The 72,089-nt window shown below is 42.7% G+C and overlaps 1 pseudogene; it reads right to left on the bottom strand.

Moving 5' to 3' along the window:
• Positions 1-28,045: 28,045 nt before the first annotated feature.
• LOC109996737 (NLR family CARD domain-containing protein 3-like) lies at positions 28,046-59,403 on the bottom strand (annotated as a pseudogene).
• Positions 59,404-72,089: the final 12,686 nt, after the last annotated feature.

Here is a 72,089-nt window from a genome sequence, read left to right as displayed (position 1 = left end):
GCACTCTGTGTTGTGTGCAGTTGCACCCAGAGACCTTTGGTAGGCGCTAAAGTGCACCAAACTGAATTCCTGCATAATGTTGCTTTAGATGAAGTTCAGTTTGAAACACTACTAAGACTGCGTCTTTTCTTCATCTGTTCTAAAAGTTTATTTATTTTTTGTCACCACCTCGTTAATATGAATCTATACCACTGGTGTGTGCGTGTGTGTGTGTGTGTGTGTGTGTGTGTGTGTGTGTGTGTGTGTGACCTTCCGATACACAGCCCCGGGGCAGGGTAACAGCCGTCCTCTGACCTTAACAGAGTTTGGAGATATTCAGTCCCCTGGCTGTGGACCATCAGTCTGCAGGGAGGCTGCTCGGGGGGCAGAGTGTGTGTGGGGTGTGGGTGTCATGTCCGCCCCATCAGTGATCCAAACGGATGTTTTGTCCTCAGTCCAAATGTGAATAGAGAAATGAGTGTAGTCCCATCACAGGACTGGCCTGTGGAAAAGGTCAGACTCAGTATTTAGAGAAAGGCCACTTCAACACTCACACTCTGCTGCTGCTCTCTGCAGGCTCCAACTTTCTGCCTCACTCTGAAACACCCGATACGTTCAGTAACATTGAGCTGTTTGAAAGTTTGAAATGTCTTGACATCATTTAATGGGGTGTAGACGGGAGTGTAACATCATTAAATCTGGTACCTACAGTTGCAATTAGTCAAACATTTTTAAACTTGGGACCTAGCCTGTATAAAATATGGTCATATCTCAGTGTGAAGAATGACCACTGAGCGGCTGGATATCAGTGATGAAGGTAGAGGCAAAGTATGGTGCAAATCAACTGCTATCATTTATTTTCATAACAGCATCAGAAACACATGATTTGCTGTGGAGTGCGGCTCCCACAAGCAGCAACCCCACATAAAGCATCAAACAGCCTTTTTAAATCTTTATATTAATTGGAGCAAACCACTTTTCCTCCACAGGGATGTTTGCATTTTATTAACTGGTAAAACAACATGCCACCTTTTTTTAAATATATCTTTTTTAAATATATAATAAAACTATTTCCCTAAAATAATTATTTAATTTACAATAAGACAACACAATCTTAACACCAAACTAAACACCCAGCTCCGACGCACACTACCCCCTACACTATCAGCTCCTGTAGTCTCTCCTGGAATCTTTGAATGCGTGTTCGGACTCCGAGGACGCATTTGCCCGAACACCCTGGTGAGAGAACACAAGAGACACCATTAAGTGAGCGCTTAACAAACACTTAAATTGTTATAAATACACGTGTATTGCACTAATAATATATTGCACAGAAACACCTGACAACTACTTAACCGAACGGCAATCAATGAATTTTCCGCGGGTAACGTCGTCTCTGTTTTACAGGCCGCTGTCCATCAGATGTGGAGCAGCCGCTGCATCACCTGGAGGACACACGATACACACAAACACTTGAACAATCAATAAACAATTCATATGAAACAAAGCTAACCTGTGCAAATGTCTGCTTCTAACTGTGCTATATGTTTTTCTTTAAAGTGCAAAGGTGCCTAAATAGAGCGCCCACCGCCTTTAAACCCGCGCCTGACCAGTAACCATGTACCTCTTTGTTACACTCAGTGATGTCACCAATTGGTGTCTGAACACTTATTGGAAATGCTGTCTCAAGCTAACTCTTTGTCAGATTAGTAACAGACAAAGACGTGGAGCTAGCCTCCTGAAAAAATGCTACAAGACAGGCCCCTGTCAGCCACGCCCCTTTTTATGAATAACTCTTATCCTTCAAAAAATCAGAACTGATGAATAATTAAATATTTCACCCTGACAGTATGTGCTGATAAATAAATTAGCTATTCAGACCATTTTTTTTAATTTTTTAAACATTCTGGAGTATTTTTGGTTTGGTGCTCTTTGGCACCGACCGAAGTGCTTTGTGTGAACTAGCGTCATAAAGGCGTACACACTTCTCACCAGACGACCTCAACCCGCTGCCAAAGTTACATAGTGCTGAAAACAGGCAACCGGGCGCGCTGTGGACATGAGAGAGTTGGAAGTTATTGTTCTATTATCTATTGTCTGGAATGGTTATACTGGTTAGGACACAAGTGGTGTAACGGTTAAGTCCACTGGGCCCGCTTACCTCTCATGTCATTTTAAAAGGGGGTTTACATTTGGAAACAGGGGAGAGTTTACTGAAGCAACAATAAATAAAATGTTTTTTTTGTGTCTTTAAGAGGTGATGTGAGAGCCCCCCCCCCCCCCTTGTGGGCGGCCTTGTAGACTATGCACTGTGTACACAGGTTAGTAACTGTGGGAATGGATTTACAAACAACTCTTTTTCCCTTACCTGAGCCTTGTGGGGCTCCATAGTCTTTGCTATCACCTTTGGAGGAAATGTTCTCTTTTAAAAGATTTCCTGCAAAGAATCAGTTAAAGTGAAAAAGAAGCAAAGAGGCAAGAATAATATATTTGTTAACCCAGTCAGAATATGACTTGGTGTGAGTGAGAATAAAAAGTAGTTGCATTCTTACATATGTTTAGCATAAAACAGATCCCTGGTCAGGTTGGGTAATACAGCAACAAGCTCCACCATGACAGCAGAGCAGCCGGATGAAGCCTGAGGGGCAAAAACTCAGGGATGGTTCTGGAAGTGTTCTTTCCACACACCTCATCATCTGTTTGCTTTTTCCAAAATGTTGATTGTTGTGTTATATTATGGTTGTTTTCTTTAAGCGGTCAGCATGAATCTTGCTAATTACATCTTAAGATGACGTCCACCTCTCTGTGTTGATGCTCTGCCTGCAGAAATATCTTCATCATTAGCAGAGCCACGAGGACTTCAGAGCCCCTCCTGATTTAACCACCCGTCTCTGCCCACTCTCCAGGTGGACTAACTAGCAGGCGGTCCGGGTGTCTACATCTAGTTTGTCTTTGAATCAGCGTCCCCTCTGGGGAACAGGAGCGCCGGGCACGCCAGACTGGAGAGCATGGCAGGAGGCAAAACACTGATTTTTAATTGATACATTAAACAGTCAAACAGATTGTACAACCTGAGGCCATGAACAAAACAGTATGCACAACTCAACGCTGCGGGCGAGCATAGGAGCTCCATCTCTCTCCGTACTCCTGTCCTTATTCTTACTCGTATTCTCTATTCCACAGGGACACTCTGCTGTTGTGTTGTCTGGTTCAGCTGCAGGAGAGCAGTCTGCACACCAACATGCTCACATACCTAGTACCTACTCAGGGAGGAGATCTTTGGATGCTTTTTTATGAAATAAAAAGTGTTTCTTTTATTTGGTTTCCTGATCGCAGCCAGCAGACAAAGTTTGAAATTGCTTCACATTCTTCCTCTGTGTGTGTGTGTGTGTGTGTGTGTGTGTGTGTGTGTGTGTGTGTGTGTGTGTGTGTGTGTGTGTGTGTGTGTGTGTGTGTGATCAATATGATGTGCAGCTCCCACTCAAGCTAATGTGCTTTAAATAGGGGAGTGCTTGTTGTTTGGCAGGACTAATTAAAATGATTTATGCTAGCCGTGCGTGACATCAGTGGAAGCCAAAGTACAGCCCACAAGATAAAAACGCAGATGAATTAATCTATGAGTCAAACACGTTTTCTCTGTGAAGCTCGGCGTGAGGAGTAAAAGCCAGCATTGATCAATAATTTCAAAATAAAAGTGCACACCTCCAGCATGTGGGTTTCTATGCAGAATGCCAATGAGTTCAAATTGACTCTACACTAAAGTGAGGAAGAACTGAGTTCAGGGTCATTCGCCCCACATCGACCTGTCTGCTCACCAGGGACGTGTTTCAGAAAGAAGGGTGAACAAACCCTCAGTGTAACCCTGAGCTCTGAGTTGATTTACTCTCAGGTGGGAAACTCTGAGTTCCTGGTTCCAGAACAGCTGATTTAAGTTCAGCGCGTGCACCACGACTAGACAAAGCCAACATTAATGGAGCCCAGATACTACGATTAACCATGCCAACAGGTGACACAAAACAGTTCATCGTACACTGTAAGATCGAACAGTAAAAGCCTGTCAAAAAAAATGGGTTGTCTGAACTTGGAAATTCAAAATAGTTATTTCAACTATATTTAGTTATTAGTTATAAGTTATTAGAACGTGTTTTTAGTTTCAAGTAAACAGTGCTTAACCAATTTAATTTTTTTTAAAAATTGTACTCAAATTATTTGATCTGATCTGCATGATGTCACGGTCACGTACGTACTGCTTTCACCAAACCTGAAGGAGAGTCCGCCATGTTTGCTCTCGCATCGAGTCAGTAAGAATGATACAGACACGCAGAGTGAACTTTGCAACTTTACAAGAATTTGGACACAACAAGGAGATATTGTTTAGTTTATGGATCAAAACGCAGACTTTTGAAGGGACTTTTGTTCGGACATGCAGGAGTTTTCTGTCTCTACTCTGCTGAATGCACTGACTGCCGTAGCATTGGTGCTATCTTTGAGCACACTAATCTGGTAAGTAATAACTTATTTTATCACATTTTGATATTGTTTCTTCATTTGATGAAATAGTTCTCATGTCCGCAGCTATTTCATGCATTTAGTATGACGAGTGAATACATGTTTTTTGTTTTACTTTTGTTCGAAGTTAGCATAATTAAATGAATGCAGTTTGCACTATTCAATGTGAAAACATTTTAAAACTAGAAATAATTTTACTTATATTTCTTTAACTTTTCAAGTAGACACTAAGTCTTTATATAGGTTAAAAATTGCAATGTTACTCAACCGCATTTTTCTCTATGCAGTCAACCCTTAGAGGTCTTAAAACAGTGTGAGTGCTATCATTTGTTATGCGTTTCTGAAAGGTAGGTAAACTCTAGAAATAAGGCTGGTAGTATGGAAAATAACCGCATTGTGCACGGTAACACTAACTTAACTTTAAAACTGGTGTCTCTACATTTTTGTAAAATAACCTCCAGTATGTGAAGATACTTGACCCTGTTCTGAAGTGTTATTTACCATGGACCCAGAGCTAAGCAGTAGCTTTCTCCTTGTATTTTGCTTAGCAATTGTTCAATGAGTAAACACTGTTTATCCAGAAATAAAGACACTGTTCTGCACCAAAAGGCTAATAAAACAAGTTAACAAAAACAAAATCTTTGAGCCCTCCTGCCAGCACTCTGTAAGTCGTGTTTCTGTTACTCCTTTACTGTACATAAACTGTAAAGATACATTTCTGCAAAAATGTACAGCTAGCTAATTTTTAATTTTCTTTGTCTTAAGGCTTAAACACGGGCAACTTGGTTATATCTGGAGTCCACAATCTGGTATGTATATTTAAAGCACAGACTTTTAATACACATTTATTGTGCACAATCACTAAAGAGAATACAGATGTGAGCAATGCACAAAAGGGAAATGTATCTAAAACCTTTTCACTGTATCATCATTCTATGCTTTGTAGAAGGGCCCCACTTATTACTCAAAAACCTCTTTTCTGATTCCAAAGTTACTGCAGACCACCTTTTCCCTGAGATGTAAAGAGGTCATTAATGATGACTTGCCTGTTGTAGAGATCCTGGAACGCTGGCCTGCCCTAAAGATGGAGTCACCGGTGAGTTTCTTTTCTTTACTTTTGTGTTTTGTGTGAGCAGATGAGGCTGTGACCCTGACAGGTTTCCTGACATTAACATTTAACTATACTTTGTGAATATAAAGTGTGGGGATCTCAACGTCAGTCACTAAATCTGACAAGCTTTTAACAAATTCAAAGTTTTGCCATGTTTAAAAAGGTTAACAGCTCATTTTCCTTTTCTTTTGAAATCCACTTCAATGTAACTTAAAAATCTGTTTTTTGTTTTTTACAGATCTGTGCAAAGTTTCACTGAATTACAATCAACCTGAAAAAACACTTCTATGCTGAGTTAGACAGACATGTCTTGAGGGTTTGTTCAGGAAGAAAGCTGCACGCACAGGGAAGGTATCCGAAGTCCTGAATCAGCTCTTCAACACTTATGCCCTCCAGGTGAGTTGATTATTCTTCTTCATGCATGATAATAAAAGGGCTAAATGATGATGCCATTGTTGATGGATGACAGTCTTCTATCATGAAAGACTGTTTAAGTCTTCCACTCTTTATATTGTCATTTGACAGTTCTGTAAATATTACCCAATCGGTTTTAAAGACATCATAGAGCTATTTCTTATGATGAACTGTGTGCCTTCCCTGTTAAGCATTTAAAATTTAGAATAACGTTTTGTCACACTTAAGGAACAAGTTGACGTCAATGTCCAACGTGCTGCTGTCCTCCGCGCTCTCCCTACATATCTGTATGAGGATGACTCCAGGTTTCTGAAGCTGTTGGATGTAAGTCAACATATTATTTAGAATTGTAATGTGGCTTTTGAAGTCCTGGATGCTTGTCAGATTTAGTGACTGAAGTTGAGCTCCCTACACTTTATATTCACAAGTAGTAACATGTTAATGTCAGGAAACCTGTCAGGGTCACAGCCTCATCTGCTCACACAAAACACGAAAGTAAAGAAAAAAAACTCACCTGTGACTCCATCTTTAGGGCAGACCAGCATTCCAGGATCTCTCCAACATCATCTATTTTATTCAGATTCTGTAATTTTGGAGAATGACTGCCATAAAACATTGAATGAAGTAATAATTGTCCAGCAACATCTATCATGCACTGAAGCTTAGGTAGTTACAGTTCTCTGTTCTTGTCTTTAGGTGGCCCTGTCAGATGAATGCAAATCGACAACATACCAGTCGGACTCCTAATGATCAGTGCCACTTCAACAGATGAACCAGATCTTCTGCCCCAAAAAGGTTGCAGTTGTGCTTGAGAATAACACAGTTGTCGATTTGCCCACATTCTCTGACACATTTGTCATGATTTTTGTACTAATTTATGCACTGCATCTAAGTTACCCAAAAGACTGGGTCAATACATTTACAAAAAGTGTTAATGGGCCTCGAGGATGGCAAGTTGAAGCCAAGGTTATTGAGCCTTTAAAACAACCTTTTGACACTGAGTGATTTCACACACGCACACACACACACACACACACACACACACACACACACACACACACACACACACACACACACACACACACACACACACACACACACACACACACACACACACACACACACACACACACACACAAAATGTAAAACTTCACTGAATTATTTCTGTTCATGGACTTGGACTTGGACATGGCAACATCATTGTCATGGCGCCGTGCTGGTGGCAGCCTGTTGCAGCAGCTCCGGTTTTGTCTTGCGTTTTAAGTGTTTTTAAAGTGTTTTGTTACATGTCAAGTCACCTGTCATAGCCTATGAGTTAGTCAAGATGGACACTAAGTGGCTTAGTCGAGTTTTATTCGTTTCGTTCTGCTTAGTCCCACCTACACATCCATTGTTCAGCGGCAGCCGGTAGCCACGAGGACAGTCAGGAGGTGGTCTCAGGAAACCAATGAGCTCCTGCAAGGGTGTTTTGAGGCTACAGACTGGGATGTGCTCTGCGAACCCCATGGGAATAACATTGATTCCATGACGGACTGTATAACTGACTACATCTCCTTCTGTGTCAATAATGTGGTACCTACTAGGGAGGTGAGGTGCTTTGCAAACAATAAACCCTGGATCACCAAGTGCTTTTAACACCATACAGCCAGTACTGCTACGTGAGAAGCTGGAGCTGATGCAGGTAGACACCTCCACAACATCCTGGATCATGGATTACCTGACTGACAGACCACAGTTTGTGAGGTTGGGGAGGTCTGTGTCTGAGCGGGCGGTCAGTGGCATAGGAGCGCCACAGGGGACTGTGCTGTCCCCTTTCCTCTTCACACTATACACCTCAGACTTCCAGTATAACTCTGAGGCTTGTCACTTACAGAAGTTCTCAGATGATACTGGGGTAGTAGGGTGTATTAGTGGTGGAGAGGAGATAGAATACAGGATGCTGGTGGATAACTTTGTTGCATGGAGTGGGAAGAACCACCTGGTGTTAAATGTAACAAAGACCAAGGAAATGGTGGTGGACTTTAGGAGGGACAAGCCTGAGCTAAGTACCATCTCTATCATTGGGGATGAGGTGCAGGTGGTGGAGTGCTATAAATACTTGGGGGTGCACATGAACAATAAACTGGACTGGAAGCACCACACAGAGGCTGTCTACAAGAAGGGTCAGAGCAGACTCTACTTCTTGAGGAAGCTTAGGTCTTTTAATGAGTGTAGCAAAATGTTATCCATGTTTTATCAGACTGTTGTGGCAAGTGCCATTTTCTTTGCAGCCGTCTGTTGGGGCAGCAGCATCAGGGCTTGTGACTCTAATAAGCTTAACAAGCTGATTAGGAGGGCTCCCCCCACCCCTCCCCACCGGATTGTTGATGGACGGTCTGCCTCCCCTCACCCCCTTGCTCCCTATCCCTCTTCCTGCATCTTATCCCATCTCTCCCCCTTTCCAACCCGGGGATCCGGCCGAAGATTTCTGCCTTTTAATAAGGCAGTTTTTTCTTACCACTGTAACTTTTGCTGCTTTGCTAAAGTGCTCATGATGGATAGGCCGGGTCTTTGTAATATAGCAATAAGTAAGGTCTTTTACCTGCTTTTTGTAACATAACAATGAGTAAGGTCTTTTTACCTGCTCTTTTGTAATGTTAACAGACAAAGAGTAAGGTATTTTACCTGCTTTTTGTAAAGTGTCTTGAGATAATGCTTGTTATGAGTTGACGCTATACAAATAAATTGAATTGAATTGATTAGGAGGGCTGGCTCTGTGCTGGGGACTGCTGTGGAGCCCCTGGAGGTGATGATGGGGAGAAGGATGATACAGAAACTGTTGAACATTATGGACAATAACATGCACCCCTTACACAATCTCGTGTGTGAACAAAAGAGAAACTAAATGAAACTCAAAATATATATATAAACATAATGTAAATAATTACTTATAGAGAACATAAATAATTTATGGTACCGCTTCACAAACTATTTGTGTTTGCAGTACTTCATTTTTATTTGTTCTTTCAAAATAAAAAAAACATGTAAATAATACTTACTAATTCATGCAACATCTGTCGCGCCATAGTCTAATTTAGCGTCAGGGAATTATTATCAACTATAAGAACATTTAAAGTTTAAGTAAATTTTTTTCTTTTTCTTTTCTAAGTACATTTTAAGTACAGTTTACCCCGTTAAATGTGGTGATGTGTGGCTTCAGTAGCCTACACCCGAATGTGTGATAGTTTGTCTGTTTCCTAAAACGGTCCGTACCTTGTTTACCTCCTGCAGAGTGTTACAATTCACAGCTGTTCGGAGCTTTTCAATCGCTGCGCAGGTTTCCGAGGTTTTAAACACAATCAAAGACGTTTGAGCCCCCTGTCAGAAAAAGCAGCATAACTAGTTGTAAACCTAAATATCGAAATTCTAGCTGAATATTCTTTTTGAACCTGCAAAACAACTTCTGAAAGAGCGGAACAAATCCATTTCACCTAAAGATGCCGCGCAGCTCTGCAGCTCACCTGTTGTCTTGAAAAACTGCACTTAAAGTTTAATTATAAGTCTAAACATTAGAGCAGACCTTTTTCAAGAGGTTCTCTTCCTCATTATGTCAAAATGTGCATTTAAAGATGAAGGTGGGTCCCCGGACCACACTTGAGAGGGAGAGAGAGAGAGCTATACGGGCGAGCGAGAGTCCGGGAACTTGCCATTGCGCATGTCAGTGGATGGACAAGAAACTAAAAGTTAAATTGATCATCTGCTCTACAGTTTACATGTTTACCAGTCAAGTATGTGAACTACATGGCTGACTGCAGTCTCTGTAAACAGAATGATGGTGTCCAAACTGCTCAATGTGTGCTGAGCGGCCGTCTGTCTGTGCGTCTGCACGTCACCCTCCCTGCTTATTAAAAACTATAAAAACTGGTCTGAACGTTTTGATTTTGGAATGTTCTTAAATCGTTTGAGCTGCTGTTAATACTCTAAATATTTATAATACTGAACATTACAATTAATTTATAAAATATGCTTTTGTATGACATCATCAAATTGAAGCATGTTGTGGAGAAATGATCTAAATGTGGACAAGATGCTGGAGAGGAGCGATAATCATAATTGAAAGAGGCAGATTAGATTTTTGTTACTTTAATGTATAATCAACTATTCTTGTAGGTCAGGTACATTTTTGTTGTCTTATTAGGTCTGTTAAATCAGTGCAGACAAGATCAGGTGATTCAACATAAAATGACTTAGCAAATGTTCAGTTTGGGGATAATGTGTCGTCTCTCTCACTCACTTTGTCCCTCTTTCCTAGGAGGCCCCAAGTGTTCATGGAAAGGATCCATCTTCACTTTACGCTCAAGTTTACGTCTTGCAGAACCAGTACCAAAAGAATAACAACACGGCACAACCTCAAAGGACACCTACCAGGGTAAGTCAAAATGTATCTTTAAAAGCGCACTTAAACTAGACAACCCGTACCGTGTTTAACAAGCACTATGGACCCCCAAAGTCCAGTTCGTTTGACATAGTAGTACTCTGTTCTGTGCTTCGGCACAGTACAGTTACTCATGCACAAGACCAGGCAGCGGTACTTTCATTCCATTTATCTCAAACATACTTTAAAAGTAAAAATAAAAACATACTTAAAGAGCATACTTTCGATAGTGGCTCGTTTTTTCATAACAAATCCATGTTCGAGAAAGGTGTGGGATGAAGTAAAAAACGTACTCAACGTGAAGATGAACAGGGCTGAACAGTGCAACATATGTTGCACGTGCTACAGGAAAATTGTTCTATGCTACGAATGATTGACCTCATCGCACCGCGCCGAGAGGCAGATAGACCCTTTTTTTAGAGAGGCTCATTGACACTTAAGCTAGTACAGCATGGATTGGTGTAACAGAGTTAGAATGAACCTCTTTTGAATTTCTACAAAATTAATGTGTCTGTCATATTTATGTTACTTTGTTGCCGCCTGGTGGTCTAATAGCGCAACTGTAGGGCTCCTAGCTGGCCACCGTACGTACCTCAGCAAAGGAATCTCTCCTGAGCTGAAGGTGGGTGTGTGTGTTAAGTGCTGCGACCAACATATCTCTGTTTAATGGTTTAAAACTGTTCCAAAAACTTTAGGTAACATGTATTTTGTCCATGAACCCGTTTAGAATTTACTGTTAGAGTTTCGGACATTTATGTGTAGGAATGTTTATTTTATTTTACGAGTTTCAGTTTGTTTACATACCGAGCTAATGCTAGTTAGCTTACCAGTTAGCTGCTTCCTCGTGGCCGTGATGCTCACGTTAATGCTCTTGTGTGCGTGTTTTTGTGTTATACAGATGTGAGTGCTTGCAGTTGCATATCAATGCTGATTGTGTGCTTTTGTATTATACACCAGGTAGGCATGGTTCAATTAGTTTTACATAAAATGTGAACTGTAAATTCATGTTGTTTGTGTTAATTGTAAAAAGCTATAAAATGCATTTCATTGATGGTTATGTGTTAAAATGATTTTGGTATGTTTATATACAGATTAAAATTGAAAATGTTCTTATTTGGTACTCAAAGACAAAGTAAAATTCCACTATACGATCACTTGTGCTAAAAATGTATTTAATTGATAGAATTTCAGGATGTTATGTAAAAATACTCTTAAAAAGAAAAAGGAATCTCTCCTGAGCTGAAGATGTGAGTCCTTGCAGTTGCATATCCATGCTGATTGTGTGCTTTTGTATTATACACCAGAATAAAAAGGAAAGAGATCCAGAGTGAGAGCAACTCCGGCTGTTGTGGCGTTCTTCCTGCACCATAAACATCTGAGGCAGACACACACCCTCCATAGTCCAGCAGAGAAACACAACCGGTTACATTGGTGCCGTGACTTCGTGATCCAGATCAGCCTGACGCAGATCGCTGACCGAGGTTGCAGTGTGGACCATTGGAGGGAGATCGTGGTCTCGTCTGTTCAAGATTTTGGATTTTGGTCAGGTATTTTGGAGTGGACATTACACCAAGAGTTTGGAAAAAAAAGACATTGCTTTGTTTTTCTGATTAAGTGCTGTATTTGCACAGCCTGATTTTGAGTCATTTTCTTGTTTTTGTTTCGTGTTTTTCTATTACAATGGCTAGCAATTTTCTGTCTTCTGATAAGTTTATTTCTGGTCATCCCTCTTTTGGTAGGGGTAGAGGTGTAATGAGGGTTGATTTGCTATCCAATGGGTCTGTTGTGAGGGATATGGGTGCTTCGCCTGTGTTGCCTGCAAGAGGTAGGGGCTTAGGATCGAGTCAGGATCAGGCTGAGTTACCTATGGGACAGAGGTCATTGGGTGGGCCATATCACTCAACACCCAGTGGTGAGAGTGACACACTGCAGCAGTTCAGTGACATGATATACCAGCTTGGCTCACAGATAGGAGAATCTATTGCAGCTAAACTTATATCTAATACTGCTATTGGAAATGTTGACCAAAACTTTGCAACTTCACATAACCAGACCATTCAGCCTTGTGCCAGTGGTAGTACACTAAATGAAAATGCTCGAATCAATGTCATTGTTAAGCCTGAGAGGGAACCTGTTATTTTCAGGGGTGATGATACTGATAAGTACACTGTAACTGAATGGGTTGAGTTGATGAGATCTTACCTCAAGAAACAGAACTATGATGTCAACTTACAGTCAGAAGAAGTACTGGGAAAGCTAATGGGAAAAGCCAGAGATGTGGTTAAGATAGGGTTGAGGAGTGACCCCTCACTTAACACCACTTGCAACCCAGATGTAATATACAACATGCTGATACAGTATTTCAGTAACACATCCTCATGCCTGCCGCTGCAAGACTTCTACTCGACTCTACCAAAACAGAGAGAGGGTCCCACTGACTATTGGATACGGCTTAATAAGGCTGCAGACATGGCTGAGGAGGGCTTAAGGCATCATTGCAGACATATGGGAGATATGGGAGGAGAAATTGCCAAGATGTTTGTGAAGCACTGCCCAGACCCTGACCTTTCCGTTGTGTTTAAATACAAACAGATACATGAATGGACATCTAAAGACATTCAGGAGAGGATTGATGAATATCAACGAGAGCGAGTCTCTTCTGTTAAAGTGCAAGTTGTGCCTAAGACTCTAGCAGCACCCCTATTTTGCAATGTGACACATACAGAGTCCCACAACACCTGTGAATTGAGACATTTTGATGCCAACTCACTCTCTTCTCTTGCCTGTGCTCCTGAGGCTGAATCACCTGTCTCCTCTTCTCCTGCTTTGTCCCAAAACCAGCAGCGGTCATTCTCTCCAGTCAGAAAGAATCTTCAACCGTATCTTCCTCCGTTACCTCAAGGTCAGCCCCAGGCTACTTCTCCTTCGCCTCAGTATCAGAACCCACGTCCTTCTCATATGCAACAAAACTCACAGCCTCGGAGTCAACAGCAAGGTGGTGAAGCTATGTTAGGTGAGATGATGACAATGCTCAGAGAGCTTCTGAACAGGGTGCAGGTTGGAGATGGGAAGCCTCCTTTTCACTGTGGCTATAGGCAGGCTCGGAACCGCACTCCTTCTCTACGTGATGGAGTCTGCAAGGTCTGTAATGATGCTAATCACACTACAGAGTCCCACTGCAAATCTGACCGTCTCTGCTTCTCATGCCTCAGGCCTGGGCATATAAGTCATTCTTGTACCAGTAACTCTTCAGCTCATGACAATGTGCAGGGAAACTGACTGGCCCGTGCTTTGAGGGAGGCTGTACGGGTTCAAAAGAAAACTCCCACACACATGACGTTGCAGAGCTGTACAAAAATGTAAAAGACATTGATCAGTCTGAAACTGTCATCATTCAAAACACACAGAAAATCAGAAGCAGCGACAGTCTGTTCTACACTCCTGTCAAAGTCAATGATAATTTGACCATTGGGGCCATGCTAGATAGCGGTTCAATGGCCTGCTCACTGAGTGAAGAAGCACGGAAAAAGCTTATGTGTGCTGGCGCCACTCAATTGGATTGTCAGGTACCGACAGATGTTGTCTTTGTTGGATGTGGTGGTGTGCGTGTGAAACCTTCTTCTGTAGTTGATCTTGAGATAGAGGTCTATGGATGTAGAGTGTCAGTCCCCACGTTTGTTGTTGAGAATCAACAAGACGATTTGATTGTTGGGTCCAACGTAATCAGGCATTTGATCCGCCAGTTCAAGAAGGATGCCAGCTACTGGGAAGCTGTGTCAACATCTGGCTCGGGAAACCAGGAGCTTGAGCAGTTCCTCTCACTCCTTGCAGGCCTGGATCGTTGGTCAGGTGACGACATGCCAGACAAGGTGGGCACAGTCAGGTGCAACAAAGCTGTCACTCTGCTAGCTGGCAGTGAATATCTGATATGGGGCAAACTCCCTAAAGATGTGAAGATATCACCGGGCAGTACTGTGGTGACTGAACACACATCCTCACGCTCTGCGCCCAGGGGCATCATGGTTGGAAGGGTGGTGAGACCTCTCTGGGGTGACAGGTGGGTCCCTCTCAAGGTCCTAAACATCTCCGACAAGCCCATTACCCTCCGCAAAAACGCCAAGCTTGCTGATGTTTACACTTGCATAGCATTGGAGGATATGGACGTCTCAGAGCTTAAAAGCTCTCACCAGGCCACGTCGTGCAGCCCGGCTGAAACATCAGCCCCACCAATGGACACCAATACTGTCCAAGAAAAGCTGAAGCATGTAGGTCTCAAGGACCTGGACTTGACGTCTTGTGATGTGTCTGCAGATTGGCAGAAGAAACTGGCTGATCTTGTTGTCAAATATGAGGATGTCTTTTCTCGCCATCATCTGGATTGTGGTGAGGCCGATGAGTTTGTACACAGAATACGGCTCACAGATGAGAGGCCATTCCGCCTGCCTTATCGGCGTGTGCCCCCGGCTGAATATCTAAAGCTCCGCCAGGTTCTTAATGAGATGGAAGAGAAGGAGATAATCAGAAAGTCAACCAGTGAGTTTGCCTCACCACTTGTTCTTGTGTGGAAAAAGAATGGCGACCTGCGAGTGTGTACGGACTTCCGGTGGCTGAACAGGCGGACGCTGAAGGATGCCCATCCTCTGCCGCACCAAGCGGACTGCTTGGCTGCCCTGGGTGGGAATGCGTTTTTCAGTACAATGGACCTGACTTCTGGCTTTTATAACATGCCACTACACGAAGAGGATCGCAAATACTCTGCATTCACGACACCAATGGGGCTCTATGAGTACAACCGTCTTCCTCAGGGCTTATGCAACAGTCCCGCCAGCTTTATGAGGATGATGACTTCAATTTTTGGTGACCAGAACTTTCTCACCCTGTTGTGTTACCTTGACGACTTGCTGGTCTTCGCGCCATCGGAGGAGTTGGCACTAGAACGGTTGGAGCTTGTTTTCAGCCGTCTCCGCCAGCACAACCTGAAGTTGGCCCCGAAGAAGTGTTGGTTGCTCAGGAGGTCTGTGAAATTCCTTGGTCACATCATTGATGAGTCTGGTGTGTCCACTGATCCTGCGAAAGTCGAGGCTGTTGGCAATATGACTGCTTCTGACCTGATGGAACCTGATGGAATCACCCCATCTCAGTCCTGGGTAAGATCATTTCTGGGTATGGTGAACTATTACCAGCACTTTGTTCCCAATTACTCCGCCATTGCAAGGCCCCTCTTTGACCTCCTAGCTGGCCAAAAGCAAAAGCGTAAAGGCAGGCCTCGTACAAAACGTGCAGTCCAGTCTCGAAGATTGACACCGGCTGACTGGACTCCTGGTCATCAACAGGCTTTTGAGGCTCTCAAGGCAGCTTTGATGACTTCTGTGGTCCTGGCTCACCTGGACTTCACTCGTCCTTTTGTGCTTTCCACAGATGCCTCCTTGGATGGATTGGGAGCAGTCCTTTCTCAAGTTCAGGAGGGTGACAGTGTGGCGCAGCCAGTCGCCTTTGCTAGCAAGTCCCTGTCACCTGCACAGAAGAAGTACCCCGCACACCGCCTTGAATTCCTTGCTCTGAAATGGTCGGTGTGTGATAAATTTAATCACTGGCTCAAGGGCCATGTCTTTACGGTGTGGACGGATAATAATCCCCTGACACACATTCTGACCAAGCCACGACTGGACGCGTGTGAGCAGCGGTGGGTGGCGAAGTTGGCCTCCTACACATTCGATATAAAGTACATCCCTGGCTCCAAGAACATTGTTGCAGACGCACTGAGCCGTCGACCATTTGTTATGTCTGCAGTTGGTAGAAGGTTGCTCCAGTACCCTTACAGTGCACTCCTCACTGAGGCACTCCCTATCTCTTCTGACAATGTCCAGGATGTCTTCAGACACTCTAACACCAGGCCTGATGACTGTAAAACTTACGTTTCTGAGTCTGTCAAACACCAATCCTTCTCTGACGATGACGTTGCTGCTATCCTTGAGTCACATGACATGTGGGAGTCTGGTGCCCGAACAAGAGCTGTCGATGTTCTCCAACACCTTCCACAGCTAATTCCACCCGAGGAGGATCTCTTACCTGTTTTCTCTGAAAGAGAGTTGCGGGAAGGACAGTTAAGTGATCCTGTCCTCTCTCGAGTGTTGTTCTTTGTGGAGCGGGGCAGACGCCCTTCTAGGAGAGAGAAATCCAACGAGCCTGTCATGGTCATCAGATATCTCAAACACTGGGAGAAGTTAACAACATGCAATGGTATTCTCTACAGGATATCAAAGGATCGAGTGTCTAAGAAGAGGCGTAGCCAGTTTGTGGTTCCAGACTCTCTCAAGTCTGACGTCCTTAAGGGGATACATGACAGTGCTGGTCACCAGGGGCAGTTTCGGAGCTTGAGTCTGGCTCGTCAGAGATTCTTCTGGCCCCACATCGACCGAGACGTCAAGGATTATGTACGCCAGTGTCCACGGTGTGTCATCAGCAAAACACCTGATCCAGAAGGACGGGCACCCTTGGAGAGTATAAAGACATCTGCACCATTGGAGATCGTGTGTATAGATTTCTGGACAGCAGAGGATGCTAATAACAAGTCTGTGAATGTGCTGGTGGTGACGGATCATTTTACTCGGCTGGCACAAGCCTTCCCTTGCTCCAATAAAGACACCACTGATTAGACATGGCTTGTAGCTGGAGGAGGAAGAGGGCAACCTGTAGAACGCAGCTCAATGGACACCCCAGATGTGCAGGACACCAAATATGACTGCTGACTCTGTCACAGACTTGAGTGAGTCAACTCATGTAACGTGAGTGTATAAACAATTAGATTTTTTCCCCTAATTGTTTTGGTTCAGTGATTATGATAGTAAATTCATATTTTTTTTTTCTCATTGTTATAGTTCGGAGTACTCTCGCCCAGTTCATAAGACACCTACTTTTATCATCTATGAAAACCACCTTCCGGAGCTCTTTGAGGTGTGCCCTGTGTCAGCGGATTTCTTTTCTGAACAGAAAAGAAGGTTTGGCACATTTTTATCAGTACATCAGCATTGCCCACATCATGGTTTCTGAACTCTGGGTCAACCCCAGGTCTCCTCCCAGTTGGGCTTGTTGATAAAACCTCCAAAGGGAGGCATCCTAATCAGATGCCCGAAACCACCTTAACTGGCTCCTTTCAATAGTAGCTCTTCGATTCAATTTCAATTTCAATTTATTTAGGAATATTTCAGTTAGAATACCAATTCTGTTTCAATATGATTAGGATTCTCGGATAAAACATATTAAAAAGGTTTAGGTTTACATTATAAGTGTACCCCAAAGCAGTTATATGAATTTACTTATTAAGTCACCTTGGAAAACATTCTAAATTCATTGCCTTGTGGTTTGTGCTGCTCTGCCCAGAGTCGCCCTGCATTATATTACAGACTAAAAACAAAAGTCCATCTGAGAATAATAAATATTCTTTAATCCACAAAAACAAGCTTTATTCTGTATTTAACTTTGACAATTTTAAATACTTATATTATTAACACAATATAGTAGACTGTGTATTATTGGAGGAGTGTGTAGCTCCTGCTGCGCGTGATGGAAATGAAAAGTGGAGCGTGCATTTACAAGCGTTTTATCTAAAGAGTTTATAATGCAGCGTTGTTGCTATCGTTTAGTTAGCTGCAGACACATTGAGAGTGAACGGAAAATAAGGATCAACTGCGTTCAGTTAAACTTAAAGTAAACAGCTGCGCACGGTGCCCTCAGTAGGGGTCTGACCACCACTGGCCCAATGGTGGGGTGGGGCACCAGTTGTGGTGAATCATGATTTAAAACGTTTTAATGAAGTAATAAGAGTCATACTTAAAGTTTTAAGTGCTTTATTAACACTTTTTTTAAGGAAATAATTTACAAAAATGCAAAACTTCAGTGTAAAGGCAGATACAGTAATGTATGCACAATGAAATGCACCTAACAGGACGTCAGCAGATGATTACTACTAGCTATTGAAGTTATTAACTTAACATTAACATAGAGGGGAGGATGACAGATTTTTAATTAAATAAACAGTACGAATTTAATAGTATTTTTATGAATTTATTCTGTCCTTCTGTCTTTCATTTTCTCATGAAATCATGAATGATACTATTAATATGGTTTTTAACTATTTTCTTATTGTATTAATTAAGTGTCTACTGTCGATATATTGATGTTGTATTGATGATATCTCGCCCAGGCCATAGTGTGAATACAGATTTGGCTAAAATAAATGTCATCTTTTTGTTTTACGTACCAAAAAATATTCACACTATCCAAACTACAGGCTACTGGAATAACCTATCTATAAACATTGGAGAAAATATATTAAGTAGGCCTACAATAGTTTTCTTTACATTATATTCATTTTCACTGACACTGTCAAGCCAGGCATTACTTTCTACTCACGTCTGTATTTCTGCATCCGTTTACGTTTCAATGGTGCACGATGCGGGTATCAGAGGCAGCTGCAGACATGTTTCCTTCTGACTCCTATGACTTTCTCTCACCCAATCACTAAAGAGCTCTCATTGCTCATGCCAAAAAAGAACCAAGCAAACCAATGGACGCTCTGAGGAGGCGGGAACTAGCCGGCTGAATCGGGCTGAATGATGCTGAGTTCAAGGCATCTTGGAAATACGGGACAAACCGTGTCCTGTATTGATTCAAAACGGGACGCAATATCAAAGTGTAAAATACGGGACGATTCCGTATTTTACGGGACAGGTGGCAACCCTAGCTCCAGTGTGTATGTCTGTGCAGCAGCAGTGCATGTTGGTGTGTCTATCATGTAGACCACGGTGGCAGAGAGAGGAGCAGGAAAAGTAGCTGCAGCTACATCAAACGCGCTTACTAATCATAACATAGAGGGCTATGTGTATATTCAGTGATTGTCCTAATCCAATCCTCATACACATGATTGTAATCAACCATGTTTAATGTATGTATAAAATATAATGTAACTTCAGTTAGCTTGCTCGGCTAACACAGAAGCAGCCATGATGTTTAACTCGTGTTGGTCTGTCGACCAATCAGAGGCCGGATATGATCAGTTGACATTTAAGGGCCAATGAGAAACCAGTACAGCCTGAAGCAGAGCTACAACACAGAAATACGAAAGACAAACTGATTTCAATGGATGAGGGGAAAGGGAATATATAGCCTATTAAAAGATCAATCCTTGGATTTTATGAATCTATATGAGATCATTAATATGAGAATCGATTTAAATCAGAAAATTGATTTTTTTTTAAACCCATTCCTAGTAGCTCTACTGCCTGCCTGATCTGCACTTGAGTGGTGCTTTGATATTGGACTTGTGCTTTGGCCATAACGAACACCATGTTTGAGCATGTGGATGTTCATATACTCCCTAGGCCAAATATCGTTGATGGACTTTCTAATTGTCTTATCATCTGTGGCTGTATGTCTCTCTATGAAACTAGGGGATGAGAGGAGCAGAGCTGTCAACTGGTCACCATCTGGATGTGAGTTGGATCAGATTGGGGGGAAGGAGGACCTGAAGAAGCAGGGCCTTTTTGGCTTGGTTAGCCCAGGGGTCTCTGGAAGCAGCTGAGAGGTACCAGGGAGGCTCGGATGGCGGTGGCTCCAGTGGTTGTGGAAGAAATAAAACAGATGTGGGAGGAGTTAGGGGAGTGACTCAGGAATAGTTCCAAAATATATTTAAATTGTGTGGGGAATAAACAAAAGGCACACTTTTCTGAGTGTTAATTTAATTTGAAGTCATTTTAATTCAAAAACGCTATTTGGACACAGTCAGTCACCCTATTGTGGCCAAATCTCTAAATATCGATGAATTGTGTTCAGTTTAATACTGCAGTCCAGACATTCCCATTTATCCATGTGTTAAAACAGTAAACAGAATTCTCCCAATAGTTTCATGTTTTACATGAAACTATTGTTTATATAATTATATGAGAAATAAAGCTTTCAATCTTGCCAGATTTGAGCTTTATTATAGAGACATTAGTTTGGGTCTAAAAAGGTCTTTAAAAGTCTGCAATTTGATTTCAAAAGGTGTGCAGGGCCCCTGCATTTTAGTAATATTATCAACATCCACCACAGCAAGAACAATGAATAACATTACTACAGCCTTTTGTACTTTATCAGTAAATAAAACATAGGTCACACTTAATCAGGTTTACTTAGTTATACATATAAACCAATGAACATCAAATGGCAAATGTCATGTTAATGTTTATTTTTTTCTGGCTTTAAGATCCTGTGTGATTCGGACACAGCTTTAAGCTCTGAGTCGGTTACTATGGTAATTAAAGGGATACTTCACCCGTTGAAAGATGAACCTGTATTGACATTGGGTCATATTTGTAGTAGAAATGTGAAATAAATTTGAAAGTTGGTGCCTTCTTGGCTGAGAAAATGCAGAAAGTGTCTTTTTGTCTTTTTTCGTCCTCACTGCCAGCAATATAGCAATATAGCAATATAGCAATATAGCGGTGAGACGGTTGCTGCCGACAGGCCAGTCTTGTGTCTTGGCCAGCGGCAGCCGAGACATAAGACCAGCCTGTCGGCAGCAGCCGTCTCACCACTATATTGCGGCTCGTAGAGATAGCCACAAACATCCGATTCGGGCACAGGACCTTCAAAATCCCCTTCATCCATATCAGCTTTTTATGCCATTATCAGCTTTCTCCATAGAGCCTGTTAGCATAGCATCCAAGCAATATGGCGGACGTTAAGTTTGGATTCTGGGAGTGCGTTCCCACCCACTGATCTGTGATTGGTCTGTAGCTTCAGTGGTCGAAAATATGAGGAACTAGCGTTGTAGTTTCACCCTGCTAACCGCAACAGCTTCCAGTGACGCAAAATGACGATATTTGCATCACTGGAAGCTCCCTTTCATACTCAGAAATACAAAGATTTCCCATCTCAGGGGAAAATGAGGGAGAGATGCACGACCCTTCAAAAATACGACCAGTTTACTACTGATACAATGCTTAATGCAAATGGGTGAAGTATCCCCTTAAGTCTTTGAACCTAACCTGTCTGGGATCAGGTTTTCTTCAATGACCCCTGAGTTCTCTCCGTCTTCCCATTTTTACAAAACCTGAAACGGCATTTTGTTTTGTTTTTTATCAATTTTTTATTATTGATTTTCATGTTCAGGCAGCATATACATTTATATATCACATGTCTGAGGAATCAACATTATGAATTTATCAAACATGTCGTTAATAGGCAAAACATAATCTGGATTTCTGTCATCAGTTATCATGTGGGTATATTAATGTATAGCTGCACATTGTCAATCCCTCCCTATTTCCCATGGTGACCAAACCTCCCCCCTCCCCCGCAAGCTCTAACTATAACACAAATTCAGGAAAATATGTCTGAATTCGATTAACTTAGTTGGCAAGTCACACTCTCCTGACTACATTATTTTACACACTGCATACTTGATATTATTGCATTTGTATATGGATGCATGTATCCGCATACACATGCACATACATGTTCATACACACAAAACACATTTCTCTACACATTCCAAATAAATGACACATATGTTAACACAGGTAACAGTTGTGAATTGAGGTGTATTAAGTCAAGATTAATTTGGGAAATGTAGAAAACACCAATTATAAAGGGGCAATTCATCACATTAACATTCACTTGTTTCTCAGTAGTACACAGTTCTTTTACTTATTGGTAGTTAATAATGCTTCAATTATAAACGTTTTATTTCCTCATTCATTCATTCAGTCCCATCACATTAGTGGAGATCCATGTTTGTTTGTGTAAAAATCCAGGTTGTTTTATACAATCTGTTGGGCAAAGCTACTTTATAACAGTAACAAAAGGAGCACACTCGAACAGTAAAAACCTTTCAGGTGCAAGTCCACAAAAAGAATTGGAACAAAATAGAAAAGAGAGCATTTACAGCAGCACATTGCCGTCCAGAGAAAAGTCTCAGTGTCCACTTTTTATCCCATGTGCTCCTTGTTGAAAATCTTTCCACTTTTCAGCAGGGTGCTGTTCAAGTTACCAGTGCTCTTTTTAACCAGCATATCAAATGGTAGAAGTGTATGTTTGACTCCCACATATTATGTTGTGTACCCACATCCTCTTCCCTCTGTGTCTGATCAAGGCCATGATAATGGGGCCGTAAATATTATTAAGCTCATCATCCAGACAAAGTAGAAGACCCTGTTTGATGCTCATAGCGAAGGAAAAAAATGATCTCAAATATAACACATACAGTGAAAAGCAACTGAGCAGTATCGGTCATACAGCAGCTGTTTGAACATATTTACATGATCAACAAAGTCCTGGAGAAGAACATACTGGTGAGAATGTTCCTGAATATTTCCTGTTGCGTTCACATATCAGCTCACCCTGACTTCTGATGGACATTTCACTCACATCTAGATAAAGTCAGGGTGTAAATGTCCGGATATTTTTGGAGTGATTGTGTTAAAGAGGCTATAAAGTGAGTATTATTTAAAATATATATATTTTGCTAAGTAACAGTACAACAGAAGGAGTTAATCAAGGACAACAAACAAATCAGGATTTGTCAAGACAATTCCTCAACTAACTTGAATAATTCAAGGACAGAAAAATCATCAAGGAAAATTGTTCGCATCGAAGCATCGGACGTCTCTTCCGACTCGGCTTAGCATTACCGTACGGCCCATAAAGTGTCTGCATGCGACCACAACGATCTCCGTGCTCTAATCAAACGGCTGCATTCTGTTTTCTGTTCATCAATATGTTGTTCTCCTCTCTTTTGTGGATGTTGTCATTCCATTGGATTACACATTGATATCAAGACAAATATTCATCGTGTGGCAGACTCTGTTGCTTCGGCCGCTACTTCGTTGTTTATTTATGTCACATCTTACCTCAGGGAAATCCCCTGCCCCCCCTCCCCTCTGACAGGGATAGTCTCCAGCTGTGAGGAGCATACAGAGGAAGCCAACCAAACCGCCCACCATTTCTGTGGTGGGACCTCGACCGTACTGTACAGGGTCTGTAACTCTAATGAAATCCCCCACAGTGACGTAGTCGATTGCGTAGTCAGCACGGGCGGACTTGTAACGCCCCTAAGCGCCACTTGTGAGAACAAGTTGCAACCGCTGATCTAACCACCGGGAGGAGCAGTGATTATGGAAGCTAAAGTGATTACTGCATCTGAAAACAGCTGAGCGTAATACTGTATGCATCAGTCTAGTGCACCTCGGCCTCTCTCTCTCTCTTTCTGTGAGAAATAGTCTACTGTATCAGACTGTTTTTTTCTCCTTATCGCCCCAGTGCTCCTCTGTGAGTGTTTTCTGCCCAGAAAAGTACATGTGAGTAGGTTTTATACAGTATCTGTTCTTAGGTCTAAGATCAATGTAACAATAATTATATTCCCAACTGTTCAGCTGGAGTCCCGAGGCAGCTCTGGGTAAATATTGGGTAAATTTACCCAATATTAAAGTGCATTGATTTTCAAGCGACAATGTCCCATACTATACAAGGTCGTTAATTTATCAATTTATCATGTTATTTATTAGCCTACTTATTCATACAATTTTTATTCTGGGTTTACTGATTTAACCCCCCCACACAGCTAATACATGGCACCGATCAAGAATTATTTGAACCAGACTGAACGCCCTGGCTGCGCATTAGAACTGAAATAGTCCAGCCTCCCGATACTTTACATTCAAATAGATACTCAGAATGGCCCTCACTTATCAAACGTAAGTACGGCAGAAAAATGGGTGTACGGTCATTTCCACGCGAAGTCCGGCACTTATCAATTTGGATGTGAGCGGAGGGTATGCTCAAATCTCACACCAGGTCTCAGTTCGTGAACGCACGTTTTCAACTCAGTGTGGACTTGCGCTACAGCGAATCTGTCTGTGTTGGAGAATAATTAGATCATACTATAACAGTGCTTGTTAAGACAGGCAGATAGAGGTTCACAGATTTACTGTTAGATAAGATATCTAAAATATATTTTATATTACGCTCCACCTCAAACGATCTCTGTAGGCTACATTGCTTTTTAAATAATGTTGAGCAGCGCGAGCTGTCAGGTGATTTCTTTAGTTGTGCATTTTATTTGATCAATTTTTGTGTGTTTAATTGACTTACTTCAAAGATTAAAGATAATAGAGGCTGCTTTCAGTAAATACATGGTAAACGTTCAGCGTACAGGACTATCACTGCAGAAAATACTGAGACAAATTAAAACAGAAAAACAAAAAACATTTACCGGTACTTTAAAAGGACAGAAAAACTTCCAGAGCATAGTAAATACAACTTTTAGCCTCTGAAATATGAAATTTTTAAGAATTCAGAACATTAACATTAGATCATAACTAATCGGTGTGTCCAGAGAGTAAACTAATAAATACACTGATGTGCCGCATGCGTAATTACGCACAGCAGACGCCCTGAGGCCAGGGACTACATGTGACATAATAACGAATTAAGAAATCCGGGGGGCTCTAAGACGAAGTAAGGACCTTCTTTTATGCAAGTGTTAAATTCTTATGTTTGGAAAGAAGGCTAATTGGATGAGAAGTGCACATTGCACAGCGTTTGAACAAACACTTTATTCATGTGATGCAGGACGTTTCAGGTTTCTCTTCTCTTTTAAAGTCTCATAAATGGCGAGCTGCCAGTGCAGCCAACGTTATCCGACACAGATGCAGGTTCACCTGTACCACTTGTGCCTGATATTGAGGCTGAACCGATGAAAGAAGCCACTAGCTCCTGGATCTGGGATTATTTCAGGTGGGGTCTGGCTGGCGTCCTCCAGTCTGGGAGCTGCTTCTTTTAAGACACGCAACACTAGGCTACATTGTAGCGATCGTATGGTCTGACCAGTTTTTTTAAACTGAAAGTATTTTTAAAAATTATTATAGCCTAGATTATGTACGTTACATATCAAATTCAATTTAAATATTAAAAACTCTGCTGGAGTTCAGTTATCCACACCAACGCAGGCGCATTTCTTCTGAAGCTCTTTAATCCTACATTTCAGGCTGCCAAACAACACAACGTTATTGCTCTTTACTTCTCTCTGTTATGGTGTCACTCAGGTCAAATATTAAGTATTTCCATGCCGTAAACTCTGGGGGCGAGTACAGCTGAGCCGTGAATAAATATGGACGTGGTATTTAAATGACGATCGTTTCCAGCAGCCACACTTATCAACACCCAGTCTTGCGTACGCCGTGATCAGCCAGATACGCGTGTTTCATAGGTCCCACGTGGACCCTGTCGTACGATCATTTCTACACCCAAATCTGTGCTGGTTTCTACACCAGATTGATAAGTGAGGGCCAATGCGACTGACAATGGTCGCATATTTTCATCTGTTGAGCCTCTCATTAACATCTGAGTTAAACATTTTATCTGCACCTGATAGACTTAATGATCCAAAACACAGCTCGTAAAGCTCGTCTTTGTTTGGTTCCACGCTGCGCTTGAATAACGTAAACATTTCTTCTGTGTGTTTTTAAAGTTTGAATAAAGTGATTTCAAGTGGAAGTGCTCCAAAAGCGACTCATCCACTGTGGAAGGAATCAAATCATTAGCATTACATTTAGTCTTTTTGTTTAAACTAATGGCCCATTAACTCCTGATAGCTCTCCCTGCCCCCACTCACACATTATCAGCACTTCGACGCGTTTCAGTCTCAGTCTGCTGCTTTCAACACAAGATACACGAGTAAACACAAGCCTGTACAAGAACACTGCTTCATTTTTTCATTAGGTAAAAATGTAATTTGAATTTGATTAGAATCGTGTTTTTGAATACATATCTTCGTTTGGAGTTTTTAAACATTCGTGGGTGTAATCTTTCTAAGATATGAAACAGACCGGAAGAACGTGGCTCGCGAGTCATCTCGCAAGAGGTATGTACTGCTTTATGGCACTAGTTTAGTCCTCGGAGTTAGCCGAGACTGTAAATATTAGGAGTAAGCCCGTCTCTGTACTGCTTGATGCAGGCTAAAAGGAAAAGCACGTTGACGGATGAAGCTAGGAATAAAATAAAGAATTAAGAGAGAGTGAGCGAACAAGAGACCGGACTAGAGTAAATATTGGAGAGGCTTTTACACGTTGGAGAGAGCTTCGGGGAACGGTGGGCTGTAAGTCCGATACAGAGCTGGCACTGCTGCTGGTGAACTGGTGAGTACTATGCTCGTTATAAACTTTGCATCATAGTTATCAGTTGTTTCAACACAAACCCATTCAGTCTGTATCATATAATGACCAGAATGTCAGAATAACTTCACTGTCCCCTGATGATGAGTTAGCGACGTATGCTAACCTTATATGACGGAGTTATTTGGGCAGACTTTGACTGATGCAAGGCGAGAAAAGTTTTCGACACAGTAGCGGGTGTTTGAAAGCCAAGTCAGCTCATTTCTGCAGAAGTTTAGCCCATAGCAGGATAATATAGACAGCATATTGTCCCGGGTTCAGGTTACGATAGCTCCGGCTGATAATTATCTGAGCAGCGCGTATGCAAAGTTTCTCGTGTTGAAACTAACGTTACTGTACATACTCTGCACAGTTGTATCAACCAGCATAATGATTTATGAACTTTATTCCAGCTTTCTAAAAAGGCTATCAGTATCATCTCCAGCAACAAATGCAGCCTACAACCCTGCCAGAATCTTTCAGTCAGACCGCGACAGGTATGTTTTCATGGAGTAACGTTATCTAAAAAAATACTGTCATTGAATGGTAAGATGTAATATTCTACTTGTCTTTTGATTCGGGAATGATGTATTTGCTGTCCAAGGTGTTCAGCTACTGAACGAGGAAGAGGAGGAGGCTGATGTCTTGTAATCCAGGTAAATTTGACTTGCATCTCAAACACACAAATATATATTTTGCAGATCACCTTCCAGTCATGCAAATGCTTGTATTTGTAATTATTTCCATACAAACACATTTCCATTTTTTTTCAAATTGACAATGGCTGCATGATGCATCATTGCTATTTAGGACCATTCCAAAATGTATTTGAAATGGCACACTGCATTTATATTTTGACTCGTTGTATGTCTCCAGCTGATTTTCAACATGAGGACTCTGCTCACCTTTATGTTATTTGGTGCAGTATGAAGTGGAAGTGAGAAGTATGTCACTAACAGAGCAGGTTTTTTTCTGTCTACCTTTTCTACCCAAAAGGGCAACTTCAGATTTGGAGAACTTCTAAAAGCACACCCTTTTGTATGCATGAAGGTAAAACTAAAAATCAGTGAGCAATGCACACATTTACTAATTGTTATAACCATTACCAGAACAGGTCAATTACAGATACTAAATGCAATCACAACAATAGAGTAGAAGGTAAGGATATCTGTTTTATTATGTAAACTGGTCAAAACAAAAGACTTAAAGGAACTCAACATACAAAACTTGTATAAAACTCAACTTGAAATGGCTCAAAAATACCGAACAAAGCCACAACAGGTATGTATGTACAAGTCTGTAACACATTTTTACACAAGGCAACACACCCTGTAGCTAGGATACTGTACTTGAGAAAGCATAGCTGATTTTCCAGACGCTGCAGCTTTGATTCATAACTCTGTTCCCCTCTCCCAAGCAGCCATGCTATCATAACACACACTGTCTATATGCTGCAGGCCTGTAATGCTGCTCCACTCCGGGCTCCTGCTCATCACTGATGGAGAGTTGAAGTTGAATCCTGGAATAAAAGGAAAACCGACATTGAAAAACAAAAACCTCATACACTTATTACATATACACGGTCGCAGACTAGTTATAATATTGCCCAAAACAAGTTGGTATTATGATCCTTCTCACGTCTAATGGAAAAGCAACTATTAGATGACATAATGAACATCCTTGCAGATTATGTATAACAGATTTAGACATAACGTGAGGCTGCATCATTTCCGGTTCATCGTTGTCTCATGTTTAGCAGCTTTACCGGGAGCAGAAAGTCACCACAAGTTATGTCTCAGGTTTGCAAACAAATAAATAAATATATCCATATTACGTTGTCTCCAAAGATTTTATACACTTACAAACCGATAACTAGCATGTATACATATAGCTATTTAGCTACGGCCCATAGATATCATGGTAACAGTTATATACTCATACTAAACAACGGACTGCAGAAATCCAGGTTTTATCAAAATATGGTAATATTACTGTACCTTTTGAGTCGACATGGTTCTTTATCTTCTCACGGTGTCTGTTACAGGGATAGATGTTTGAACACATCTCTCTGAAGATCAGGTGTTTCTAATCACTGCAAACTTTACAATTCTATAAAGACTCCATAAAATATCACAAAATGCTTTACATGTTACCAAAAGAAAGGTTTTTGTTTCATGAAGTAAAGATGCTGTGAGCGCTAAAATTACAACTATGGAATTTTTTTTCAAATTCAGAAAAAATTTTCAAGGTCGGCGAGGGGAAGCATTAACAACACGTAGCGACTGTTGATCTGATATGTAAAGGTTTATGTAAAGAATAAAACTGAGAAACTGACTTAAGAGTCTCCAGTCTGCAGCTTGGACTCTGCAGATAATCACACAGCTGCTCCGTATCTGAATCCTGCAGCTTGTTTCTGCTCAGGTCCAGCTCTCTGAAGTCTGAGGGTTAGACTATAGAGCTGAGGCCAGAGAAGAACAGCTGATCTTTGACAAACTGCAGTCACTCAATCTGAATAAAGAATAAATGATGAAGAAATGATAATTTATAATCCACTCAGATGTGTTCAGGTCAGCTCTGTGATATTAGAAACTAAAATGTGATCATTATTTCATTATATTAGCAGAACCAGAGGATTTATATACCGATTTGTATCTTCGTTAGGTTTGTAAAACTTTATATAACATTAAAATTAGAAAATAATTTCACATCAAATCTCTACATTATTCAGCCACTTGAAAGAGAATAAGTCTCCTAAAGATTTAATTCATCAATATTTAAATTCAGGCAAATACTGAAAAAATATACAACTTTAATCAAGGCGTTGGATCCAAATTATACAAGTGAATGACACAGTCAGTGATCTGACCTCAGAGTCTCCAGTCTGCAGTTTGGACTCTGCAGATAATCACACAGCAGCCTCACTCCTGAATCCTGCAGCTTGTTGTTGTTACTCAGGTCCAGCTCTCTGAGATGGGAGGGGTTGGACTTCAGAGCTGAGGCCAGAGAAGAACAGCTGATCTCTGACAAACTGCAGCCACTCAATCTGAATAAAGAATGAATGAAGAGAGGATCATTCATAAGCCAGTCAGATGTGTTCAGGTTTAAATGTGTTACATACTTTGTCCTAATATTTTATCTGTTCTTTAACATCTTTAGATCTGATTGGATCAAAGCGCAACTAAGATCCGTTTCTCCAATTTCTGCCACTCTAACGATTTATAAGTGACGGGAGCATCTTCTAGGATAGGATAGGATAGAATTGGATAAAACTTTATAGATCCCCCGAGGGGAAATTTGGGCGTTGCAGCAGCACAGACAATTAAGAAGGTCATACAAAAAATACAAATTTAAACAGAATAGATAAGATAAGATAGATAAAAATAGTGGGTATATACAAGTACAAAAATCAATGATGAGTGCAGTTATATGGTAATTTCCAGAACAACATTAGACTCCATCATGAAGGCTGCTGCTCTCCATCTATGTGCTGATATCGTGAGACAGTTTTCACCTTAACTACAAATATGACGTTGTAATATCCGATATTACGATATTATCACGATATTTGATGAGGAAAGGGGTACCACCGAACCAGACCATCTTTGTTGCTGGTGGAGAGCCCATTCCACAGCTGGCAGAAAAGCCACTCAAGAGCCAGGGGAGGCTACATACTGCAGACTTGTCCGACAGACACATGGGGAGGCTAGCCAAGCAACAACTTGCAGAGGGCCTGGCAAAGATCGATAAATGCCATCTGCCAAGGAAATACAAAGTGTGGTGCTACCAACACACACTGTACCATCAAGTGTTGTGGCCACTGAAGGTCAGCGAGATTCCATCATCAGAGGTTAGCAGGATGGACAGCCTTGCTAACAACTACATCCGAAAGTGGTTGGGCTTGCCCCACTGCTTCTCAGATGCTGGCCTCTTTCGCCGAAACTTGCTGGAGCTACCAATGAAGTCCATCAGTCTTGGGTACAAGCAAGAGAAGGCACGCCTTGTACTGGAGCTGAAGGAGTCCACTGACCACCTGGTAAGAAGTGCAAGACTACAACTACTATCTGCACAGGCAGGAAGTGGCAGGCACAGGCTCAGGTAGACCACTCAATCTCCAGCCTTCAACACAGGGAAGTAATGGGGGCAGTCCAGACTGGTCACAATGGGCTAGGCTGGGGAGCGCCGCTGCAGTTCTGGTCTAAGGCCACTAAAAAACAACGCAAGACCATGGTTGTGGTTGAAGTCACCAGGATCGAACAGGAGCGCTTTCACATAAAAGCAGTGTCTCAAGGCCGTCAAGGAGCATGGACCTGGTGGGATGCTACTATGAACAGGCGCACAAGCTGGGCAGACATCTGAAGGACGCCACAAGCCAGACTCAGCTTCCTGTTAAGGGCCACCTACGACACCCTCCCATGCCCCCAGAACCTTACTCTGTGGTTTGGGAGTGAAGTCAGTTGCCCCCTATGCACCAACAGTAAGGTGAGTCACCAGCACATGTTATTGGGGTGCAAGGTGGCACTGACCCAGGGTCGCTTCAGGTGGCGCCATGATCAAGTCCTTGCCAAGCTGGCTGAGATCTTGGAGAGAAACTGTAGTCTAGAAACATCAAAGTCTACCTTAACTGCATTTGTCAAGCCAGGCAACACTCTCCAAGCACCTTGGAACGCCAGGAACACCATACTTAGACCTGGAAAAGAATGGCAGATGATGGTAGACCTCAGAAAGCAGCTGGTCTTCTCAAGAGCGATCACAATAACTACTCTCCGGCCCAACATCGTAGTGTGGTCCACTGAGGAGAAAAGGGTCCTCATCATTGAGCTTACCATCCCCTGGGAAGAAGGCATGACAGCAGCCCATGAAAGGAAACATCTGAAGTACTCCGAGCTGGCAGCGGAGTGCCGCTAGGCAGGCTGGAAGGCTAGGGTCTATCCTGTGGAGGTCGGATGCAGGGGCTTTGTCAGCAGTGCGGTTGTCCAACTTCTCCGCGGTGCTGGCACCACAGGATCTAACCTGCGCAAAGTATTGAGAGAGTTAGGTGAAGAAGCAGAAAAATCCAGCTACTGGCTTTGGCTCCGGAGGAAGGACATCAGTTGGGGGCTAACACCCCGATAGAGGGAGCAGCAGGAGGTGGCGGGAAGACGTCCCCAACAAGCCACTGCCCCCCCGCCAGGAGATGTACTGGCTTAGGGGGCGAAACATCAGTGAACAGCGGCTTCCAGCTGACGCCCCTGCAGCTGACCAAATGGCACCGTAGGAGGTGCGACAGGCTGGAAAAAGCCAAGCAGAAACAACATCTCACCTGTACAACCATCTATCCAATTAGGCACTCTACATAAAGTTCAGACACTTGGTAGGATAGACAGCAAATGACATCTCAAATTTTAATAGAGGATAATACTGAAAACATTTGTTGATACTGTTCAGCAACAATCAAAGGATGAGAATTTAATTAATACAAAAGAAATGATAGTTATAGACTAAAATAAAAAAAACACTGTCAGTATTGTATACACAGATCTATAAGGTACAGTCAGTGATCTGACCTCAGAGTCTCCAGTCGACAGTTTGGACTCTCCAGTCCAGCAGACAGCTTCACTCCTGAATTCTGCAGCTTGTTGTTACTCAGGTCCAGCTCTCTCAGGTGGGAGGGGTCGGACTTCAGAGCTGAGGCCACGACTTCACAGTGAGTCTCAGAGGGACCACAGCCAGAAAGTCTATTGTGATACAGATCACAAAAGTATTCATTATTAAAGAGGACATATGACAAACATCTTTCATTTGATGTTGAAACAATTTGACGTGTCATGTTTTAGACTTAATTTTCTATAATTTACATATATACATATTACATATATAGAATCTATATTTTTTTGATTGTTTTTTTAACTCATCACTTGTTTTTAAGCCTACAAACAAGCTGTCAATCACTTACTAAATCTTTCAAATGTGTAATCTAAAACTGTAGTTTTATTTAGGCCGAGCTCATTTCCAAAGTCAGTTAGCCTGCTCTGTTCAGATATCTATCTCTGTATTAGAAAACCATTTTAAAACTCATTAAAATAAAACTAATGAGGATGGTCTCATTCTTATGCTGTTTGTATACACAGCACAATATATAGTACAGCGACTACTTCCTATGGGTCAAAAGATTAAAAAAACCAGCACAGAAACAAAATGTTCAGGTAAAAAAAATCTTAAAAAGCTGAAGGATTTCCTCATGTCAGAAAAGTTATTCTGTGATCTACCTGCTGAGTGTTTTAAGAGATGATGCTTGTGATTGATTTGTCATACCTGCAGAAGGCTGGGAGGGGGTGCTCTCAGTGATATCTCTTTTTAAATCTGTCCTAACAATAAGTGGCCTTTTCCTGGACATAAACAAGAAGAACACTATGATGAACAGTGAGAATGTTGTTTTGTTTTTATTAAAAGTTTATTAAGTTATTTATATTGCTCATCACATCTGGACTTACACAGCCTTCCTGCAGTTCCTCACAGCTTGAATCAGTCTCCGTTGTCCCTGTTCTGATTCAATTCAATTTTCAATTCAATTCAATTTATTTTTGTATAGCGTCAACTCAAAACAAGTGTTATCTCAAGACACTTTACAAAAAGCAGGTAAAATACCTTACTCTTTGTCTGTTAACATTACGAAAGAGCAGGTAAAAAGACCTTAGTCATTGTTATGTTCTGGCAGGCCATCAACCAATGATCTTGAGGAGCCTAAGAGAGCTCAAGAGCTCTCAGGAAAGTAGGTGGTTAGTGACTGAGATTTACAAATAGATACATGCAGTAATATGATGTACTGTATATGCACAGAGATAGAGAGAGAGAGAGAGAGGAGCTCAAAGTGCCAGTTCCCCCGGTAGTCTAAGCCTATAGCAGCATAACTAAGAGCTGGTCTACACCCAGCACTAACGATAAGATTTATCAAAAAGGAAAGTTTTAAGTCTATTCTTAAAAATACAGACTGTGTCTGCCTCCCGGACCCCGGGTGGAAGGCGGTTCCAGAGGAGAGGAGCCCGATAGCTGAAGGCTTTACCCCCCATAGTACACTTAGAGACTGTAGGTACCACCAGCAGGCCTGCACTCCGGGACCGCAATGCTCTCGAGGGACAGTACGGCACTAGTAGCTCCTTCAGATAAGATAGTGATTCCTAACAGTGGTGCTAGATGCCAGGCTGATGTCACTAAGGACAGTCAAATCACTAGAAAAAGTCTCTCTGAGGTTCTTAGGGCCTAGCACAATAACTTCAGTCTTGTCTGAGTTAAGTAGCAAAAAATTTCTGGTCATCCAGGTCCTAACGTCCTTAAGGCACGTTTCTAGCTGACATAGCTGACTGGTGCCATCGGGCTTCATTGATACATAAAGCTGAGTATCATCTGCATAACAATGAAACTGTATGGAGCGTTTCCTCATAATATTTCCCAGAGGAAGCATATATAATGTAAAGAGAATTGGTCCAAGCACTGAACCTTGTGGGACTCCATGGCAAACTTTAGTGTGCATAGAGGACTCATCATTAACGTGTACAAACTGAGATCGAACTGATAAGTAGGATTCAAACCAATTTAGAGCAGTCCCTGTAATTCCAAGCAAATGCTTCAGTCTGTACAACAGGATCCGACTGTCAATGGTGTCAAAAGCAGCACTAAGATCTAACAAGACGAGCACAGAGAGAGGTCCCCTGTCTGAAGCTAGAAGTAGATCGTTTGTAACTTTAACTAGTGCAGTCTCAGTGCTATGGTGGACTCTAAATCCTGACTGAAACTCCTCAAGTAAACTGTTGTCATGGAGAAAGTCACACAGCTGATTAGCTACCACCTTCTCCAGGATCTTCAAGATAAAAGGAAGGTTGGATATAGGCCTATAGTTAGCTAGAGTTCCTGAATCTAGAGTAGGCTTTTTAAGTAGAGGTTTGATTACTGCTACTTTAAATGCCTGTGGTACATAGCCTGCCAGTAAAGATGAATTGATCATAACTAATATAGAGTTGCTAACTAAGGGAAAGACTTCCTTAAACAGTCTGGTTGGGATTGGGTCCAAAAGACAGGTTGACCGTTTCGACGCAGAAAAAATGGAATATAGCTCTGAAAGGTCGATTGGAGAAAAACAGCCGAGACTAATATCTGGTCCTGGAACTGTCTCTGCCGTATCAGACGTATCCGCACCAGGTAAGGGCAGGAGGTTACCAATTTTGTCTCTGATGTCTAGAATTTTGTTCTAGCATTACTGCTGAGGGCTAGAGGAATACAAAGCTCAATGGAGCCATGACTCTCTGTCAGCCTGGCTACAGTGCTGAAAAGGTATCTAGGATTGCCTTTGCTTTCCTCGATTAGAGAGGAGTAGTAGGCAGCTCGAGCGTGATGTAGAGCCTTCATATATCTTCTATGACTATTCTGCCAGAAAAAACGAGTTTCTACCGTTTTGGTCGAGCGCCATATTCTTTCAAAATTCCACGACGATTGTTTTAGAGTATGGGTTTCTGAGTTGAACCATGGAGCCACTCTCCGCCGCTTGACAACCCTCCGTTCCAGGGGAGCAATTGAATCAAGAGTAACTCTAATCAAAATGCTGATCTGATATCAGATCATTCACTAAAAGAGATTTGGATGCTAAGGATCTAATGTTCAAAAGTCCGCAGTGAATCTTCAGATTTTTTTGCAAAATCGTATTCGTAGTTTTGATTCTAATGAGATTTTGACGATTTACGCCGTTTGGATGACTTATAAAAACGGGTCTGGGCCAGGGGACAGACACAGTACCTATAGTATAACTACAGTTCGATTCAGAATTACAGCTATAGTGACTGGGAGACAGATCTAAGGGAGGCGCAGAGAAGCGTGTAAGACTACAGCTCTGCCTCCTGGTCTGAACTCTGTCTTGTTGTCAAGGTAAGGCAAGAGAGAGCAGGAGAGGGAGAGACAGAAAAAGAAGCCATTGTAAAGCTAACTGCTAAGCTAAGCTAAGAGTAGGTACACAGTAACACAGTACAGAGGAGAACAGAGCAGAAAATGATGCAATACGCTCACCCGTAGTTCGCTGCTCAGGTGCTGCTCGCTGCTCTGCTCAGGTGCTGCTCGCTGCTCTGTGTGTATACTGTAGGCTTTATACCTTCTGATGTGTTGTACTTCTTCAGGTCAAGCTCATCCAGAACCTCCTCTGACATCTGCAGCATGTAGGCCAGAGCAGAGCAGTGGATCTCAGAGAGTCTCTTCTTTGATCTGTTCACTGACTTCAGGAACTCTTGGATCTCCTGATGGACTGAGAGGTCGTTCATCTTGATCAGGCAGTGGAAGATGTTGATGCTTCTGTCAGGAGAGGTTTCATCACTCTTCATGTTCTTCAGGTTGTCAATGACTCTCTGGATCATTTCTGGACTGTTGTCCTTCTGACCCAGTAGGCTTCCTAAGATTCTCTGTTTGGACTCCAGAGAAAGTCCATGAAGGAAGCGAACAAACAGGTCCAGGTTACTATTTTTACTTCTAAGGGATTTCATCATTGCTTCGTTTAGGAGGGCAGCCAGGCTTAAGTCTACATTTTTTCTTGCCAGAAAAGCCTCCAGTGTCTTTCTGTTCCAGTCTGTGTAACAGTGGTACATGTAGACTGCAGCCAGGAACTCCTGAACGCTCAGATGAACAAAGCAGTAGACCGTTTTCTGGAAGATCACACACTCTGTTTTGAAGATCTCTGTACAAACACCTGAGTACACCGAGGTCTCTGTGACATCCAGACCACACCGCTCCAGGTCTTCTTGGTAGAACATGATGTTTCCATTCTCCAGATGTTCAAACGCCAGCCTCCCCAGCTTCAGAAGAAGTTCCCTGTCGGGCCTTCATCAGCTCCTGAGGACTCCTCTGATCCCCCCTCACCATACTTACTATACTACGTGCTTCTTCCTCTTTGTCTGAACCAGCAGGAAGTGTGAGTACATGTCAGTCAGGGTCTTGGGAAGCTCTCCTCTCTGCTCTGTGCTCATCATGTGCTCCAGAACTGTGGCAGTGATCCAGCAGAAGACCGGGATCAGACACATGATGTGGAGGCTCCTGGATTTCTTGATGTGTGAGATGATTCTGCTGGACAGACATTCATCATCACTGAACCTCCTCCTGAAGTACTCCTCCTTCTGGGCGTCAGTGAAGCCTTGTACTTCTGTTACCCTGTCAACACATGAAGGAGGGATCTGATTGGCTGCTGCAGGTCGAGAAGTTATCCAGATGAGAGCTGAGGGAAGCAGATTCCCCTTGATGAGGTTTGTCAACAGTGTGTTTAACGATGACTTCTTTGTGACATCAGACACAACCTTCCTGTTTTTGAAGTCCAATGACAGTCTGTTTTCATCCAGGCCGTCAAAGATGAACAACAGTTTACAGACAGCGAGCGTCTCTGCTGTGACCTTCTGTACCGCTTATCTCTGATCAAGTTCAGCTCCCTGAATGAAAGCAGGATCAGCAGACCAAGGTCTTGGTTCTCTGAGCCCTCTGCCTAGTCCAGAGTGAACTTCTGCACTGAGAAGGTTTTTCCAACACCAGCGACGCCGTTTGTCAGAACCACTCTGATGTGGTTCTGTTGGTTGGGTTGAGCTTCTGTCTTTTGTTTCTGTTGGTCGGGTAAGGCTTTAAAGAGGTCATGACACTTGATTAGTGTGTCATGGAGGGTCTCCATCTTGGAAGCTTTCTCAATCTGTCTCACCTCAATTTGGGTGTTCACCTCTTCACTCTGTCCCTCTGTGATGTAGAGCTCAGTGTAGATCCTGTTGAGGAGGGTTCTACTACGTGTTTCTCCACTTCCTTGAGTCACACGTTCACATCTCCTGTTCTTCTAAAACCTCCTGCATACCTCTATCTACTGAAAGAGATAATGATAGAATCTGATTATTATTTTCAAATGTTATTGTAAAATAAGAAAAAAGGACTTTCTTTCACTTAGAAAGGAATTTCTAAGTGTTTAATGGAAAGCTTGGCGTCTGTGCAGTACAATAAAAGTCATGTTTTAGGAGGAGATCACAGAAGCAGAAAGGTGTACAGTCTTACTTTGTTCAGTGCTGCTCTGACTGACTGTCTACAGTCCAGGTCCTGTTCTGTATCTTTCTCCACACTGAGGACAGGACGAGTCTCCTGATGAACCAGACTTGTCCCAGTATGAGATGATGCACTGTCTGCAGAACCAGTGTCCACAGCTGGTAGAGATGGGATCCTTCAGGACGTCCTGACACACAGGACAGGACGGCCAACTCTCCACAGAAACATTTCTCCTCTTCCACCCTCTGTGAAGACATTTCTTTAGAACTAAAGTGATCGTTGACTGATGTTGAAAACATGAATAGGGTTAGGGTTAGATACACGTGTTATTATACGTTACATTAACGCTCACTGGACTCTGAATACTATGGGGCGCCGATTGTAAAGTTGCGCACACTACAAATAACAGCAACATTTTTCCACATTTAGCCCTAAAACATCCCCTTAAATTGGTGTGAATTTTTAAAAGTCACTTTTTATCCCGATTTGGAGAATTTTTTGTGAACTTTGTCATATTTAGTTTTTGTGAATATTAATTTAAGATAATTTCATTGGTAAATATGAATGTTAAATATGATATCTAAATGTTTAATGTCATGTATAAATGTTAAAAATACATGTTTTGATTCTAAATAATTAGCTGTAAATATGTAGCTGTGTTTGTAAATATTTAGCTTAGATACTAAATATTTAGTTTAGATTGTCTTTCAGCCAGTTCTAGTTGTTGTAGTTTACCGCCTTCCTGGCCCATATTCTGAATTTCTATCTGAATTTGCAGAATTTCTATTTCAATATCCATGTGGATGCTGATAATGATAGCCTTAGCACAGCTTTCATCTCTCTCTCTCTCTCTCTGTGAGATTATATTACTGCATGTATCTTTCTGTAAATCTCAGTTATGAGTACTTTTTACCTGCTCTTTTGTGATATTACAAAGCAAAGAGTAAGGTCTTTCACCTGCTTTTTGTAAAGTGTCTCAAGATTGATACTTGTTATGAATTGGCGCAATACAAATAAAGATTGATTGAGACCCCCTTATATGGAGGATTAAAAGTGCCAAAATGAAATATATAAATATATAATTAATTAAATCATTAAATGTGTCATCAATTATTTAATATTGGAAATAAATCAACAAATATATAAATAAATATATAATTATTTAATTAATTAAATGCATGTGTTATTAAATAATTAAATAATTATTTAAATGTGTCATTAATTATTTAAAATTGGTAATATATAAATAAATAAATAATTTATGAAATACATAAATAAATAAAAAATGTTACATTCTATGTAAAAACACATCTATTTATTCCACTATTTATTTCATTATTTCTTGTTTCCTGCTCCAGCAGTGCATCATGAAATAATTTTATCTGTCATCCTCTCCCATCAAAGTCACAAACCATTGCTTTGGTCTGCAGGGTTGCTCACACACCCACACACCCACACACACACACACACACACACACACACACACACACACACACTCTGTCCCACTGTGTTCACTCTCGCTCTCATCGCTCCCCAATATTAAAAACACATTGAATTAAACACCTGTTGTTGTAATAATGATAACAATAATAAACGTAGGCCTATTTATCGTTATATGGCACTTTTCAAAACAAAGTTTTTCACAAGGTCAAAATATGTACAGTACGATTCAACATTAAAATCAAGCAATATTATCAACATTTTTAAATAACAGAGAAAATACAGGCCACATCTTTAACTAAACTAAACTAAAGCTCGTCAAACTTCTCCTCCGACGTCTCCTATTCCTCACACACGTCCTTCGCCCCACTGTGTTCTCTCTCACTGTCATCGCTCCCCTGCTCCTCCCAGAGCGCGCATTTAAAGGGACAGGCGAACAATTAGAGCTGCGCTCTGAATACTAGACCCTGAATATAAGACGACCCGACTTTTTCGGACCTATTTCGATGGGGAAAAAGGCCGTCTTATATTCGGACCAATACGGTATTTTAAACTGGGATTTCCTTTTTCTCTGGTCCCTCGTCTCTCCCCCAGCTTGTCTCCTCCGGTGCGCTCCTCTCCATAATGCGCTCGTCTCCTCTCTCTGAAGCCCGCTGCTACTCTGTAGGATGCTTTGATTGGGGCCCCTCACCAATAAAATACTATTTTATATTTTATAAGCAGTTTGCCACCACACTGTACTTTTACTCTCCAAAGGCATATGAGTATGTGCGTGACAACTTTAACAAAGCTTTACCACACAGTCACACCATCCACACAGCTGATCCAGGATTTACTGTAGCATCTTTTACAGCACTAAAAGGTCATGTACAGGCAAACAGAGAGAAGGGAAAAGAAACAATCTGTGCTCTCAAATAACAAAGCAGTCTCAAATCTTTTTGAGGAATTACAGCTAATTTTGTTTTACTTTGCATACAGTACATCCTCTGATAAATAAAGTGAAGTACTTTGATTGCATTTCTGTGCTGTTCCTGTAGGTGACCATGATGCAGCCAGACTGAAGCAGCAGGTTGTGAAGGTGGACGCCATCTTGTCTTTGCAGTGCTGATTCTGAAGAGAACGCCTTCACATAGGACTCAAAGGTAAAATGATCTCTCATATAAATGGACCGTGTTATTGTAACCGCTATCGGCATCAAAGTAATTTTAGTAACAATTTATAATCCTTCCTAAAATGTAAGGAAGACTAGCAGAAGATTTTAACAACCTCTATGGTTCTGCAAGAAGTTCATGTTTAAATTGTTCTTCTTTCTGTCTTCAAGGAAATCAATGCCCAAAGGAAACAGCAGTCCAGACTCTGATTCCAGCTCCGGTGAGGTTCTGCACACAAATTGGCTGTCTGATTATATGAGAATATTTAACATTAGTTTAATTTATCAGGCTGGCCCATGTGATGACAGTTTAAAATAATCTTCAATAGAAAGTGGCAGGAACACTTTTGTCTTAAAACATAAATTCATAAAGCTGATCATATTATTGAATTCATCATGTCTTATTATGTATTTTGTTTTTCCTCATAAATAGTTCTCCTGTCATAAAAACAAACTTTAGAACCTGAAGTTTAGCAGAACCTGAGGACAGATCTGATTTCAGGTCTGAGGCATAAACATCACAGTAAAATTCATTATACTTTACATTTAACTCCATGGTTGTTTTTCTTAATTACAGAAGATGCTCTCAGATTCAGATCCATCAGCAACCCCTGACAACATGGAGGACTCGTCCCCTGAACATTTCCTGTCCCCTCTCGATGGAGTTCTTCTCTTCAGTTATTAACTCTTGAAAACAGCAGCACAACATGCCAGACTGTTTGACAAGTCTGTGATTGAATAAATGGAAATGGAATCTCACATGTATCTTGCTATGCTTATTGGCTTTAAATGTTTAATATTAAATAAGTTTGAAGGCCATTTATCTCAGACAAGACCAGCTGAGCTCATCTGTTAGCTTTGCTGTTGTCTTAGCTGTTGTTGGTCAAGAAGAAATTAATGTCAGTTCAAGGACTTTTCAAATGTGAGCTATAAACTTAACTGCTAAATTATTTTACTGTGACCAACACGTTGTTGTACTCCAGTTAATCAGAGACAGTCATATCAGATTTTTAAAAAGTTTATTTAAACATTTTATGAAAAGAAATCTTCAATAAACAACCCCTGGTTTCATTAACCATGTGAAAAATAAGTAAGGGAGACCATCAGGTTGAACTGCTGGGACATAGGAGAAAGTATAAAAAATAATTTAACAAAGAAATCCACACAAAAATCAAATGAAGTATAAAGATCCTGGATGATTTTTTGACTGTTAAAATATGATGGAAAAGCAAATCCAACACAACCCTCCAGCATCTGGCCTTTCAAACACAGGGCAACATCATGTTAAGAAAAATAAATTAAATATTGACCTGGATCTCTGTGTTTTATCTGAGGATGACTATGGTAGCCTTCTCACTGTTCACTGTCACAAAGCACCAGACTCTGTCCACCTTCTTCAGACGTCGATCAGCTCCTCTGGGTGATGGCAGAGAGGACTCTTCATCTGGGAGAGCTGCTGGTGTAAGGTCATTTCTACCACAGTGGATGAGCAGGGCATCTGGCACAGGTGAAAAAAGGAGGAGGTTCCTTCAAACTATGTGACCCCAGCCTGACCTCTGTAACAGGTGTACAGATGAAGGTTGAAATTATTATTTTTAGGTTCTGTTGATTGTAAAATGGAAAAGAAAACATCACCTTTCTATTTAACATTTAGCTGGTGTATGACTCAGTGTGATTTTTATTTTTATAAGACTGTATTGTTACCAATAGCTTGTTTTGACAATCCTCTTATGAAACTTAAATAAAAATCACAAGATATAAAACTTTTAACAGATGATTTTAACTTACACTTCACCTCTGGAAGATGTCAGACCTGCTGCTTTTATCTCTTCTTTGCCTAAATGAAGATACAAAAAACAATTGATTTACTGTTCATTTAAATATATTAGAAAAGCAGACATGAATCACATTGCAGACTATCAGTTTCTAACAAAATACAACATATCTTACCACCTGTAGCCTACGGTCTGTGGTGCTAGCCTAGCATAAATATAGCTTAAATATAGAACGATTTCGGCAAAAACAGAGGGCCCAGCAGCCCACGTATTTTCAATAATGATCAAAATAACTGGATTTTTGAAAACACAGTGTGTTTAAATATTAGACTTTGAATACGGTGGTTTGTTGTACTTACACATTTCTTCATCGTAGACCGGCAGAGAGCTTTCGGCGTAGCTGGGCTGCGTAAGTCATCAGGGCAGTACGCTAAGTGGGCGGGGCGTGTTACCAGGGCTCCTGCCCCCGGACCCTACTGCGCAGACTCTGGCTCCAAATGACGTCAAAATCGCAAGATGGAAGCGCACCTAAGCGGCGTATTTTGGCTTCAAGAACGTTGAGTGGGAACAGCTACAGTGCGCGCCCACTGTTCTAGAGCATCATGTCCGGTGTGGGCTACCAGCTCATGCAGATCCTCTGTGATTGCTGCCATGTTTGTTTGTTTGTTTGTTTGTTTGGCGGGAAAGCGCCTAGTCTGGCAACCCTGCAGACCAAAGCAATGGTTTGTGACTCCAGCGTTAATCCCGCCCACTGAGTTTGATAGGAGAGGATGACAGATAAAGTTATTTAATGATGCATGAAATAATTAAATAAATAGTGGAATAAATAGATATGTTTTTACATAGAATAAATGAACATTTTTAAATAATTATTTAAACATTTATTTAATTATTTATGTATTCCATAAATTATTCATATATTACCAATTTTAAATAATTAATGACACATTTAAATAATCATTTAATTATTTAATAACACATGCATTTAATTAATTAAATAATTACATATTTATTTATATATTTGTTGATTTATTTCCAATATTAAATAATTGATGACACATTTAATGATTTAATTAGTTATATATTTATATATTTCATTTTGGCACTTTTAGTCCTCCATACTTATCAGTTATGGATTAGGGCAATGTCATTTATAGACATGGTGCAGCTTGTCTTCTGGCCCTGACCTGGATTTTTGTTTTCTGACAGTCCTCACCCTGAATGAACACACAAATTATTTTATTTCTGTTTTCTCTCCATGTTTTGAACTGTAATATGTTTCTGATTATTTCCTATTTCCTCACTTTAAAGGAAGAATGTGCACATTTTTATCCGGTAGATGTCGCTCTTGAGCTCCAGCATGAAACCAAAACAAACAGCTGTTTGGCCAAACCTCCTCCATACTGAAGCCTCTCCTCCAGAGACACACCTCCAACACCTCTCCCCTCAGTTATCAATTAGAATGCACCGTAATTAAACACCATTAAGCACAATTAGGGGACAAAACTTTCCTTTGCTCGAGCTGCTATCACCTTGCTCGCTCCTCATCTGACTTTAGTTCAAATTACCTTGAGACTCTTAAGTTTGCGTTGTAGAGAGACGAATCTCTGTTGAACTTTTATTTTCAATGCATATTTTTGGAAACATTAGTTCTTTCTGGCTCACGCAAGGCTTTTTGAACTTTCTTCTCCAAAGTCTTCGCTCTTCAACTTTGAACGCCAATTTCTTAATTTGGATTCATCGAGATGGCCATCAGGTTAATCTGAATTGGAAATTGACGTATCAAAAGACTCTTTAATATTTTTCCTGTTGGATCCACTTGGAGCTGATGACGACACAACCACGACGGCTGAACCGCCATTCCATCTCCATCCTATCTGCATACTCCGACCCAGCTTCTGCGGCATCTAATCTGGCCCGTGGACCTCTCTGGGCCTGAAAAGAACCACTTGCTGGAGACTGAAACGCGGCGGAGTTCAATCGAACACAACTCACAGTAAGAGTGTTTGTTGCAGTGGGTGTTGAGAGATTAAGTCGTGAGTTGTGTCTATTGAGAGCCCTCCTTTAAAACCAAATAGAATCCCAAAATTTGTTTATCAGCTTTTTCCCTTTCAATCATTTGCTGTTTATGTCATTCAAACAATACCGCGTCTTATCTCATTATTAAATATATAATGTCACCATACGTTATAATTGCATAATCCCAATCATAAAATTCATATTCTTTCAAGATATGAAACTGACTGATTAATTAATTACTACAAGTAATATTAATTTCCTTACTTCGTAAGGTGGTGCTCCGAGGTTAAATAAAGACATAATATCAGCTGTACATTAACATTTTTAAAACAAAGCCATGAAATGTTTCTCTCTCTCTCTCTCTCTCTGAAGCTGATGTAATTCTGCACTCTTGGTTCAGCTGCGTCTTATTTCACTGCAGGAGTCGAGAGGGAATTTTTTTTTTTTCGGTGACAAACAGCTTCTTTTTTTTTTTTTTCATTTCATGCTCAGGGGAAACTTACATTAAAATAAAATAGTATGTTATATGGTCAGTTACAAAGAATAACAGTTAAGAGTAAGAAACAAGTGTTAGTTAACCTGACTTTTGAGCCAACTCTCAGTCTAAGGTTCTCTGACAGGGTGATGTTAATTCGTAAGTCCAGGCTCAGGATGACGGTGACTCTCTGTTAGAGCACCTGTACTGTGGAACAATCTGCAAGAGGAGATGAGCTGCACGGCACAATCAGTATCGTTTTATGAAAATCACTTTTTAATCTGTGTTGTAACTGCTATTCTTTTCATATTCGTTGCCTTTAAAGTGGGATCTGGGTCAATTTTGACCTGGTTCAGAAATTACATCATAACTAGTGTCAATGCCAAATTTTTGAGTACAGATCTGTTTAGAATGTATAGGCTAACTGTCATTAATAAAGGTCGGTTATTCTCATTTAATGTTTCAGAGAGCAGGGAAAGGGTATTTTTGGGGGGTTTACACACAGACTGTAAACATTATTGTTTGAAGTCTGAGTGAGGTCACCCATCTGTTCCTGCAGGGGGCACTGGAGTCCCATCCATGGCGGTCTCCATGCTGGAAATGCTGTCTCAGTCTAACTTTCAGTCAACCTAACGACAGGCTGAGAGCTGGAGCTGAGGCGGGTTTTAAACCTCCTGACAAACCGTTACACCGCACCCACCTTTCAATCAGGTCAGCTACACGCCTTATTGTGAATGACTCTTATCCGTCATCAAATCAAAACTGATCAGTCATCAAAACATTCACCCCCCGTACAGTGTGATATGATCGAGGCATGAGCTAATCAGACCTATTTGTTTTTTTGAAGGCTGTAAACATGTTAATCTCTGCTGTAAAAACAGGCTTTTTAGAATGGGTGTGTATGTGACTTCCTGTGCTCCTGCAGCCAGCCTCTAGTGGACACTTGAGGAACTGCAGGATTTTGCACTTCAGCGTCGTCTTCATTTTTCAAGACCGGAGGTTGCTTTTTTTGAGAAAACAAAGGAAAATGTTATGATCAAAACATTCTTCTCAAATCACTATTATACACTAATCACTACATATCTATTTTCTCGTGCTGGAAGATCAGATCAATGGCCTGTGCACAGTGAGTCTTCCTGTCATAACCTTGGTCACTAAAATGGCAGCTACTTTTTATGATCGCATGGCTCTCCAACCTCTCGATCTGTTTTAAAAAAAAAATCTGTTTATTACTTTGTTACATTGCAGTTGTTCATGCTGCAAGCATGAACAACTGTTATTTCTGCTGCAAGCATGAACAACTGCAATGCTGATCTCACGACTATTTCAAGGCACCCTCTGTCCTGTTTATGACTTCTGTTCCTTCTGTGCATCATATACGATCATTATTATGCAGTTTTATTATTTCACTGTTTCGAGCTTCCCCCATGACTCTCTACTCAAATCTAAGCAAAGAATATGGCCTGCATCACAAGTAATAAAGAAAAAAAAAGTAAGATAAGGAAAAGAAATAACAAATACTTTCTAAATAAGTACATTTAATTTCAAGATACTCAAGTAAGTTTTTTTTGCCTGATTGGCTGATATTTTCTTGTATTACAAGCAATTTAAATATATATTGATACAAGATCATTAACTGGATTTCTCAGCTGAAAGTGGTTGAAAATAAGAGAAGTTAAATTTCTCAGATTTGTGTGTCTGCAGTTGACACAGGTCAAATTGGACCCAGAACAGTCTCAATGCAGAGATTTGTAGCATGCATTACAAAAAAAATTAAATTACATGAAAACGTCATTTATGTGTATTTTGGGTCACTTTAGGAAAGTCAGTATATAAGTATTTAAGGGTCAAACAGTACTCTATGAACAAAGTTATTATGATTATAAAAAGTGAAAATGTAAAAGCACTGGATAAACACTCACCCCACTTCAGACTTCCCCTTTGCTGCTCTGTTCAGTCAAAACGGAGTCTGAACTGACTGAACAATTCACAAGACCTCTTTCTCATTAACCAGGATCATATGGTTAGTGCTGCCCCTCCTACTTCATTTCTACTTACTACTCTTTCAACTTGAATATTATGTAGCTCTAGTTAAAGTTCAGTCAGGAAGACTATATTCTGCATGCTCTTTTTATTGTCTATTCTCATACTGTGTCACATGGCTCCTCCACGCATGCTCACTCATTTTCTTGTAATTATCAGCTGCTCACATCACCTGGTGTTACATCATTGTGGTTTCCTTTTTATTTTGGTGCTCCCTCTGGTGACTTCTGCTGATTTCACCTGGCTGTCAGCACCTGTGGACAATCAGGATGACTCTATTTAGGAAAGGCCTCCTGATTAGTTCACTCCCTGTATCAGCTTAACAGCAGCAACACCTCAGTAGTTTGTTTTCAGGTTTCCAGGTACTTTCTGTTTAATTTTAGATAAACTAAACTAAAATACAATAATGTTATCCTTTGTCCACATTATGTTCGGCATTCAAACGTAATACCTGTATCTTTGGGTTATCCGGCTTCACTAACCCTGGTTATCAACTGATAAGTTACCCTCCATTTTCCAAGACACACAGGAGAACAACGAGATCACAGCAGAACTACAAGATCAAAGGAGAACTATAAGATCACAGGAGAACTACAAGATCAAAGGAGAACTACAAGATCAAAGGAGAACTACAAGATCAGAGGAGAACTACAAGATCACAGGAGAACTACAAGATCAGAGGAGAACTGCAAGATCAGAGGAGAACTACAAGATGAGAGAAGAACTACAAGATCAAAGGAGAAATACAAGATCAGAGAAGAACTACAAGATCACAGGAGAACTACAAGATCACAAGAGAACTACAAGATCACAGGAGAACTACAAGATCAGAGGAGAACTGCAAGATCAGAGGAGAACTACAAGATGAGAGAAGAACTACAAGATCAAAGGAGAACTACATGATCAAAGGAGAACTACAAGATCAAAGGAGAACTACAAGATCAGAGGAGAACTACAAGATCACAGGAGAACTACAAGATCAGAGGAGAACTGCAAGATCAGAGGAGAACTACAAGATGAGAGAAGAACTACAAGATCAAAGGAGAAATACAAGATCAGAGAAGAACTACAAGATCACAGGAGAACTACAAGATCACAAGAGAACTACAAGATCACAGGAGAACTACAAGATCAGAGGAGAACTGCAAGATCAGAGGAGAACTACAAGATGAGAGAAGAACTACAAGATCAAAGGAGAACTACATGATCAAAGGAGAACTACAAGATCACAGGAGAACTACAAGATCACAGGAGAACTACAAGATCACAGGAGAACTGCAAGATCACAAGAGAACTACAAGATCACAGGAGAACTACAAGATCAGAGGAGAACTGCAAGATCAGAGGAGAACTACAAGATGAGAGAAGAACTACAAGATCACAGGAGAACTACAAGATCACAGGAGAACTACAAGATCAGAGAAGAACTACAAGATCACAGGAGAACTACAAGATCACAGGAGAACTGCAAGATCACAAGAGAACTACAAGATCACAGGAGAACTGCAAGATCAGAGGAGAACTACACGATCAAAGGAGAACTACAAGATCACAGGAGAACTACAAGATCACAGGAGAACTACAAGATCAGAGAAGAACTACAAGATCAAAGGAGAACTACAAGATCACAGGAGAACTACAAGATCAGTGGAGAACTACAAGATCAAAGCAGAACTACAAGATCAGAGGGGAACTACAAGATCAAAGGAGAACTACAAGATCAAAGGAGAACTACAAGATCACAACAGAACTACAAGATCAAAGCAGAACTACAAAATCAAAGGAGAACTACAAGATCACAGCAGAACTTCAAGATCACATGAGAACTACAAGATCACAGGAGAACTACAAGATCAGAGAAGAACTACAAGATCAAAGGAGAACTACAAGATCACAGGAGAACTACAAGATCAGAGGAGAACTACAAGATCAAAGCAGAACTACAAGATCAGAGGGGAACTACAAGATCAAAGGAGAACTACAAGATCAAAGGAGAACTACAAGATCAAAGGAGAACTACAAGATCACACCAGAACTACAAGATCACAGCAGAACTTCAAGATCACATGAGAACTACAAGATCACAGGAGAACTACAAAATCATGCGGGAATAAAGAGAACAACAAGTTTTCTTTGTCTTTCTGAGGATGTTTTGTTTTTCACTCAGTGTCTGTTTTGACTTAATGTTGATAAAGTGATGAAACATACGATTGTGAGTCTGTATGTTGTGTTTTATTTTGAAATTGACCGGACATTCTGTGCGTTTCCTTGTCTGACTTCCTGTCCTGGTTGTCATATTCTGTCCAGCTTGACGCAAACCTGCAGCATACTCTGTGGGAAAATAGACTCGCAGCGTATTTGAAACGGAGCAGAGCGTAGTGCGGCTGGTGGCATGCTCCGGAGATGGACCGCAGCGCTCACTGCGCTCTAGTCTATGATTGACTAGAGTGGCAGTGAACTATGGCGTAGTGCGCGGCGCTGACAGACCACAACACGCACTGATTAAGTGGGGATTGGGGGTTAGAGATATGGGGAGGAAGTCAGACATTCTGGGGGAGCTCAGACGCCCTTTGGAAGTCTTCTGGGCGAGATCAACTGAGAGGAGACCAAGAGTTTGCTGGAGGGATTCTATATCCTGTCTGGCCTGGGAACGCCTCAGAATCCACCAGAAGGAGCTGAAAAAATGTTGCTGGAGAGAGGGAAGTCTGGATAGATGGATGGACGTTTTACTTTGTACTTAGCCTTGTCTCTGTCTCTCTCACCTCGGGCTCCTCGCCCTGATTGTCTCTGTATTTAAACCCCTCCTCATGTTGCCAGTTCGGTGTAAGTTCACTAGTGTCGCCTCGTTCAAGCCTTTATTTTTACTGAGTGTTTTTCTAGTTTATGACCACAACCTGTTTTATTTGTCCATTTCCTTTTGGATTAGTTTTCCTGTGTGTATTGATTACCTGTTTACTGTCACTCTGCAGCTCTCTAAATATTTCTTGAAGTTAGATATTGGAGAACAGACTGCGTGTAGGTGGAAGGAGTCCTGTGGGATGTGTAATGACTTGGAACGCAATAGGCAGAATGCACTTCATACTGCGTTGGACAGAGGGAGTCTGACCTCTGACCTCCAGTTGGTGGTTACTCTGCAGTACACCAGGCCAATCTAAGCTGGTTTCTGGTCTTTGAATGAGGAAGCAAACAACAGCCCAGCTGACTTTAAACGCTGTTACAGTGTAGCGTCCACTTACAGTCTGAAAAAAGCTGACGAGAGATTAATTTAGATTTTCATGATTTCAATCATCAAAGATAACTGGAGGTATCTTTGTGAGGTTTGGTCTGATTGTGATTATTTCCTCTGAAACGACGGGCGCTGCTGTCTGTCACTTCCATCTCTTACCTGCAGGCGCTTTGCATTGTGGGAAATATTATGCGAGGGAGACTGGTCTGATGTAGACTGTAGAGTTTTACAGAATCAGGACGACATCTGGGTATATTTTAGTATACTGAGGATCTCACATTTGTTTGGCCAAATCAGTAGGCAGTAGGAGGTTTCGAACACAGCCAGTCTTTCCTCAAAATGTTTCCAAAGTATTATTTTATTATTATTTTATTTTAAGTATTATTCTTTGTTGTGTTCTGCTGGTCTCCAGTGGTATTGTAATGTTTGTCCAAGGTCCTTAAAGCCCCAATATGTAACTTTTCCACCGTAAAATAATGGCTTGTAAATCAATCATGTTCAACAGGGAGATTGTTGTCTCTCCAACGTCCGCACAGCGGCTCGCTGCCTCAATACTCCACTATGTCACTTTCTGACCGCGAGACGCAGCCCTTCACAACCTGGCTCCCTACCTGTCTGAGCTCTTCCACCGGCATACTCCTACCCGCACTCTCAGGTCTGCGGATACAAACCTCCTGCCCCCCCCCCCCTGCAGGACAAACTATCGGACCTGGGGGACAGGGCTTTCTCCATTGCAGCTCCCACCCTCTGGAACTCACTCCCAAATAACATCCAAGACTCCCCCACACTCACCTCCTTCGAGAAATCCCTCAAAACTCACCTCTTCATCACTGCCTACAACCACTAACTCCCCCCTCCTACATTACTTCTTCGTTGTACTGTCCTCGTCGATTTTTGTTTTGTTTTATTGTTTTATGTTTTTGTCAAAGCGCCTTTGAGTTTTCAGAAAAGCGCTAAAACTAATGTATTATTATTATTATTATTATTATTGTGGTCCACGCCTCGAACACACCCCGTTTACTTTTCATGAGAATTTAAGCACGCCTTATTCATTTCATTCAATTTGTAACCTTAACCACTTCAAATCACAAACCATACAACCCCCCTGCAGGTTGGATCAGGATGCAGAAAACACAATGTGTGTGTGTGCTGGCTTCAGTCACAGGAGAGCAGGGTGTGTGAGTGGAGCAGGATGACCACATTAATGAGCTTGTTAAAGAATCGACATGATACAAAGCTGCTCCAAACCCCCAGAGGGTGAAACATCAGTTCAATTGTTCTCCGCTGCTGTTGACACAAAGTGAATAAACAGACTTCAACAAACACTTCTTTACAAAGAAGCTTTGATTTATAAATTGTTTCCAGTAGTTTGAACAGCAAGCAGCTCTTATATGCTGCTCTCTTTAATCCCGCTCTGCCTTTCATGTGTATTTATAAGTTTTAACATTTTACTGTATGTATTTGTGGAGGCTACGTCTCCAACACCAGAGCTTCATTCACTTCAGTCTTCATACATATTAATTTTCGTGAGCACAGTGCAGATGTGAGCTCCTATTCTTAGACGCAGTGTGGGGACATGCTACATCAGACCGATCACACACACACACACACACACACACCCACACACACACACACACACACACACACACACACACACACACACACACACACACACACACACACACACACAGAGAAGAGTGTAATGGATCTGTTTGTCAGAGTTTTCACACTTTAGTCAACAATGTGAGAATTAAAAAGGGAGAAATCTCATTAACTACCTTTGTAGCGTTGACATTTCATTTGCATCCAGCTCATCTCTTCATTTCACACTTTTACTTTCCCAATTTCCTCCTCACTTTCTGCTCCGAGGAGGAAACAACGTCTGACGGTAATATCCGCAGCCTTTTAATAACGCACACACACACACACACACACCTACCACACTGCACCGTATGTGTGTGTGTGTGTGTGTGTGTGTGTGTGTGTGTGTGTGTGTGTGTGTGTGTGTGTGTGTGTGTGTGAGTGAGTGAAGCTGTCAGCTCACTGTACATGACCTCTGCACCACCTCACAGACTAACCTGCACACACACACACACACACACACACACACACACACACACACACACACACACACGGTGCAGTGTGGTAGGTGTGTGTGTGTGTGTGTGTGTGTGTTTCTCACAGCAGCAGGATGACAGCTGCAGTTAAAGACTTGCAGTGTTTTTTTGTTTTTTGTGTTTTCAGGGCGGATCACAGAGAAGTCCAACAGCTTCCAGGAGCTGTTGTCGTGACGACACCAGGCAGAAGTTAGCAGGCTGTGCACAACATTATGGTAACCAGAGGAATAGCAGTAAGCATGTTGCACTCAGTCCGGAGAAGATTTCCTCAATCTCTCTTTCACTTTGACTGAAGCCTGAGTGACGGATGAATTCAATCTTTCATTTTCATTTTGCACAGATTTCCTTAAAAGCAAGCAAAGCTGTAAGACTGCTGTGTGCTGGGAAATGACTTTGTCACACCTCACTGACATTTCAAATCAATGCTGCTACTTGTTTTCACTCCTGGTTTTGAATATTTCTATTTTTTTTATTCTGCTACATCAGATGTGCAACATGAAATCTGTAACCAAAAGATTACATTTCTTCAGATTACACGGACAACTCATAATCGATCATGGGAAGCACACTGCTGGCACCAAACATCCACTGAAACCCTCTGCTCCTCCTCATCCTCAAAGTTATCCCACCTTTAGAAACCATCACCATGACAACTGGATTTCATGGCGGACTTTACACCTTCTAGGAGCAAGGTGTAAGATTAAAGGTGTAACTTCTGCTTACGTTGGAACAGCAGCTGTTTTTTGTTTTGTTGTATAATTTATATTTATTAGATCGCACAGCTGAAGAGAGACAGGAAATGTTGGGGGGGGGGGGGTGACGTTCAGATAAGGGCCGAGGTCGGATTCAAAACCACAGCCGCTGCGATGAGGACTATATCCTCTGTACACGGGACACACAACTCAACCGCTAGGCTACCGTTGCTCCTAACACCAGCTGTTTTAACTTCCTGTGGCTTGTTTCTAAGTGCAGCATGATTCAGATTTTCACTTTTGCAGAGAGTTTAGGCTGTAGCACCAAAACGAGCGCTTCTTGAACACGCCACACATTTCTGCTGCTGTTCTGAACACCTGGAGAGAAACTGTTGGAAAAATGTCTGTCATTTCCAAACTGTTGGAAATGTCTTTTCAGACAAGAGCTTTCTCTCCGATGTCCCGGAAGGTCTGTCTAGTGATCTGATCTGCCCTCCTATTGGACGCACACCGACAGAGAACAGCTTCCACCATCTCAAAGGCCCTCGACCCATGTTCCATCAGTTAACATGGAGGAGGCGGGGCTTATGAGCTATACTGCAGCCAGTCAGTAGGGGGAACTCTAAATCTTCTGGCTTCACTTGAAGTGAGTCGTCTCCTAACTGTGAGGTTGGGTTCGATCCCCAGCTTCTGCAGCCACATATTTAACTTTTACTAAAATGTTTCTAAAGTACTCATGATGGATGAAGCTGGTTCTTTGTAATAAAGCAAAGAGTAAGGTCTTTTACCTGCTTTTTGTAAAGCGTCTCAAGATAGCACTTGTTATGAGTTGGCACTATACAAACAGAGATTGATATCTGATGTGTCCTTGGTAGGGATGTACAGATTCATCGTAAAATCAAGATAAATTGATCCAAAGATGTCAAGATTCACAGCAGTACTCTGAAAAATTTATCTCAATAATATGGTGAGCGTCAGCAGCTGCAGAGCAAGATTTATAAATTGAGGACGCACCACTGTCTTTTAAATCAGAGGTGTGGAATCAGTTTGACTTCTCCAAGACAGAAAATGAAAGAAGTGAGAAGATAACAGACAAGACAAAATCTGTGTGCAGATATTACAAGAAGACAGAGAACTACACAAATAGAACAACCAACATGATGCAGCATTTAATACACACCACAAAGAGAAGCTCCAATCACCTCCCCTTTAAAAAAAAACATTAAAAGGCGAAACCACACTGACAAGCCGGTTAGCAGTCCCTAAAGGAATCTTTTTCACTCATCATTTGTCTACAGTCTCATTTTGTAAAATAAATCGTCAGAGAATCGTATCGTGAACCCGGGATGGATGGAAAAGTTTAGTGAATCTTTACATCCCTAGTCCTTGGGCAAGACACACTGCATCTTGTGAATGTGTTACTTCTAATGGTCACTTTGCATAGAAACCTCTACCATCAGTGTGTGAAAGTGCTTTGAGTAGTCAGAAGACTAGAAAAGAACGATACAAACTTGAATGAATCATCTTTATTTGTTATTTTTAAAAAGTGTGAGCACATGTCTGTCTGTCTTAACTTCTTATTGTAACTTTGTTCTGGTTATAATTTACTGGAGATACTGTGACCTCCACATGTTTGCAGCTGTGGACTCTAAAGAAGCAGCTCTGACCACAGAAACCAAAGAAACCAAAGAGACTGCGCAGTGTGTTCTCGATCTTGCTGGCTGCATATCAGCTGCTGCCATCTGTGCCAGCATCATCTTACATTCAGCTGCTCTCTCTGAGCTCGCAAATCGAGCAGGCAGATTCTCCTAAAGCTTTGGCATTACACAGGGAGGGGAACAAATGGGATTTCTCTTGTCTTTGATCTTTATTTTCAGTCTGATGCCATCTGCATGCAGAGTCTCCAGCATGGCCCTCTGCTGCAGACAAGGGAGCCACATTAATATTTAAATGGCAGCAATTATCCAAAGAGGCGGCGTGCATTCTTGTTACCACATGTCCCGTTGTGAGGCTGCCACTGACATTCACATTCTACTACACATTCAAAAGTGGATGTTTGTGTGTGCACACAGTGAAGGTAATGCAGCTCTAGAGCGACCCCACCAACAAAAGGCACACGGCAAACAGTCAGAGTGATGCGATTTAGTGTAATGATGTTTCTGCTTCTGGTCGTCACATTCAGAAAGATATTTAAGCGTAATCACACGTAATTACAGCCCATTACAGTCGGCAGCTCGGCATGTGAGGGATGAAGAGGAGTAATCCTCAGGAAGGTGGAGGCTGCATGAGCTGCAGATAAAATCCTTTTTCCTCTCACATCCCAGAAAATTCAATATCAAAGCACTTTTTATCCACAACAAACCGATGTCAGCGACTGAAGAAACTGCTCTGCATTGTGGGAAACATGCTTTGCCTAGCTTAGCATAAAGACCGGGAGCAAAAGGTCCAGAGTTCAATCCTTTACCCGTCGTCCCACACACCTCCTAATAACTGTGAGGGCGTTTATTGGTTTAATGCTTAACAAACCACAATCATTAGCAACGTTATGCTTCTAGCTGATTTGATGACATTTTGAGGCTGATGAAGATTGGGTGTGTTATCTCCCTGGTCTTCATCTTATTACTCCTCCTATCGTCTTAACATTGCTTCTCCAGGTTGTTGAGTTGAAGGTGGAAAGTAGTTGGATGACTTGGTGTGTTGAATCAGACTTGGTGAGAATGGTGATTGTGAATGGCTGCAAAATGAAATAAGAAAAAGATGAACTGTGAAAATTAATTTTGAGAAAAAAATAAAAAGTTGATTAATATATGTCTATAGTTTTACATATTTGGCGTTGAATTAATTTATTTCGCTGGGGATATTCCATTCTTTATGGGGGGGGTGACAGGTCACTGGGAGTCTTTGGCTTGCTGCTGTTTGTCTGTCTGTGTGTTTGTAGGAGGTGTGTCCTGGCCTGGTGCGTCCTGGCCTTCAAAGATCAGCTGCTTCCCTCGTTCACTCTCTCAGCCTGACTGATGATTTCACATTCTTTAGTTATTTATGTTTGTGCACTCCTAAACACCTCACATCACATAATGCTTTCACACACACTTTCACCACTGATAATACAGATTAAACACACCTCATACCTCTGCTTATTTGTTAATTTAACTCCTTTTTTAAATCAATTTTTGGTTTCCTTTAGTAAACTAGAACAAAGGAGAAGAACATACTCACTGGTTATTTGGATGTCACTGAAAGGGATACTTCACCTGTTTAAACATGAATCTGTATTGACATTGGGTCATGTAGTAGAAATGTGAAATACATTTTGAAGTTGGTGCCTTCTTGAGGCAGAAAGTGTCTTTTTGGCTCATGTGGATGAAAGACACCAAATCCCAGAATGCACAGCACCGCAGGCCACTCCCACTAAGGTCAGGTTTACAGACATATTTCGTTTCCTCAACTGATTCAGAGATTTCTTCCAGAATTGATCTTGGAAATTCCTGGCAGAAAACAGACTCTATGTCTGTGTCCATAAGCAAACAGTGAGAGCACCGACACTACCAGTCCGCCCCAGCTCGAACTGGCTCTGGGTCCTCGTCCTCACCGCTGCAGACAGGCAGGCATTATGTCTCGGCTGCTGAGCTGGCAGGGGCCGGCGGCGGCCAGCAATATAGCAATATAGCCGCAAGACGGCTAATGGGAATGGGTGAAGTATCCCTTTAAGAGTTTTTAGATCATGATGATTCTGTGTCAGTTTCCATGGAATGTGAAGCTATGAGCTACTAAAAAGTGCTAACATTAGCATGCTAACACAACAATGCAGGACACAGGCAGCAGCTCAAGCAAAGGACAAGTTTGTCCTCAAAGTCAAGTCAAAGTCAACTTTATTGTCAATTTCAAAATATGCCAGACATACAGTGGAATCGAAATTGCGTTTGTCTCCGTCCCACAGTGCAATACAACCAAAATAAGGTAAAATAAGATAAGGTAAAATAGATAAAATAAAATGAGGTAAGAAAAAGATAAATAATATTTACAGTAATAAATTCTAAATTGTGCAAAAGGTACAAAATGGTAAATAAAATAAAAAAAATGTAAAGAAAAAGTAAATTTGTGCAATATGTGCAATGTGCAGTAAACTGGTTGTACTTTTGAAAAGTTAGCTTCAGAGTTATTAGTCCAGAGTTCTGTAAACTTGTGCAATGTGCAGTAAACTGAGTGTACTTTTGAATAGTTAGCTTCAGAGTTATTAGTCCACAGTTCTTGGTGGCAAACGGGAGGGGGTTTCAACGTCCAGTGTTCGTGGGGGCAGAGGGGAGGGAAGGAAGAGAGGGGAGAGAGTTAAGCTTCCTGACAGCTTGGTTGAAGAAGCTGTTTCCCAGTCTGGTGGAGCCGGCCCGCAGGCTGCGGTACCGTCTCCCCGATGGCAGGAGGCTGAAGAGGCTGTGTGAGGGGTGGGTGGGGTCACGCACAATGCTGGTTGCTTTGCGGGTGAGGCGGGTACCGTAGAGGTCCAGAAGAGAGGGGAGTGTAGTGCATCCTGTAGTGCGTCTCATCGTTGTTGGAGATGAGACCAACCACTGTTGTGTTGTCCACGAACTTCACAATGTGGTTGCTTCTGAAGGATAGAGTGCAGTCGTGGGTCAGCAGCGTGAAGAGCAGGGGTCTGAGCACACAACCTTGGGGGGCCCCAGTGCTCATGACGGTGGTTTTTGATGTGTTGCCGCCGACCCGCACTTTCTTAGGCCTCTTGCTGAGGAAGTCCAGCAGCCAGTTGCACAGGGAAGTGCTGAGCCCCAGCTGGTCCAGTTTGCCGATCAGCTGCTGAGGGATGATGGTGTTGAATGCTGAACTGAAGTCTATGAACAGCATTCTGACGTATGAGTTTTTGGTGTCCCGGTGGGTGAGGGCTGGGTGAAGAGCAGAACAGATAGCATCCTCGGTGGATCTGTTACCGGTAGGGGTCCAGGGTGGTGGGGAGGGTGGATTTTATGTGGGCCATGACTAACCTTTCAAAGCACTTCATGACGATGGGGTCAGTGCAACAGGTCGATAGTCATTGAAAGTGGATGGTGAGGGCTTCTTTGGAACGGGTATGATGGTGGTGGCTTTGAAGCACGACGGAACAACAGCCTGACTCAGAGAAGCGTTGAAAATGTCTGTGAAGACATCTTTGAGCTCCTCTGCACAGTCCTACAGCACATGGCCAGGAATGTTGTCTGGACCTGCAGCCTTGCGGGTGTTGATCTTGGAGAAGGTTCTCTTCACGCTGGCTGCAGTCCTCCGCTTGTTCTTGACTCCATGGTGTGATTGTGAGTGTAGGGGGGTTGGAGGTGTGTCTCTGGAGGAGAGCGGGGGCTTCAGGATTGAGGAGGTGTGGCCTAACAGCTGTTTGTTTTGGTTTCATGCTGGAGCTCAAGGGGCGACATAAAAAAAGAGGTAAAAACAGAAATGTAACGGTGCAGAACAGAGGAGATTGTTGGGGGTAACATGGCTGTTTTTATGAATGTAGTGTGATGTGTTTGTAGAGAGAGATGTAACAGCTGTTAAAACAAAAAGTCCATCTCTGCAGGGATCACTTCTGTACAGTCGTCACACTCAGAGGTTTTGTTGAGTTTTGTAAAAGAAAGAAATTAGCCTCAGTTTGCAAATGAAGAAAAGAAAAGTGAACATTTGTAACACTGCACAATAACAGCAGCCTGATCTAATCTAACAGAATAATTGTATAAGAGATCATTAACACCTGCGAGCTCCATTAACAGCAGAGTAAATGTGAGAGGTTGTGCAATCAGACATCATTATTGGAAAACATTTTCTTCTTTAGATGAGGAGGCTGATTGTCGGAGAACATACTGAATGTATTTTCATCTCTGACCTCGTTCCCCGTCACAGATCCTGTTTCATGAACATTTGCACCTTTCTCTCCAGTGTCAAGAAGATGAACACAATGGCATTTACATCTTTAATTAGTGGACTATTTGTTTTATTAGATGTGAAATTAGCCGATCCCCCTGAGGATTTCAGAGCAGCAGATCCACGACTCTGTTGGCTCTAATCGCACATCGACATAACAAGGAATCACTCTTCGACGGAGGTAAAAACCTTTTTTTAGAAAACAACAAAGACGGACTGAACCATGCATGAAAGCAGGATTTAACATTTCAAATGATGCTTCAAAACAATGTGACGGAGGTGTTATCTCCTCTCTTCTTCTGCTGTGGCACAAAGGAAATAAGGAAACACAGGCACAAATACATATATGAGGATTAGATTGAATTTACACGTTTGTATGCAGGAGCATGGGAGACATGACGGCTCGGAATTACACGCAACATTTCGATTCTATTGTCTCCACGTCTCTGGGATTCACCAACAAAATGCTGCTCAGATTATCATTGTGTGTGTGTGTGTGTGTGTGTGTGTGTGTGTGTGTGTGTGTGTGTGTGTGTGTGTGTGTGTGTGTGTGTGTGTGTGTGTGTGTGCGTGCGTGCGTGTGTGTGTGTGTGTGTGCATGTGTTTGTGCGTGTAGAGAAATGGGACACTTGTGAATGAATCAAATTTTCTGCAGACAGAAAAAAGGAACAGAATCAAAAAGAGGTCGACCACATAGATGGTGAGAAAACAAATAACAACAGAGGAAATCAACCAATAGAATTGTTTCTTACTGAAGTGTCTTTCTTCTCCATTCAGGCCTGTGGTTCATGTTTTTCTGGAGCAGGTTAACTTGTTGCTATCAGCCTGATTCTGGGCCTGATTGGCCTCTCCTGATAATCAAAGTCCTGATCTGTGGAATCTTACAGATGATCTTGTCGGATGCTCGTGTGGTGCGAGGAGTTAAAATCCATCGGATGTGATCAGAACGATGTCTGGGACTATTTTCAAATCTTATAAGATAAAGATGTTCAAGATGTAAGATCCGATATCCTGTTGTGTGAGGGGAACCCTGAAGACAGCCAAGCATGACCAAACCAAACCAATTAGGATCAACTGACCGAAGAAGGCAGAACACCCACTACAGCACATCAGATTCCACAGGATCCGTCCACGCCGTTCACTCTGGAGCTGACCGCGCCCTCTCTCCTCAATGCTCGTGTTTCCACAGCGCGTGCTACGTTTTGGCCACATGCCACACCGCTCCGCTCCAAGTACTAGCTGCAGCAGGTAATCAATCCTTCTATTTCTATTCCTTTCTATTTTAAAGTGAGACGCCTGCTGGACATTTACTCGGAGAGTCACACATTATTGACATGAACTCTACAAATGCATCACGCTTATGACTGAGTGTTGGCCATTTACCTTTTCTAATCTTTTCAGAGCTTTCTGTCTGTTCAGTCTGTTCATCTTCATCATCCGTCCTTTCTGAGTTTCTGACAGCTAAAGAGATATTAATACCAGACTTAACATAGATTCAAACATGGCGGTTAAGTGAAACTGGTTTAGTGAAGCTGGAGCAGCAGCTCCTGAAATAAAACCTAAGTGTTTCCCCTCTGGATGGAGGATGGGAGCTTCACGCAGTGTGTCAGTATAAAACGTCTCCCTGCGTCTGTCTGCACGTCTGCAGCTGTCAGACGGTCTGCAGCGACACGAGTCACTGAGCCATGAGGAAAAAATTGGATCAGCTCTTACTGGTGTGACATCTTCAATTTATGTGTGCATGCTTCAGTTTATTACTGAACTAAAGCTTTAGCGCTGCATGCACAGGGTGACACTTTACTACTATGACATCATCAAGGCGAGGTGTGTAGAAACCCTCTGCAGGGAGTCTGTTCTGTGTCTCTCTGTCTCTCAGCCAAAGAAGCAACACAGACGTTGTTTAAAACTCCAAGGGCCTGATTTACTAAGGTCCCAAGTAAAGAGTACTAAATTGAGTGTTCACTCCAAAAGTTTACACGTTTGGTTGGTGGGCGTTTTGCGAGTGATCTACTAAGAAAATTTGCGTGAATGACACCAAGTGCAAACCTTGTTGAGGCGGTACTATTTAAGTTAGTTTTTTGCGTGTTCTACTGGTTTACGTCACGGATAGTTTGGACAGAAAGCAGGATGACTGCAAGCGCAAAATAGGTATCAGTGGAAGAGGCAAATAAACCCACAATATTTTTGAGTTATAGCAGATAAAACTGAATATTACAAAGACAATTTTGCCTATAAGAAAACCTCGTTATTAAACAGGGCCTCTCTTTTCTTCCCTCCATCTTTTGATGGTGAAATGAGGGAAATAGGAAGACATGAATGTCAATGTTGAAATTCTTTAGAATGCAGAGGCTGTGGATGTTCCGTTTTGTTTAAATGTGCAACAATATCGTTTAATCATGGTGTTTCCTGCTGTCATTCCAAACATATTAACATGCTTGGGGAATAATCTGTATGCCTTCTTTGATTGTGCCTATGTCTCCTCCTAACTACAACAACATCAGCCAGTGTGTGTTACACTGGTATCCTGGGTTAGCATCTTCTTTTCAAAGGTGTTAAGTCAAGTCAACTCAAGTCAAGTCAACTTTATTTATATAGCACATTTATAACAGCCGAGGCAGACCAAAGTGCTGTACAGTAAATCAGGCAAAATACATTGCATCCAAAACATCATAAAAACACGTAAAAGCAAAAATTAAAAGTGAATTAAAACACAAAACAATAGTAAAAGTTCTAATAGACACTGCTGCTGGGCTAAAACACTCAACTAGAGGTAAAAGCCAAGGAAAAGAAATGGGTTTTTAAAAGTGACTTAAACTGCTCAGTTGTGGCAGCAGATCTTATTTTAAATGGCAATCTGTTCCAAAGTGTCGGAGCTGCAACAGAAAAGGCTCGATCGCCCCTAGTTTTGAGCCTTGTTTTGGGCACGTCCAGGAGCAGCTGGTTGGAGGACCTTAGTGCTCTGGATGGAGCATGAACATGTAGTAGTTCACTTTGGTAGTGAGGTGTTGAGCCATTTAATGATTTAAAAGCCAGAAGTAAAATTTTAAAATCAATCCTGTAGCGAACAGGAAGCCAGTGGAGAGAACGGAGCACAGGGGTTATGTGGTCCCTCTTTTTTGTGCCTGTTAGGAGGCAAGCAGCCACATTTTGGACAAGCTGCAGGTGTTGGATGGATGACTGGTCCAAGCCCACATATAGTGAGTTGCAGTAGTCCAGGCAAGATGTTATGAATGCATGTATTACTGTTTCTAGATCATTGGCAGGGAGGTATGATTTTATTTTGTCTGAGTCTGAGCTGGTAAAAACTAGATCTCACAACAGGTCATATCTGTTTGCCAAATTTAAAAACACGATCAAAGTGCACACCAAGACTCTTTACAGATTTTTTCATATTAACAGCAAGGGGACCAAACATTTCTACAGCACCAGGTTCTCCAAACACAATGACCTCTGTCTTATTGGGATTGAGTTTGAGGAAGTTTAGGGTCATCCAGGTTTCAATGTCTGTAAGGCAGTCGAGTAAGGGTTGTGGTGAACCCTTGCATTTCAAAGGCATGTAGACCTGTACATCGTCAGCAAAAAAGTGGAAAGATATTGTATTTTGCAAAAATTGATCCCAGTGGTAGCATATATAATGAGAACAGGATTGGGCCTAACACGGACCCTTGTGGGACACCACACATAAGTGGGGCTGTCTCTGATGAATAGTCCCCTAGGTGGACAGAGAAGGTCCTATCAGACAGGTGTGACTGAAACCACTTGAGTGCTGTGTTTTTTATTCCTACGCAGTTTTCTAAACGTGATAAAAGAATTGTGTGGTCTATGGTGTCAAAAGCAGCTGATGAGTCTAAAAGTACTACAATGGCAGAATCCCCAGAGTCGACAGTTAAAATCAGATCGTTAAAAATTCTTAAAAGAGCAGTTTCAGTGCTATGGCAGGGTTTAAAATCAGACTGGAACTTTTCATGCAAGTCATGTGTAGCTAGATAGGTTTGGAGCTGTGTCAGAATGGCCTTTTCTAGGATTTCTGACAGGAAAGGGAGTTTTGAAATGGGCCTAAAGTTAGAGAGAACAGAGGGATCGAGATTTGGATTTTTTAGCAGAGGTTGCATATCAGCTTGTTTGAAGGCAGCTGGAACACAACCAGATGGCTCAGTGGGTGTGATTAGGGAGGATCTAAGGACTGATATTTTTTCTACAAAAAAATTAAGAAAAGCGTTACAGAGAGTAGAGAAGGTTTCAGCAGAATTATTGTCACATGGATTTATAAGAGAATTAATTACGCTAAACAATATCTGTGGTTTATGGCAGTTATTTGAAAGCATATTTGAAATGAACACCGTTTTTGCAGTTTTAACAGCTTGTTGATAGCTCAAAAGGCAAGTTTGTAACATTTCGAATGACACGCGAAGCTTGTCCTTTTTCCACCGTCTCTCAGCCTGCCGACAGGCCCGTCAGAGAGCACGGGTAGTGTCATTCAACCACGGTTCAGTGGCTGCTCTGTTGCGTTTTGTCTTCAACAGAGCCACATAATCCAAAATGTTTGAGCAGGTTGAGGTAAAGAGAGTTATATGCTCCTCAGCACTTAAAACTCGAGCATGAGCATCCATGTTGTAGAGTGCAGAGTCTTTAAACACAGCAGAGAACTGTTCCGGAGTGTTACACATTATTGTGCGGTGGCAGCGCACAGGGGGACAAGGTTTCTCTGTTGAGCATGGGGCCGTTACAGTGAAAAAAACAGGCAAATGGTCCGATAAACAAGCATGACAGATTTTGTTTATGACAACACAAACACCATATGATAGCACAAGGTCAAATGTGTGCCCCTTTTCGTGTGTGGGACCTGTCACCGACTGTGTAAAGTTAAAGGAGTTGAGTAAATTCATGACGTCTTTACCCGTAGAGTTATTTTCACAGCACACATGTATATTAAAGTCCCCACAAATTAAAATAGAGTCATAATCCAGCTCGATACCCGCTAGAAAGTCAGCAAACTCATGTATGAAATGTTTGTTGTATTTCGGTGGACGGTACACTACCGCGCAGAGCACAGGAGAGGAGAGGTTTAATTCAAAGAGCTGCAACTCAAAGCTTGTGTATGAGACCGGTCTATTCAAGCGACAATGAAAAGCGGATTTTATTACAGTAGCTAGCCCTCCACCTCGGCCAGAAGTACGAGGAGAGCTGAAAATTTTACATTCAGGAGGGAGAAGCTCTGAGAAGGATGTGGACTCACCAACTTGTAGCCAGGACTCCGTCAGGAACATAAAATCCAGCTCACGGGATGTGAAAAAATCATTCAGCAGTGTTAAATACAGACACCATCACAATCACTGCAGTTTTTGCCAGGCTTGGTAAATCTGTGTGTACTAACCTAACTTGTTTACATTTTCTCCTCCCAGTATTTTGCACGTTAGGGCAGAAACGCCCCATATTGCATATTCATTAAGGCAAACATACTAAATGGACAATGCGTGTTGTTTTGCTCATATGAAAGACGCAATTTTCACTGCGCGCCATTAGTATATTAGATAGCACTTTTTTTGCTGGTGGTATCAAGTTTGCACATGTTTTAAGACACGCAAACCTTTAATAAATCAGGCCCATAGTCTCTCTTCAATGAGTTCATGTGTTGATTTCTTAAGTTCAATATTTGTTTTTTAGCTTGTGCTGTTTTCTTTTTCAAAGCTGCTTACCAAATAATTACATTAAAGTGAAATTCCATTTTCTTCACCCTGGTTCAGTTTCATGCACGTGTGATTTCATTTATTTTAATAAAGAGGGAAATCACCACTGGAGACAGGACTCACATGCAGGACAAAACACAGGGATAAGGTCAAAGGTCTAACATGAGGAAGTACTGCTGGTAAGCTTGACGAGGACTAAGACGAACTAAAATAGAAGGGGAAACACTGGCTGTGTCTGAAATCACTCACTAATTCCGTCCCACACACATAGTGAGCTTTATGTAGTGGAATATATAGTGCACTAATTACACAAACATTTAAAACGTTTTGGACACTCGCTGACACAGAGAACTACAAGATCACAAGAGAACTACAAGATCAGGGTTACCCTAACTGCCTGCAGCTGTGGAAACAGGAGCATTGACTAGAGTGGCAGAGTGGGTGACACTCCCACAGCTAGGTGTTTGTTCTGCCCTCTGAGTCGGCCTTCTCACCGTAAACAATAGGACAAGGAGCGAGAAAATCTGAGACACCCATGCCCTTCCAGAGAGGGGGCGTGGTCAGACAAAGGTCATTTACGTATTTAAAGGTACAGACACAGAAACAGCCTGTTCTGAGCAGGGCTGAAATAGAGGGGTTTATAGACATGATCAAATACAGGATCAGAGTGGATTTAGAACAGGAAACTTCACACACATGTTTTGAGGAGCTCTGAGACTTATTGAAACTGGTTGAAGAGGAAGAGGATATGTGACCTTTAATTCTGGCTGTATAAACATCAGCACACCACTGCCCCCCGCTGTTCCAAACCTCCACTGCACCAGAAAAAAAAAAAACAGATTAAAGACTAGAAGAGCGACAGAGTAAACCACCAGGAGAGAAAATTCTCTGCACTGATATCACACAGTAAACAGAGTATCAGGTGGGAGTCTGCAGTGAAAGCTCCTGATGTAACAGTGTTAGTCCTCTAATCATGTAATCTTGTTAAACACAGCAGCGTGTGATGATAGAACAAACACGTATTTACATTTTGAAGACTTCTGAACTCATATGGATTAACCGGCATCAAACATTCACCCATAAGGCTTTATTTAGCACGAGGAGAGGTTTTACACGCTTTAATGCATCCACATGTACTGCAGATGAATTTATGTTGGCTGAAATAAACCTGCCTGTATCACAGAGTGTGTGTGTGCGTGCGTGTGCGTGCGTGCGTGCGTGCGTGCGTGCGTGTGTGTGTGTGCGCGCGCGCAACTTCTCTATTTTCCTCTTTGCACACAGGAGTCCAGGCGTCTCAGGATGGATGATGTTCCTGAGGGCTCCCATCAACCGATCTGAAATACACTCCTACACACACACACACACACACACACACACACACACACACACGTTTTTAGTGCTTGCTTAATGCTAATTTGGCGGGTGTCACCCTGCTGATTGGGTCATTAGTTGCTCCCTAACGTCCTGTCAGAGGTTTCATTTCCTGTGCCCTCTGTGGGTTAATGAGCTGAGGTGGCGATGAGGGGGTAAGAGGGATAGTTTATTCTGCCAATGTTTCCTCCTCCGCTCGGCCTCATTTGCATGTCAGGAGGAGGCGAGCTCCTGCACAGCGAGGGGGAGTCTCCCCCAGCAGCAACCTGAGAGTGAGAGAGAGAGCGGGCTAGCAGAGGAACGGTGATTTGGGCAAATTAGGACGCCCAAACAGCACAGAGACAGCGGAGGGGAGGGAAGGAAGAGAGGGGAGAGAGTTAAGCTTCCTGACAGCTTGGTGGAAGAAGCTGTTTCCCAGTCTGGTGGAGCCGGCCCGCAGGCTGCAGTACCGTCTCCCCAATGGCAGGAGGCTGAAGAGGCTGTGTGAGGGGTGGGTGGGGTCACGCACAATGCTGGTTGCTTTGCAGGTGAGGCGGGTACCGTAGAGGTCCAGAAGAGAGGGGAGTGGGACATCGATAATCCGTTCAGCAGCCTTCACTGTGCGCTGCAGGGTCTTGCGGTTGGCAGCAGTGCAGCTCCCAAGCCACACAGTGATGCAGCTGGTCAGGATACTCTCGATGGTGCCTCTGTAGAAGGAGCACATGATGGATGGGGGGGCTCGTGCTCTCTTCAGCTTGCGGAGGAAGTAGAGGCGCTGCTGGGACTTCTTGGCCAGTGATGTGGTGTTGGTTGTCCAGGAGAGAGCCTCACTGATGTGAACCCCCAGGAACTTGGTGCTGCTCACTCTCTCCACAGCAGCACCGTCGATGGTCAGTGGGGGTTTAGGAGTGGGGACTCTCCGGAAGTCGACAACAACCTCCTTAGTCTTGTCGACGTTCAGGAAGAGGTTGTTCTCTCTGCACCACGTGGCCAGTTGGCTGACCTCCATCCTGTAGTGCATCTCATCGTTGTTGGAGATGAGACCAACCACTGTTGTGTCGTCCGCGAACTTCACAATGTGGTTGCTGCTGAAGGATGGAGCGCAGTCGTGGGTCAGCAGCGTGAAGAGCAGGGGGCTGAGCACACAACCCTGGGGGGCCCCAGTGCTCATGACGATGGTTTATGATGTGTTGCCGTCGACCCGCACTGTCTGAGGCTTCTGGCTGAGGAAGTCCAGCAGCTAGTTGCACAGGGAAGTGCTGAGCCCCAGCTGGTCCAGTTTGCCGATCAGCTGCTGAGGGATGATGGTGTTGAATGCTGAACTGAAGTCTATGAACAGCATTCTGGCGTATGAGTTTTTGGTGTCCAGGTGGGTGAGGGCTGGGTGAAGAGCAGAACAGATGGCATCCTCGGTGGATCTGTTACCTCGGTATGCAAACTGGTAGGGGTCCAGGGTGGCGGGGAGGGTGGATTTGATGTGGGCCCTGACTAACCTTTCAAAGCACTTCATGGCGATGGGGGTCAGTGCAACGGGTCGATAGTCATTGAAAGTGGATGGTGAGGGCTTCTTTGGAATAGGTATGATGGTGGTGGCTTTGAAGCACGACGGAACAACAGCCTGACTCAGAGAAGCGTTGAAAATGTCTGTGAAGACATCTTTGAGCTCCTCTGCACAGTCCTTCAGCACACGGCCAGGAATGTTGTCTGGACCTGCAGCCTTGCGGGTGTTGATCTTGGAGAAGGTTCTCTTCACACTGGCTGCAGTCAGGCACAGGGTCTGGTCACGACCAGACAGCAGAGACGCGTGGAGCCTGTGGCGTGGTATCCAGACCATCACGGACTACAAACCCAAGCCACAGACCTGTGACAGCAACACCTCTCTGCTGAACGACCTCAACAGCTTCTTTGCCAGGTTTGAAGCACACAACAGCACGCCCCCACAGAAGACCACCCCCCCTCCCCGTGGGTAGCTGCGTTTGGCTTTCCTGATGCCACGGGACAGGTTGGCCCTCGCTGTTGTCAGGTAGGCTGCGTCCCCAGCTCTGAAGGCGGTGTTCCTGGCCCTCGGTAGCCCGCGTACCTCTCCTGTCAGCCATGGCTTCTGGTTAGCCCGGGTGGTGATGGTTCTGGTGGTGGTGACATCAGCAATGCATTTGCTAATGTAGGAGGTAACAGTATCAGAATACTCCTCAATGTCTGTGTGGTTGTTGTAGGTGGCTGCCTGCTTCTTCTCCCAGTCTGTGGTATCAAAGCAGTCTTGTAGTGCAGCAGAGATGAGATGAGATGAGATGATATTCAACTTTATTGTCATTACACATATACAAGCATAGAGTAACGAAATGAGGTTTGGCATCTCACCAGAAGTGCAAATAAGCAGAAAGTGCAAGAGTCTGTGCTATGTACAGTAATTACAAAATTTACAGATGTAGACAAAAAAAAGTGAATTATTAGGTATATATGGATGGCTGGATTAATGGGATGCAATAAATATAAATAAATGCTATAAATAAGTAATGCTACAAAAGAAGTGTATTTTTAGGATTATAATATACAGATTAAGGTGCAGTGAGCATGCTATACTAGTTTACAGATAATATGAAGAATATGGACATAATATGAACATACTATAATACAATAATACAGATGGATGAGAGATGTGTGTGTGTGACCAGGAGGAGTGGTGGGGGGAAGATGGGTGTGAGGTGATATGCAGGGGAAAAGGGGGGGGGGGGTCAGCAGGGTGCGGAGAGAGAGAGGGAGAGAGAGAGAGAGAGAGACAGAGTTCAGAGTTTGGGGGGTAGAGTTCAGTAGAGAAACAGCTCTGGGGAAAAAGCTGTTCCTCAGTCTGCTGGTTCTGGTCCGGAGGCTTCTGAAGCGCCTGCCGGAGGGCAGGAGGGTAAACAGTCTGTGGGCAGGGTGGGAGGAGTCTTTAAGGATGCCATGAGCTCGCCGCAGACAGCGTGTTCTTTGGACATCCTCAATGGCAGGAAGTAGACACCTTGTGATGCGCTGGGCGGTTTTTACCACCCGCTGTAGCGCCTTACGGTCTGCGACAGAACAGTTTCCGTACCAGACTGAGACACTGCTGGTCAGGATGCTCTCGATCACACAGCGGTAGAAGTTCATCAGTACAGCTGAAGACAGGTGGTGTCTCTTCAGTGTCCTCAGGAAAAAGAGGCGTTGATGAGCCTTCTTAACCAGACTGGAGGTGTTAGTGGACCAGGAGAGGTCCTCTGTGATGTGGGTCCCCAGGAACTTGAAGCTGGAGACACGTTCAACAGCCATCCCGTTGATGTGAATGGGGTTGTGCGTGCTTCCTCTTTCTCTCCTGAAGTCCACGATGATCTCCTTCGTCTTGCTGGTGTTGAGGAGCAGGTTGTTGTCAGCACACCAGGCGGCCAGATGCTGTACCTCCTCCCTGTAGGCCGTGTCATCGTTGTTGCTGATGAGGCCAATCACCGCTGTATCGTCCGCAAACTTGATGATGGTGTTGGATCCATGTACAGGTCTGCAGTCGTGGGTGAAGAGGGAGTAGAGGAATGGGCTCAGCACACAGCCCTGTGGTACGCCTGTGTTGAGTGTGATGGTGGTGGAGCAGGTGTGACCTGACCTAACATACTGGGGTCTGTTGGTCAGAAAGTCCATTATCCAGTGACGGAGGGAGGTGTTGAAGCCCAGGTCTCCGAGTTTAGTGTTTAACTTGGAGGGGATGACAGAGTTGAATGCTGAGCTAAAATCAACAAACAGCATTCAGCACTTCATTATGATGGGTGTGAGTGCCACAGGGCGGTAGTCGTTCAGGCCTGTCGGGCTGGAGTGTTTCGGCACTGGGACAATGGAGGTGGCTTTGAAGCATGCTGGCACAGCTGCTTGGGCGAGGGACAGGTTGAAGATGTCCGTAAAAACCCCAGTGAGCTGCTCCGCACATGCTCTAAGCACGCGCCCGGGGGTGCCGTCTGGACCAGCAGCCTTTCGAGCGTTGATCCGGCTCAGTGCAGCGTGGACGTCTGTGGAGGTGAGTGAGAGGGGCTGGTTGTCTGCAGGAGGTCTGGTCGTGGTCTGCGTCTCTCTGTTGTCTCTATCGAAACGAGCATAAAAGTGATTTAGCTCGTTCAGGAAGGAGACATCTGTGGTTATCGGGGTGGAGTTTCTGGGTTTATAGTCACTGATGGCCTGGATGCCCTGCCACATGCGTCTGGGGTCGGAGTTGGAGAAGTGTTCCTCAACCTTCAGCTTGTAGCAGTGCTTGGCCTTGATGATGCCCCTCCTCAGGTTTGCCCTGGATACGCTGTAGGCCATTGCATCATCTGATCTGAAGGCGGTGTTGCGGGCCTTCAGCAGGAGACGCACCTCCCTGTTCATCCATGGCTTCTGATTTGGGTACGTGGTGATCTGCTTCCATGTTGTAACACTGTCGATGGTGGTGTTGATATAATCCAGCACAGAAGAAGTGTAGGTGTCAATGTCTGTGTGAGAGCCCAAGGTAGCCTGAGAAGCAAACATACTCCAGTCTGTGTGATGGAACTTGTCCTGAAGTACAGAGTCTGTCCCCGCTGGCCACACTTTAATCGTTGTCACTGATGGCTTCACACGTTGGATGAGTGGGGAGTACTTGGGGATGAGGAACGAAGAAAGATGGTCTGACTGTCCCAGTTGGGGGAGGGGGGTCGTGGTGTAGGCTCCTGCGATGTTTGTGTAAACATGGTCCAGAGTTTTGTTTCCTCTTGTATTGCAGGAAACATGCTGGTGAAATTAGGGGAGCACTGTCTTTAAGTTTGAGTGATTAAAATCACCTGCAACTATAAATGCAGCCTCCGGGTGAGCAGTCTGTTGTTTACTGATAGCGGTGTAAAGTTCCTTCATAGCAGCTTTTGCATCGGCATCAGGGGGGGATGTAGGCTGCAGTTACAATAGTGGAGCTGAGCTCCCTTGGCTGATAGAAAGGTCTACATTTAACCATGAGAAACTCAATGTTAGCTGAGCAGTGTCTCCCAATAATGACAGAGTCTGTACACCAAGCTTTGTTAATATAAATGCACAGCCCTCCTCCTCTGGTCTTACCGGAGTCCTCTGCTGTTCTGTCTGCTCGGTGTGTGTGGCGACCGGCTAGCTTGATAGCATCGTCCGGTACTCCGTTGTTTAGCCATGTTTCCGTGAAGATCATGACATTACAGTCCATAATTCTCTTGCTGTGGATGATGCGAAGTCGTAACTCGTCCATTTTGTTCACCAAAGACCGCACATTAGCGAGGAAAATGCTGGGTAACGGGAGACGGTGCGGTGTTAGCTTTAGCTTAGCCCTTATACCTCCGCGCTTCCCCCGCCTTTGTTTACAGTCTCGACGCCGCCTGCGAGCACTTCCGCCCGGCCGGGTAGAGTGCGTAGCCTCGGGTGTTTTGGCGATCTCAGGGATGAGTCGAAGATTGTTGATTAGGTCGTCAGGGAGGTGTATTCCGATATCCAAAAGTTCCTGTCGGGTGTAGGATGTTAAGGCGAGGCTGTTCCGTGCGAACAGACCCGAAATTAACAATAAAATTACTGCAAAATTGCAAATCTGAGAGAGACGCTGGGCCTCGCGATGCGCTCGCGCCGCCATCTTGGTCATCAAGGCCCCCTCTGGCCACACACATACCTGCTTCAGAACTGGTTTGGTGACTTTAACCCTGGGTCTGTAAGCTGGCATTAGCATTACACTGATATGATCAGAGTGGCCAATGTGGGGGAGGGGTGAAGCCTTGTAAGCACCTTTAACTGATGTGTAAATCATGTCCAGAATGTTACCTTCTCTTGTGGGAAAGGTCACGTGTTGATGGAAGTGGGGTAAAACCCTCTTTAGATTTGCATGGTTAAAATCCCCAGCGATGATGAAAAATCTGTCTGGGTGGGCTGTCTGTTGCTCACTGATGGTGTTGTAAAGTTCCCAAAGTGCGTCGATTCTATCAGCGTTGTTGGTGGTGGGGGGAATATACACAGCGACCAGCAGGGTCACTGATGTAAACACAGACTCCACCACCTTTCTTCTTTCCTCCTTTAATAAGGATTCTGTCCGAACGGTAGCATGTGAATTGTTCAAGCTGAACGACGGAGTCTGGGATGCGTTCGTTCAGCCATGTCTCTGTGAAAATGTACGCACAGCCGTCCCTCACGTCGCGGTGCGCAGCTCTCAGTAGCTCTATATGGTCCATTTTATTGTCCAGAGATCTTACATTTGCCAGTAGAAGAGTTGGAAGAGCGGACCTGTGTGGTGTTTTAGCCAGTCTCGCTCTTATGCCTCCACGTTTACCTCGCTTTTGTTTCTGCTCGCACCGTTTACGTTTACGTCTCCTCTCCGGGGGGTAAACCGGCTCGCGAAGCAGTCCCAAAGTTTGAACCTGTTGTCTCAGTGATTCGGGTAATAACTCCACTGAAAGGCTGTTACTGTTGAAGTCCAGTAAAAATCGACGGCTGTAATTGTGTTTTTCCATAGTAAACACGGAAAAAAGTCAAAAGAAAAGTTAGAAAAGTTAGAAAAAGAAGAAAACACCGCTCTATCAGGAGAGAGAGGGGCCGCTGCGACTGGTTGCGCTGCCAGTCAGTCAAAG

Source organism: Labrus bergylta, chromosome 9, assembly GCF_963930695.1.
Source record: "Labrus bergylta chromosome 9, fLabBer1.1, whole genome shotgun sequence".
Classification (NCBI taxonomy): Eukaryota; Metazoa; Chordata; class Actinopteri; order Labriformes; family Labridae; genus Labrus; species Labrus bergylta.
The sequence above is the reverse complement of the archived record's forward strand: the minus strand, read 5'-3'. Positions and strand labels throughout refer to the sequence as shown.